Source organism: Haliotis rufescens, unplaced genomic scaffold (assembly GCF_023055435.1).
Source record: "Haliotis rufescens isolate VD_foot unplaced genomic scaffold, xgHalRufe1.0.p SCAF_1, whole genome shotgun sequence".
Classification (NCBI taxonomy): domain Eukaryota; kingdom Metazoa; phylum Mollusca; class Gastropoda; order Lepetellida; family Haliotidae; genus Haliotis; species Haliotis rufescens.
In genome coordinates, this window is record NW_025963779.1 from 68,382,542 (window position 1) to 68,454,630 (window position 72,089).

The 72,089-nt window shown below is 41.2% G+C and overlaps 1 protein-coding gene across 1 annotated transcript; it reads right to left on the minus strand.

Annotated features, from left to right (window-relative positions):
• Positions 1-3,392: 3,392 nt before the first annotated feature.
• LOC124134081 (RNA-binding protein MEX3B-like) lies at positions 3,393-12,478 on the minus strand. The gene is made up of 2 exons (XM_046498723.2): positions 12,034-12,478; positions 3,393-5,771 (listed from the first exon to the last, which is right to left on the minus strand). Exons 1-2 carry the CDS (start codon positions 12,299-12,301, stop codon positions 4,312-4,314), a joined length of 1,728 nt encoding a protein of 575 aa, XP_046354679.1. The 5' UTR covers positions 12,302-12,478; the 3' UTR covers positions 3,393-4,311.
• Between the last annotated feature and the right edge of the window lie 59,611 nt (positions 12,479-72,089).

Genomic DNA, 72,089 nt, shown 5'->3' on the forward strand with positions numbered 1-72,089 from the left:
CGACAGACGTGGTTGTAACACCGCTAATGCGGTATGAACACCTGGACAATATTCACGGACTTATTCGAAGGCCCTAGAGGTAGCTGTCGTGACGTATGTCACTTTAGTTAGGGCTGTCAACTACAGTATTTATGAATGGTGAAGGTGTTTCCTATTTTGACGTAGTATATACGTGAGAGTGAGTATAATTAGGCACCCAGACTCTGTTAATTCCTGCGTATAATTCCCAGTGTAAAGACCAGCCATTGGAACAGCAGGCATAGGAACAGCATGGTCAGTCATTAGAACAGCAGAGTCAGACAGGAACAGCAGTCAGTCATAGGAACAGTAGCGTTAGCCGTTGGAACACCGGGCCTTGGAACTGCAGTCAGTCACAGGGACAGTAGCGTTAGCCGTTGGAACACCGGGCCTTGGAACTGCAGTCAGTCACAGGGACAGTAGCGTTAGCCGTTGGAACACCGGGCCTTGGAACTGCAGTCAGTCACAGGGACAGTAGCGTTAGCCGTTGGAACACCGGGCCTTGGAACTGCAGTCAGTCACAGGGACAGTAGCGTTAGCCGTTGGAACACCGGGCCTTGGAACTGCAGTCAGTCACAGGAACAACAGCGGTAATCATAAGAACAGTAGAATCAGTCATAGGAACATTAGAGTCAGTCATTGGAATAGGAGTCAGTCATGGAACATCAGTCAGACAGACTCAGTCGAAGGAATATTATACTCAGTCATAACAGCAGTCAGTCAAACTAACAATAGTGTCAGTCATAAGAACAGCAGTCAATTTAACGAACATTGAAGACAGTTAAAGGAACATCAGTCAGTTATACGAACGACAGGGCAGTCATAGGAATAGCTGAACCATACGAATAGAGTGAGTACGGTTTTACGCCGCATCTAGCAATATCCCAGTCATCACGACGAAAACACCAGAAATGGACAGAACAGGGTGGCGTAGAACTGTCTCAAACCTGAAACAGGCCGTCAAAAGAATAGTTGGTGGGTTGGTTTGCCGCATCAAGTAATATTCCAGCTATATCTGTAATGATCGAGTCTGGACCAGACAATCCAGTGATTGATATCATGGGCATCGATCCACGCAACTGGGATCGATGACATGCATCAACCAAGTCAGCGAGTCTGACCACCCGATGCCATTAGTCGCCTCTTACGATCAGAAGAATAGTCAGACAGTCATAACAACACTGACTGTACACCGTCTTTAGTAGAAAAATGTTACTTGACACAAGACACTGTGACTGTCATACCAAACTTAACAGTCGTGGGAACGGTGTGACAGTCGTCTCAGTCTCCAACGGTTTGTCTGAAATCCCGAAGCAACAGGGGACAAGGCTTGGGAAAGCTGGCGGCGATGGAATGTCTTTCATGATGCTACCAGGGAGGGAGCAGCAGCTGCATCACTGGGATCGCCCGTCCTATTATGACATCGGCCTCTTATGATAATAACCCTAGTTGGTGGCGAGAATGCCTACTTCCGTGTTAACTATACTGACATATATAACCAACCAGTATGGGTGGTTGCACGTAGCTCGTCGGTTGTGCTTGGCGCGTTAAACAACACTGCGAATGTGTCACCCTGAGCACTTTAACTGTAATGTTAACTCAAGACAGTGTTCTCAGCTGGGTCTGACAAAATTTGACCCTTTAAATCTTCAGATCCAGATATACATCACACTGAACAGAAGTTAAAGAACACCCTATTTTTCGTATGAGTGGGTTATGTTTAACGCCGCTTTTAACAGTATTTCAGTTATATCACGGCGTGTCAGCTTAATGTGGGAGGAGGGTGATGTAGGTCTCAGACGTTTACCACTTCGGCGCAACCCACGGGTATGGTGCTGACAAACCTAGCAACATAATCGGTTCGTACCCGGATTCGAACCCACAATCATAGGTTTCTGGCGTGCCCAAGGGACGCAACTCTGCACAGCGAATCGCGGCGCCTTAGACGACTGGGCCATCCGTGCCCCCTTTTTCGTATGACTATCTATCATGCCATGAAAGAATAACTATAGTCATATGAACCAATCGGGCGTTCATTAACTGTTTTCGAGTAGTATATCCAACTTAGTGGACAATAGTGAGTGGTTCACTTCACCCCGGCAACTACCAGTCAAGATTCTTGTTAAACAAGAGCGTAAAACGTAAATCAATAATTATTGAAGATTCATTCTTTTATCCTATTACATCATCATGTATATCCGTGTTTCCAGGTTGGTCCGCGGGTATTTCAATACTGGCTTGGTTTCCGTTTCACTGTAGACAGATGTCGAGACATTAACGCGTGTCCATTAATGAATCCAAACGACTTTGTTGCTTGTTTCAATATCCAATACTTTACCATTCTATTGTTTCACATCCCACCGCATGCATAATGTACCTGGCTCACCTTGGCATGCAAGGTACGATAGAGAATATTAATAATGCATTCTAGTGTTATGCATGTCGTCTTCGCGGGACTCTGCCGTGTACCTTACACGCCTGCGGTATCCCAGACCTTCATGTTATTCAAGTGCAGTAATTAACTGTAGAAATATATTATACCCGTACGCAGTCTTCTTACGACTCCGTAATGAAACCATTTGTATTTTGTATAGTTTTGTTCTTTATTGTCATGGAACATTATCGTTTCCGCTCAGAACTATATTACCATGAATGTTCAAGGATCAAATACTTTTCGTTCGAAGTCTGCGTAACTTACGCCGGACACTTTCAAGCGTATTCGTAGGTGAATGTACCAGAATGTACCAGAAAGCATGCAGGACGATAGACGGGCCATACACCAGATACTGTTCGTTTTCAGTGTTTACGTTGTTTATTTTGCATAATATAGATGTAAATGAACCCGTTCTAAGGAAGAGAGATAAGTGTAGAGATCAAGAGGATGACGCAAGTGAAGATAACATTCTACAATCTAATCGCTAGTTCTGTGAACAGAGCCAAGAATGTCATTCAGATGCGGGAGTGGTTCGGCAACCAGAGGTCCATTCGATTTAACATGCAAGTGACGTACAACCCTTGGGATAAATTGGAAAGGTAGCTACCAATTATTGAGAAGCGGGTAACCTGTGGTGACCGCGCTCTCGTCGATATGCATGGGGCGGCGAGTGACGTCTTGCACAAATTTTTCAAATATGAACGCTCTGCAATTACGACCAATGCAATCACTCGTAGCAAATCACAATGAAGCAATTACCAAGATGTGATAATTTGTTTCTTCATCGTAACGTCATACACCTCCCCTTACATTGATCGGTTGTCGATCTTTGCAGCTATTACCCTCCAATGACGTCAGATTCCTTGTTTCCGAGATGGGTCGCCGACGGCCAAATATATTAGGACAATTTTAGTAGGAAACCAAAAGATCGAACAAGTTGTGTAATTCCACTTTGGAACTTGACTTTAATGGCAGAAAAATAAAACTCTTACATCTTATACTTCTGAGTTTCAGCAAATATAATATTAGTAACGGCCATATTTTGCTTGGCCTCAAAATAAAAATATCTTTCTTGTACTTTGTCGACGAGTTATTGGTAATCTGTGGAACATCTACAATATACACAGAGTAGTAAATAATATTAAAATAGAAAATACTAAACTATGGATGTGCAACAAATTAAGTCTTTGAGAATCTATTTATACAAATAATATATGTATGTTAGAAAGCTTAAATCTTCAATCACAAACAAAACCCACTTTGGGTTGACTCCACAATATAGAATAAAATAAAGTCTATTTTTTCTTTTTCTTTTTTTTTTCATTTGGACTATAAAATATTGTCAGCTGGATAAAATATAATTTAAAAACGGAATCTTACACCGCCAATTCTCGTGAACATAACATACCACCTGCAGTTGCCTCCCCTTGCATTTTGGGTCGAGCAGGTTGCGTCCGTTAATAACACATATACCACATAGAAAGCAACAGTCAGCTGCACATAACATACACTTAAATTATTGTCATCTCTCGATATCAGACATAAGGAAATACAGATATTCAAAGAATAAAATACTCTTATAAGTAATATTAATATAATACTTTTGGATAAACGCACATGTATATATCCACTTTGCACTTTTGAATATTCACATAATATTCAATAATAACACATATAGTTAATATAAATCAACGTAGAGGGTGGGCTAGTAATCTCATTTCGCTTCGTGTGAACTCAGCGAGGTCCCATTGAGAAAATGTCCACCACGAGTATCATTATATGTGGAGAGAACGTTGATTAATAGGAGTACGTACACACCACGTAGGAGTAGTATTAGGAGGAGTAAAATGAGAAAAAACTCAAGAAAATATTCGAATTGCCTGAGTTGGAGTCTGTTGGCATACCGGGCAGGCTCTCTCGCTGGAAGGTTTCTCAACAATTAGGCTGGCACACTCCATACAGAACAAATTGTGACCACACGGAACGAGAGCTGCTACCACCTCGCTTTCATTGCAGATAAGACAGTGCTTTCTTGGTCGTGTTGGGGACGGGCCTGTACCCGCTGGGGTGACAGGGCCACTTGCATCGCTTGTTGGGGTGGGGCTTGAGGTGGCGGTGCTGCTGTGGGTGGGGGAACCGCTGGAGGTAGAGACACACGCGAAACCGTTCGTCACGGCGCTAGGCGGGGTGGTGAAACCGTTCATATTTGATAGTCCATTGCTCAGCGGATCGCTGCGGATACGCCGGACCATTTGATGGTCCCCTGAAATGCTTGGAGCTGGGGACGAGGTCATATTGCTGGGGGGACTGGAGCTTGCGGAGGTCCCGTTCTCCGTGAGGGGTGGGGAGATTCGTGAGGAAGGGCACATGCCACCGGCGAAACTGCTGCTGCGGCGCGGACTGGTGGATGGCGGAGAGTTCGTATTGCCGAAGATTGAGACTAGAGAGTTACGGTTGTCACTGCTGAAGTCGGGCCACATCGACGGTGACGGAGGGATTGGGTCGAATGACGGAGACCCGATCCCTTCGTCGTTGTCGTACACACTAAAGCCATTGAATGCACCGAATCCGTTCGACAAGGGGTTTGGGAAGTCTGGTGAGATTTTGGATGTGGAGGACGTGGACCCATTAACGGGTGGGAAGTTGAATATTGTAGCTTCCTGACTCCGTCGCGACAAAAGGCTATTCCCATTCACGTTGCTGCTGCCATAAGACGTAAATGCCGACCCAGAGGTCGAATGTGGCTTGTAGATCGACCCCATGAAATCCCCATTGAGCTCGTGAAAGCCGGAATCAAGTCCATTACTTGGGAAGTCCTCTCCGTGATTGGAAGGCAGGTTTGTCGTATCCACTAAACCTCCCGTTCTCATAGCAATATGGCTCTCTATTTCTTGCCTTGCCTTTTCCACATTATCCGGAAGACCGGTCACTTCGAACACTGGCTCCTTGTCGCGACTTGGGGTCACAATATATGTGTGCGTTTGTTGCTGGATTCTTTTGATTGTAGCACCTTTAGGTCCCACAACTAACCCGACCACACGGTAAGGGACACGAACTTGTATTGTCACCTGTCCCGGGGCGTTGGGACTTGGGGGTCCAGGAGTGAGGGTGGAACCATTGCTAGATCCCACACTTGAAACACTACTGTTCCTTCGGGACGCCCGAATTTGACTAAAATGCTCAGCGGCAGATAAGATCTCTCTTTTGGCGGAGTTGACATCTTCTTTGCGTCCGGTGACGACGAAGACCGGTTCTTCTCCCCTCACTGGTGTTTTGATGTACGTATTTGTCTTGGCCCGGAGAGCTTTGATTTTGCATCCTGAAAGTAAACAACAGAGTTAGACATGATTGCACAGCGGGGACGTGTTAGCTGCGGCCATTCGGAGAGACAGCTTCGGGCGGTCAACTTGCCAGCGAGCTTCATTAAAGTACACTGATTACTCAGGAGGAAGATATAATATTTACTTAATTGACAACATGGTGGCTTTCTGATACTGCAAATTAACTATCAATCGGCAGCCACCGTTAAAGAAAGCGACAGACAAAATTCTAATCGTGCCAAGAAATTAAACCAGGTAATCGATAGCGGCTTGACACAAGCTTTGAAAAGAAGTGCAATAACACCATCATTAAAATATACAGCTTCTTTTGAGCGGTCGAAAATAATTGGTGCTTCAACAGGATATATATCATACTTCACGAGATAAAGTTATATGCGATGATGCTCTAACTCCACTATAGAAACTAAACCCTTTCTATACAGCAATCGAGAGCTAAGCCAATCCGTCCCATGTCAATACCACTGAACTGACGCAACACGGGAAGGGAAATGTGCAAATTTGCCTACATCGGTAATTGATTATTAGTACCGTCTTCCGGCCTACATTTCCTCGGTTTCACTAACTTAATTAGGGCAGTCGACGGGAGAAGGGCAGTTACTAGTCACTCGAGGCGCGCAGCCATACTGCCAACTTTCAAGTATGCTTTTCCTCCTCTTACACGCCCGCCGCAAATAACCATTCTCAAGGCCGGTCAGCATGCCGCCCGTCGAGGTGTGGAGGCAATGCTAGACTGGCCATGTCCGATGTGTAGCACACCTACAAACTTTATTATGCTTGCTAGAATTTACATATTACGTTGAAGTCACCACGAATATTCAATTACAAAGGCCGGGTGAAGTACAACACATGTTCTTGACTAGACATAAAAGCTAACTGAATTAATACAGGATTGCTTACCGCTAATAAAAACTATGTGTTGATCAGGAAACAGTATTCAAGGCAAGTTCAAAAACACTGATTGTAGAGCTACATTTGTTGGTGCGGCATTCTTCTCAAACACTATACACAACTGTATGTAGGATGTATGTCTGGGCTGGAATGACACCCGACACTGAAACTAACGGTGGAATTTCCTGGAACATTGGAAGATAACCCAGCTTTGGTAACATGCTAGCTATATAAATAGACTTGATGTCTGGGAAATCAATCACATGCCGCGGTTCATACTTCGAGCGTGTGGATGTAGTCTCCACAACGCACTCGGCGCGCACTCGCTCCTCATAGCATGAACATGCCATGTTCTCTTACAAAAAATACCCTTTGGAACGAAAACATCCAGTATAGTGCACAAATACCAGGACTAATGACTGGATGGGGGGCACGTTCTGCAGACTGATTAAATACCGTCTATCTAAGCTGCATAAACTGTCTACACCGTCCGTGACCTCTGACTTCGTGTACCGTCTGCGTGACCTCAGTTTATGACACAATCTCCTTAATGGGGTTACACTCAGGGGTCCACTACATTTAGCACGTGTTGATGCATAACAACCTCGAATCGGCTTAACTCAAAGTGGGTCAACCCAATATCGACTGTTATATTATATACCATTATAAGTAACTCATTTCCCTTACTGACTGCAGAACACAATCCTGAAGTTGATAAAAAAACCCGCTAGCACTCGATGCTGAACACAAGATACCGGGATAGCTCCTTCAATGACTGTTTACAGATTTAATCAAAGATATGTTGATGTATTATTATAGCATAAATCATGAAAAGCACGCTTTCTGCTTGCGTGCAGGCATCTGAATGCAATTACTAGATGACCTTAGATGCAGGCGAGGGCTGCTTCAGGAACAAAGGGGCATATCACCATGATCAAGAACGTCGGTCCACCATCTGTCAGACCAAGCATATGGCAGCAAGCAGTTATCTCGGCCAATCAGCCAGCCTAGGGTAAAGCCTACTTATTAATGTATAAGAGCAATTTAATGAAACGTAAAGCCGTCATGACAGAGAATGATTATGTTCTTTCTTTCCACAGGCGTACTTACAGTACGAACATGCAATATCATGACAAATTAACCGGTCTTGTTATTCGGGCTCATTGTAACCTCAGGTTTCGGTTTGAAAAGAAGACATCCACGTCCACGCCTCAAACTGACCCTACGAGCGCGAGTGCACTTTCCCCCTCCAGCAAACACCGGGACAGCGGCTTGTGTGTTTGTGGTCTGACCACATGACACAACAGGAAATGGTCAATCACGACATTACATTAGGTTTCCGGTGCACGACATAGAACCCGTCGCTAGCCAACTTCAGTCACATGAAGTAGGCACTTGACATTGAACATGACCAATTGGACGCAGCCAAACAAATGTCGCGGGCTACATATTGCTCGAGGTATGACAACCCGCCTTGCATCATAACAGTTATCGAACTGCGTTTATTTCCCAGGAGATGGGGACCACTTCTGGATGTTAACAAAATGCTTGTGTCAAGGTCCGAATTTATCTCCGACTCTGTCGCGAATATGCAGGCGTGTTGTTACAGATATACATATCAAACCCAAATGACCTCGGCAATAATCATCAAAATACTGTACGGCGCATAACTCACTTTCTGATGGCTGAGCTTAATTACCATCCCGACCACATGCCGCACAAGTTCACGACTTCTTGTTACGTCTACAGTAAATATGTGTTTTTTACCACTCAACTGTCGATGCCATTCAGCGTTAGTGATAGCAGTTTCATTTTCAGTATTTAGTAAAGTATTTTATCTCCTTGTACCATTCCACAAAATACGATCATCGTAATGCAAAAGGAAGAAAACACCAAGCGAATTAGTTGTAAGTGGTTCCTCAAAGGAGGTGTCAAGTTTTACATGTATCTTGTACGCCGTGGTAAACAAGACCATCAGCGCTACTTAACGTCCCCCAACACATACAATGCGAAGCAAAGTAACAATAGTTTATTACATGTCATAATTTCCAACGACATGTGGCAACCTGTGATTTTCTCTTACAGGTAGAAGCGCTAATCAGGGGTAGGTGCGAGCAAGATATATACAACACGGCCTTGTGGGGTTCAAGCAGAGGTCGCCGACAAAAGGTCAAGCCTAGGACCCTATCCCACGATGGGTGTATTATGCCAGCATATTGATGACATATCTGCTCATGAGGGCGTTCTCGAGTCCGTGGATGTTCTGCAGTGAAATGTCACTCGGCGTTTTGACACATGCATAATTCAACTTGAATAGAAGAGTCTGTAAAATGTCTGACAATTTATTCGTACGAAAAGGTCAGACAGTTTCATCTAACTGGTACAGTCCCCAGGAAGGACACTAGGAGCTTATTACATTGTAAACATACCTCGCTAAAAATAGCCACAATCAACCACATTGGTTCCAGTTATTCGGTTAAGAAGATCCCACCCGCGTAAAGAATAAGAACAATTGGCAATTAGATTATGATTAAAAGTATGAAACAGTCGTTGTTGTACAGAAGTGAGGTCCTTAAATATGGACGTTTAAATGCGTCGCATGTAACATCGGTTCAATTGGATTCTCCGTCTCCTGTAGCGAGTACGAGATAAGAGTGGTCATTATAAATAAGAACTTGGTATACAAGCGGACTAGGGATAAATATATGGGAACACTGAAGTACTTTGGCTAAGCAGGGATAACGTGAGTGGGGGCTATAGATGAGAAGCACTGCTACAGAGATGGATGGTCAGGTTCCTGCATTCCCACAGCAGAGTACAGCTACAGGCCATACAAGCCACAAGATCCCGTGGAACAAGTGGACGAACATTCCTGTACTGGACCGCCCGGATAATGGGGTTATTAACTTGATTAATGTTTACTACTGGAGCGAGGTCTGGCGGGGAACATGGCGCTGGTATTTGAGAAACTGACTGTCGGTGATGCTGGTGTCCAGAGCGAGCCGACAGACAGGTGATATAAGCTACTGATATTAGTGGTAGGGAATAGCAACGGTGGCTGGCGTACAATGTCAAACAGTAGACCTATTCTCTATTGAGAATTAACACTAAATGAAATGTCATATATAGTGTCAGAAAGATCAATTTTATTTTAAGATTTATTGAAATATTATCCCACATCCATGTACGAACAAATAATTTATGAATGTAGGCGAGACCAACAGAATGGTTCGAACGTTCTGCATGGCAGGACCACGTGCTGTCTGCAGTCACTGATTAATCAGCAAGATGAGGAGTGCTCCTCACCACGTGGTGTCGCGCAATTCCGAAACAAATAAAAACACTACATCCGCTCACCTACCAAATCCCTACTTCCCAAATTCCTAACATCGGCGACATCTTAAACAGCCATTCATCCAAACGTTACTCGACCGTAGCGAAGAAGCGGTACATTATTTTACGCATCTCAACATCGGCATATTCATAATTATGCAATATATTTGCGGCTCAGTCTAACACTCCTTCATGTATTGGGAAAGATGGGCCCGTATGGCCACTAGATGAACATGACACTATACACCCAGTGCGAGTACAAGTTTCAACCCAGTTATTTACGAGTGATGTATACCACATGCCAGCGTCGGACATGTAATATAATCATTTACACTGCTAGCTTCCTATGTTAATACACTGGTATGCCAACACTTCCCTTCCTGGGTACTCTCAATACATCAAACTTGTCACGGCGACATGGACGAAACCATCCCTTACCACGCATAATACATGCGCAACTCAAGCATGTGCACTTTTCATTTATCTATAACCTCCACGCACACCATACAAAACGTAGCGGTGATAAATTAAATCTTTTCAAATTTAGATTCACTATCCCCCTCCCCCCCCCTAAATCCCAAGTTGAAGTATGCTTCCAGTATAATGAATAACCTACGCGACCAGACCCAACGTTGAGTTTAATCGCTATTGATGCCTTTCAATCCTATATACTGACTGTAACAATCACCCCAGGATTACCCACACAATCTGTTTTCAAGCGACCGAGAATTCAGACAAAGAAGGCCGTTGACTCGGCATTCGCGCCAATTCTGACAGTTCAAACAAAGCCGTATCGAATTTGAATTGGTCAATGACCATCGCCCCAGGTGTACCTTGCCTTGTCACAACATCCTACCGCGGGCACCAACCCCTCCCCCTAACACTCACCTTAATTACGTACATAGACAAAGATTAATTGAAATCTGCGTCATCCATGCTTCCGCCATTGATTACAAGTTTATTGTCTTGTCGACGCATGATTGACAATGACCCGAAACATCTAAAGACAAGAAGCTTGATGAACAATGATTAAACGGAAAATATTTTCGCGCCAATTACAGTTTTGACAAGGAAATATTTTGACAGTAGGTGACCACGTGGTTAACAAAACCGTCAGCTGTCAAGCGTGGTGCGCCGAGCGAGGGCGCTGACAGATTCAATTCACAGCATCATACTATGAATGAAAATTTGAACAATACATGTGCTTTCAGTTTCGTAGTAATTGTAGCGTTGGTCTACTTGTAAATTAATATACTATTTGAGAAAAATATCATAATATGAGGGATTTACGAAGCCTTCAAATACACCGCTATTTCTTACTGAAATTACCTCAACAACCTCATGGGCTACATACAAATAATTTATAGAGAGCTTTGTTGGAAATATCAACCATGAGAACATTTTTCAATTATGCTGTCTGTCCGCGGTCAAATTTGACACGACTTGTGAGCATCACGTTTCCCCATGTTGGTTCCATCAACTTGGTGTGAGTAAATGTTTGGTCGCGGATTTATCGACCAAGTTGTTCGTATGAGTAATACAGCTCTCGTAAATTCGTGTTACGGCGTAAAATATCGATCGCAAATGCTTACAAAATACATGAGTTCATCGGCAAACGAAGGTACACACTTGTGAATATATCTCCGTTTCGATAGTCATGAGGTGGCTACAGAAATATGTCATTACAAAGATACATTAATACACACATGGTTCGACAACGTGGAAGTAACATTGCAGGTTTTTCTAAGCTGTAAGTACAGACGTGACTGTAAGACCACGTGCAAATTGGCGCGACCCTGAACAATAGCCCGAGGCGCACAGAAATCTCGTGCACGCGTAGCCGTAGTATTTACACTAAATATAGAATAGGCTACTGTTAGGCGTTGAATGGAGAAGCGAATAACTCGAGTCTAGAAAACACATGCGTTAGACTGACAGACTTTTCTTTATTTACACATGCGTTTTTTTTCAACAAAGAAAAAGCCAATGTTTACAGTGCCACTGCGTTTTAATACATACCTTGTCTCCCTACAATTTCAGCTACATGTTCCGAACTCGGCACAGGGACACACTCCGTCATGTTTGCACTTCTTTTTCTAGCATTTGAATCCTCGAAAGATGAGGATGAGGATGAAGAGTTAACTGTGGTACTATTGGGACTGGTAGTGCTAGGCTCGTCTTCTCCTCCCAACCCGAGCAAAGACAGTTCGAAGGCGAGTTGCAGGGCTCGCTGGTCTTCTATGCCAGTACTGGCAGTCATCATGTCTGCATAGATATTCGCAGGCATCACACTTGCTGTTTACCTCAGACGTACATCCAGAATAGTGAATGGGCAGTCGAGTAGTGCCCTATCTACCTTAGTTTCTTTGTTGCCAGCGCCGTACTGAAACGTGCGCGGCATACAAAGCCTTACCTTCTACAAGTACTCACAATGCACAAAAGCAATATGGCTAGGGTGACGTCATTTTCCCAACATGCAGCGCGCGGGCTGGAAATTATAGCACAGCTGCCGCTGCTGATTGGACAGTCTGACAACGGGGCGGAGCTTACCTTTGACCTTGATTGAGGGTCGCTGTGTTGAAAACATTGACTGAGAGATTTTTTGTGTACGCTCGCGCGGTCTACCAGCAAACTTGAGTGTTACAACCCGCGGAATATTTTTACTGTAATAAGTCTAGCGTAGCTCCACATTTTCAGAGTAAAGGGTTAGGATTTCGAATGAGTTTCTTTGTGTAATAACAGCTGTCGGCTCGCGCTATATTTGGGGACCTTTGTGTGGTTGGTGAGTTTACGGTTGATCGAGTCCCGCTTGGTGGGCCGAGTTTGTTTACTGTTTAGGCCCACGAATTTCATGGGTTTGACGTTTTGAGCGCGTATGACTTTGTCGGTTTAGCGTCTAGATACATTCAAACAGCCTTACCGTCCGCTAGTAGATAACGGAAGTTTTGAAGTGAGGTTAGATGATATTCTCAACATACTCGCTGAGCTATTTCTATCCTGCTCTATGAAAACACTTTTCTCTGCGGATGTTCAGCACGAGCTAGCGAGGTGATTAAAGCGTACATATAAGTCAATTCGGTTACCCATGGCGCGAAAGGATTTCGTTGTCCGGAATAAAGTACAGTTCTCCAGCGATATTCAATATTCATTTTGTTTTCCGAGAATGGTATTGATTCAAGATGAAAACTTATTGCGGTAATTTGGTAAGGAATACGCGAGTACGGAAATATGTGATCTCTTAAGTCTTTGTATAATGCCAAATTCAACCATGTGTGTGAAATACGCAGTCTTGTAGCAGACAAACAGTCTCCAAGCTGCATTTAGATAAAACGTTTCGGTGTAAAACCTATCGATTGGAGCTTTTCCTTCACATGGTGTGAATACATTTCTGTGAACCATTTCTAGGGACTATTGTTCATCGGAGGGCAATCGATGGGGTAAAAGAGACTTTTACACAGGGATTTGAATATTTGTTCATTAACATCGTGTGATTTCTAAGACTGGCCTAGTCATTTTATTAATTTGTTTCTTGAAAGATCCAACATATTACTCAGCTATACACTTCACACTTGGTAACGATACAGTAATATCGACAAAACTAACCCAATAGCCAGAAAATAAAATTACTTCAGCTCTAACGAAATTGGTGAAGAAAGAGTGGTGTATACAATGCCAAACCTATCGTCATTCTGAGACACGAAGAAATGAATGTTCCTGGATAACTACACATGATTTCTGAGAATTGTTCGGAAGTTCTAATCGTAATTATTATTTAACACAATGTCCTGAAAGTGATCTTTGAAACAAACAATATATAAATGAAGAAGATAATTAATAAAACACTAAATCCACAAAAGATCATTATTAATTTATTTTTAATATGCATTCAACAGTTCTGCTTATAACTGAGAGAGCTCTTCAATGAGCTTGATCCCGGGGTGAAATCTCAACCCTTGTAAGCAGGAACTCCCTGCATGTGCAATGTGAAAGTATGTGTCAGACTGACAGAGAGCGGGGGGATACCTAGAGGAAGAGTTCCACATCGATCTTGACGCATGCATAAGTTACTTACACACGTGGTGCATGTCAGAACGATCTGACAAACTGCATGACATACACATTACAGGTAACCTGTGTCAAGAAATTAACACCGAAGTAATTGCATGCGCATTAATAATTCCTTTTTAATATAGGCAATACGGAACCAGAGACAGTCGACTGTCTAAGTATAACACAGTTTCACATGAACTGAAGAAGAGTTTGCAATGTTTAATTATATTTAGCAACTAGTTCTATTTGAATCTGGCTGATGTTACAGAACATTGTTTCATAATGATATAATACATCCACGGCATGAAACGTTCTTGATGGTTAGTCCTGCATGCGATGTTGTGTTTGTGCATGCGTGTGATCAAGTTGATCAATTAAATTGTGCCAATAAAAATAATAATATCCTAAGCTTTATTGAACCATATGCTATAAAACATCGACGTGTCATGTATGAATACAATATATGTGTATTTAATTAAAACAGATTCACGATTTTAATGACAAACACCTGGTATACATGTACATACATATCCTGCAATAATGGTACATGTGTTGCATAACGTGAGGCAAAGTATGATTGATGGCTGGTGCATACATATGATTACATATCAGGTCCACTGTTCACAAGAAAACGTATGGAATTTTCATTTTCCACAGCACATATTTCAGTAGTGGTGAGAAATCGACAAGGTTATGTGCATCAGCGGAGTGTAGATAACACTTGAAATCAACATGGCCAGAGTGAAATGTGATACACTCCACGCACAGTTACACTGTCGCTGGTGGAAGCTGATACTCCCAATACTGATTGTATCCCGCGCCCTTCGGAGGAGAGCTAGTCAGGTTAAGGAAAACGTTGTTTTAGAAAACAATGCAGCTGTCAGGACCTTTGGAAAAGTTCACAAAACATTGCCAAAGTGCGCCCATTTATTTATAATTTGAGGGTAACGCTATGAGTTAATTGTTGGCATTCTTTAGCTGACGTGTGACGCAATGGAGCTTTAGTACGTGGGAATTGTAATATCTATCCACCCGTATTCATCCATATCCACATTTCCGTTCTTTATCAGTTACTTTTACCCAATATTGCAATTATATCACCGTGTTCACACTAACACGGATGCTGTGCTACACATGGCATAGTAGAGAGCGGAGTACCATAATTGAAAGAAACATTTAGTTTTAAATGCTTATCGATTTCATCATCAAAGTTAATATACAATACCTTAATCTAACTATACACACACACATATATATTCATATTTCATATAACAATTCATCTATAATCTAGCTATGCATCTTCATATTCCATATAACAATTCATCTTTATCCAGCTATGCATCTTCATCATCCATATAACAATTCATCTATATCCAGCTATGCATCTTCATATTCCATATAGCAATTCATATATATCTAGCTATGCATCTTCATATTCTATATAACAATTCATCTATATCCAGCTATGCATCTTCATATTCCATATAACAATTCATCTATATCTAGCTATGCATCTCCATATTCCAAATAGCAATTCATCTATATCTAGCTATGCATCTTCATATTCTATATAACAATTCATCTATATCCAGCTATGCATCTTCATATTCCATATAGCAATTCATCTATATCTAGCTATGTATCTCCATATTCCAAATAGCAATTCATCTATATCTAGCTATGCATCTTCATATTCCAAATAGCAACTCATATATATCTAGCTATGCATCTTCATATTCCATATAACAATTCATCTATATCTAGCTATGCATCTCCATATTCCAAATAGCAATTCATCTATATCTAGCTATGCATCTTCATATTCTATATAACAATTCATCTATATCCAGCTATGCATCTTCATATTCCATATAGCAATTCATCTATATCTAGCTATGTATCTACATATTCCAAATAGCAATTCATATATATCTAGCTATGCATCTTCATATTCAAAATAGCAATTCATATATATCTAGCTATGCATCTTCATATTCCATATAACAATTCATCTATATCTAGCTATGCATCTTCATATTCCTTATAACAATTCATATATATCCAGCTATGCATCTTCATATTCCATATAACAATTCATATATATCCAGCTATGCATCTTCATATTCCAAATAGCAATTCATATATATCTAGCTATGCATCTTCATATTCTATATAGCAATTCATCTATATCTATTATGCATCTCCATATTCCAAATAGCAATTCATATATATCTAGCTATGCATCTTCATATTCCATATAACAATTCATCTTTATCCAGCTATGCATCTTCATATTCCATATAACAATTCATCCATATCCAGCTATGCATCTTCATATTCCAAATAGCAATTCATATATATCTAGCTATGCATCTTCATATTCTATATAACAATTCATCTATATCTAGCTATGCATCTTCATATTCTATATAACAATTCATCTATATCTAGCTATGCATCTTCATATTCCAAATAGCAATTCATATATATCTAGCTATGCATCTTCATATTCCATATAACAATTCATCTATATCCAGCTATGCATCTTCATATTCCATATAGCAATTCATCTATATCTAGCTATGCATCTCCATATTCCAAATAGCAATTCATCTATATCTAGCTATGCATCTCCATATTCCAAATAGCAATTCATATATATCTAGCTATGCATCTTCATATTCCATATAACAATTCATCTATATCTAGCTATGCATCTCCATATTCCAAATAGCAATTCATATATATCTAGCTATGCATCTTCATATTCCAAATAGCAATTCATCTATATCTAGCTATGCATATTCATATATCATATAACAATTCATTTATATCTAGCTATGCATCTCGATATTCCATATAACAATTCATCTATATCTAGCAATGCATCGCCATATTCCATATAACAATTCATCTATCTCCAGCTATGCATCTTCATATTCCATATAACAATTCATCTATCCAGCTATGCATCTTCATATTCCATATAACAATTCATCTATATCCAGCTATGCATCTTCATATTCCATATAACAATTCATCTATATCTAGCTATGTATCTCCATATTCTATATAACAATTCATCTATATCCAGCTATGCATCTTCATATTCCATATAGCAATTCATCTATATCTAGCTATGCATCTTCATATTCTATATAACACTTAATCTATATCCAGCTATGCATCTTCATATTCCATATAACAATCCATCTATATCTAGCTATGTATCTCCATATTCCAAATAGCAATTCATCTATATCTAGCTGTGCATATTCATATATCATATAACAATTCATTTATATCTAGCTATGCATCTCTATATTCCATATAAAAATTCATCTATATCTAGCTATGCATCTCCATATTCCATATAACAATTCATCTATATCTAGCTATGCATCTTCATATTCCATATAGCAATTCATCTATATCTAGCTATGTATCTCCATATTCCATATAACAATTCATCTATATCTAGCTGTGCATCTCCATATTCCATATAACAATTCATCTATATCTAGCTGTGCATCGCCATATTCCAAATAACAATTCATCTATATCTAGCTATGCATCGCCATATTCCATATAACAATTCATCTATATCTAGCTATGCATCTTCATATTCCATATAACAATTCATCTATATCTAGCTATGCATCTTCATATTCCCTATAACAATTCATCTATGTCTAGCTATGTATCTCCATATTCTATTTCAAGTCATATATTTAACTGAAAATGTCATATAGAAATAAACTTATGTCTTGCAATCCAAAGATCTTATATTACATACAGGCGAACATCCTTCGGTCATATGCCACAAAATTAACTTAACCATACGGAGTTCATAATCTTCAGCTTATCAAGTGAAATTATATTTCCTAACTGGAGCTGAAAGAGTTTTGGCATAATAACCTGACATGTTTTCATTTTCCTGTGAGGTTGATATAAAGACTGCAGTGGAAATGTCACAAGAAAAAGAGATACAGACACAGGTCACAGGTTTGTTTCCTATGATGTAAGTTCAGTCACAGTAAAAAAAGTAACACAATAGTGAAACACAAATTCTGATTGTTTTATATCGTTCATTATAATATGATAACAATACAAAACAATGTAGACACAATTTATGGATAACTTTAAAACCGTAAAAAGCGACGTTTCGGTATAGATCCTTATACCGTTGTTAAGCAAGAATGAATGAGGGGCATTGTACAGACTATATATAGTAGATGGAGAATATATTGTGTCTCCTTTGTCATCCGCCAACTTCTAAGTAAGGCCTATCAAACAATACAAAACAATATGTATATACGTAGCACAATCACAAACCCTTAATAACTTACAATTTCACAAACTTACAGTGCATAGCATAATAAACAAAGTCATAGAAAAAAAAGTCACATAAAAAAAGTCCACAGGAAGGACAACCAGACCCTTCCTGTGGTTTTTTCTGTGACTTTTTTCCCCTATGACTTTGTTTTCCGATTACCGTTTAAAAGAGACTATCGTCATATGATTTCAAAATGAATGCATATACAGTGTTCCAGGCTATACATCGTTGCCTTACATGTCCGAACATGTATTATGTAGCATTTCATCTTCGTGTGATCACTTAATGAATATACCGAGTCCAACCTTGCGTGCAGCCGCCATCTTACATGAACCACTGAACCAGTTCATGGTTGGGTAAGCGGTTCCAGCTGGTGCAAAAAACATAACGCAATAAAATAATGACACTATTTGTTGAATCGTTCAGGTGGTGTGCATGAATTACACTATTTAAAAACAGATGAAAGAGAGAAGCTTTTCTAAGTGTGAATTCGTCTTTGAATGTGTCCAAGCAGGTATCAGCATATCTATCATTCATGAGAAATGCTAGCATACCTGTAATGTTTCTATATCCTCCTTTAATAATACAGTGTATTTCTCACGTGAGTACTGAAGCGAGATTCGTCTGTGACAGCCAACTAAATAACGTACCCTATTTCATAGTCCGCATGGTACCGATTAGCATAATTACACACTGCGGGTTGTCTCCATGTAAATATTTAACTTCTATTCAGAAATCTGTCATTAACAATCAACTTCTGAAACAGAGTCTCATCGATATGTCTGTATAGCAGAGTAATGTACTTCGACCATATTTACACATACTTGTGATGCTTTTCCCCCGAATATATTTACTTCCAAATCCAAATCAATATGTCATGCTTAGCTTATTTGAAATAATAACTTGTAACAAACCTCTTCGTGCATCATCGAGTGCATATTTAATGTGCTATATATATGTCGTACTGCATGTATGCAGTGTATGCATATACAAATAACGATTGGACAGAGTAAGTGAGTTGTGTTTTACGCCGCTGTTTCACAGTATCAAGACGTGTACGCATAGTGTTAGGCAGAGCCAATGTCGTTGACATTTACAACTCTCGGCATCCTTTGAACAAGCTCCGTTTAACCCATCATATCGTCAGAGCCGGCGATGATATATATATGCTAACGGCGTTGTATCTGATACAGTGAGTGAGTGAGTTGGGTTCAACGCCTCTCTTGAACAGTATTCAAGTTTTATCACCACGTGTCAGCTTAATGTGGGAGGAAAACCTGAAGTCATGCAGGGCTCATATGTTAACCACCTTGGTGAAACCCACGAGAACGGGTATGGTGCTGACAAACCTTGAAATATAATCGGGGCGAATCGGCATTCGAACCTTCTGTCGTAGGTTTCCTGGCGTGCACAGGAGCATCAACTCTACACAACTGACTGTCTATCTGATATAATTATCCCACGTGTTACATAAATAACTAATCAGTCTTAATATTTAGTGACCGCCTCCGTGGTCTTGTGGTAGAGCGTCCGCCCGGAGAGCGGAAGGTCCAGGGTTCGATCCCGGGCCGCGTCATACAAAAAGACGTTAAAAGATTGTACTTGTTGTTACCCTGTCTGGCGCTCGGCATTAAGGGGCTAAAACAAGGACTGGTCGGCTCGGAGTCAGTATACTGTGTCTGAGTGGGGTATTCATGTTAAACTGCGGCATGGTATCTCAGTGAGCTAGCACTATAAATCGGCATCAGTCCGGACTAGTACAAGCAGCCACACACACACATACACGTGCATGCACGTCGCTATATAAGTGCAATAATCTTGGACGCGACGTTAAACCCAATTTCACCTCACCTCACCTTAATATTTAGTAAGTGGCTGTTATAGTCCCTTCTGTGTATGCTATTACTAATGTAAACAATTTTTTTTTCACCCATGACTGAGATGAAAATAAACGTATCGGATGCAGGGACAAGGAAATCTATCATCACTCGGGATTAGTCATGTAATCAATCTTACAAATAAAAGGGCACCAGATTCCATCGTCCACTGACTAAGAGTAATCAAACCAGCATTATGTAAAATCAAATTACAAATATAAAAAAAAAAATATGAAACGCAAAATTTCTGCTCTTTTCGATTTGTGCTCGACGCGGCCAAAACACTGCTCGTGCACCGCCGCTTCTTTCTCTGACTCACTGGGTCTACCAAACAAGCTCATCAGCTCCCATATCTAAGTGAAGAGTCTTTGTTTAGGAACTAACACAGCTGCTGTGGTGTCCCTCATATAGCGAGTATTAAACACGAGGACGCTCATGATACCTTAGAGCGCCTCCGTGGTCTAATGGTAGAGCGTCCGCCCGGAGAGCGAAAGGTCCGAGGTTCGATCCCCTGGCGCGTCATATCCAAAGACGTGAGAAGATGGTACTTGTTGTTACCTGTCTGGCGCCAGGCATTAAGGGGCTAAAACAAGGACTGGTCGACTCGGAGTCAGTATACTGTGTCTGAGTGGGGTATTTATGTTAAACTGCGGCATGGTATCTCAGTGAGCTAGCACTATAAAATCGGCAACAGTCGGACTGGTACAAGCAGCCACACACACGTGCATTCACATCGCAATATAAGTGCAATAATCTTGGACGCGACGTTAATCCCCATTCACCTCACCTATACCGTCCATACTTTGTATAATTGATGGATAAAGACATCCTTTTGGGATGTATTGGGGATGCAACTGGACCTCGTATGTTGCATGTGTATCCCCCGCTACATGTGAACACTCATGTCAAAATGTTACTGGATATTTATTCTTTATAAAAAAAAACAACATAAATGCTAAGATTGCCTGGCGATGTAACGAATACTTATTATAAGGACAGTGTAAGTATGTATCCAGCACGCGGTCTCAGAGCAATGGTCCGCCGGAAGTACATAGTTCATACAAGTACTTGGAGTAAAAACACAGTATTACATGACCTTCCGGGTACTTGGGGATCAAAGTGACAAATTACTTACTTTGTACACACGTCAGTGTCGAGATTTACAACCCGAGGTTTGCACTGCAATTAACCCACATTGGCCAGCTGTGCTAGTCTCTGTCACATACTTGTTGTTTTTGCTAGACAGCGGTAATCTCTGTTATGCAACCTGGATCTGTCCACACTCAAAGGTTATGGCATAACGACGAATCCTGACAATTGAAACGCATTAGGCTGTGATTTGGCAATGACACATGTTGATTGACATAGAAAAACACTGATTCTGCTTTTCTCTGGATGAGTTTAAGCAATTAAAACCTTTTGCATCAACGTCTAATTTTCGTTTTGTATCCATGATACTGAAACACAATAAGGAGAATAATAACTATTAATGGCGAAGTTATTCACACCGTTCGTATCGGTGAAGAAACATTGGATGTCATTACAGCTGGGTAGGCTGGCATTGCAACTATTCTGTATTCCGAGAAAATGGTCCTTCAGTGAGTGAGTGAATGAGTATGGTTTGACGTCGCGTTTGGCAATATTCCGGCAATATCACGGCAGGGGACACCAGAAATGGGCTTCATACATTGTAAAATTGTCCTTCAAATAATGCAGAATAAATAGGTGTATTCGACATGGTTGTAAGCCTTACACTACACGATAACAAGACGAGTTACCAATCATAAATCTCCAACAAATTCCCAAGTAGACTGTTGGGGAATTTATTGGAGAATTATAGCAGGTGATTGTATTGTAATCTGATGATGATGCAAACTTGTGAGCATGTTCTGACTTAAACAAGTAAACATGCATGGTGAAGTATCAACAAATAAATATACTTTGGTATTAATCCATTTTTTTCATCGATAAATACATACAACTGATATGTGAATATACAAAAAAGGTTTAATTAAATCAATTATATGCACTTTTCAAGGTGGCCCATCTACTTAGAGAAATGTGGGAATGATTCTTCTCAAGTTAAGTATTATAGGATTGTCCTTGAACATATCTATATTGATACAAGCTCAAACGATAAATGAATGCGAAACATATACACGATGTATAATTGAACATATGTATATTTATATTGTGTCCCGATCACAGCGTCAATATGCAGTGGATCCAGCTGTTTGTTTGCTGTGAGATAATTATTAACATGCGTTTATTGTTATATTATATTGAAGTAGGTGTTGACAGTGTTTCCATGGCAAAGTAGTACTTTACGGTATACACTATATCTTTTAATTCTGTGCAATATAAAGGACAAGTTACCAGTAAAATTGAGCAAAATATACATTGAAATTCAACATCAACATCTTTACAATAGAAAATGAGAATGATGTCGCTCATAATAACATATAGAAAGTGTTATCCCAAATATAACATTTGTTACAAGTGTTTGTTTATTTGTTGTTTAACGCTGCAATCAGCAACATTCCAACTAAATGATGGCGGTCTGTAAATAATCGAGGCTGGACCAGACAATCCAGTGATCCGGCTACTATGAACTCATTTAGCAATAATCACCATACCTATTCAACTTATCCTGTGTATTTGGCTTCATGTCCCATTGGCTTCCACCTGTGTGTTCTCTGTCCATCATGTTGTGACAGTGTTATCCTTCTGTTGTCAACAGTTACTCATGTTATCCCACTCATGTATGCAATTGTTGTTACTGTTAATCATAAAATGTTAATCATCCACCTACTATATATATTCTGTACAATGTCCCTCATTCACGAAAATAGAAATCATATCAATACAAAAAACAAAGAAATTCTGTGAATTCACACATGAGTCCCAAAGAGGGACAGGTCAGTCGAAATTGCTCAGGCAGAAGGCGACCTCTTAAACACTTAATGCAACAACTCTCATTCAGTCTTCCTTATAAGGATCTATACCGACACGTCGCCTTTACAGTATTAAAGAAGTTGTTATCCACAAAATGTGTCTTCTTTGTCATCCGTCAACTTCTAAGTAATGCCTATCGAACAATTCAGTGTTCATAAACACACAATGCCATTTAGAAAGTGGTCAAATATAACAAATGTTATATTTGGGATAACACTTTCTTTGTAAAGTACAGATTCTCGTATTTTTGGGGGGTTGAGTCCCGTCCGGGATCCGAAGCCACACTAACCCACTAAATTTAAAAAAAGGCCATGTCACGTTTTTTGAACAATCCAAGGCATTTCTTTCGATTTTGAAATGTCGTCCATCACCCTTATTGCTCTGATGCTTCACGTTATGTAATGTGTCTTTCAATACGGTTGCCTAGAGATATGGCACTGCCGCACGCAGATTGTATATTACTTATGTCTTACCATGCGGGGTCATGCCACACCTCTTAGAGGTATCAAATAAATTGTCTGTGGTGCTTACCTACCTTTTTTAATCCTGGAGGTATCAATTCACACCCCTGTAGGGTACATTTACACTTTCTGTCTGGGAGGTATGAAATGTCTGGGAAGTATCAAATTCCATCCGGGTGTTTAGCTACCCTTACCAGCTGGACGGTGCCAAATTAGACCATATGTAGGTTACATTATATATTTCCATCTTTTTTTTAAATGACACTCCTGTGATGTTAACCTACCTTACAAGTATAAAATTACACCTTATAGGGATTGGCCTACAATTTCTAGCCGGGAGGTATCAAATACATCCATATGTTATAATTTCTTTTTGTAAAATTTTCGAAATGAGATTGGCATGAGTAGATAATAAAGTCAGTGATTTACGCTACTTTAAACTTTACCGTATTTGGGTTGTACATTTCATGTCATGTTGTTGTGCTGGATGTAAATAGTAACGTAGCTGTAGTTACGAAAGATAATCCAGTAATTAAACACTTATAGAACAATGATTATCTTTAATGCCAATTATATAATGTATGTTATTTCTCATGTCACTTTCAATACATTGCTATTTGTATGTGTATCATGTTTGGGAGAGGCATTCAGATAAGCAAAATTGGCTTGTTTGCCAGTCCCTCACATTTCTGGAAATAAATATGTTAATATCACGTCAGCTTAATGTGGGCGCTATTTCCGAAGTGATGAAGGACATATAAATCTATCACTTTTCCGAAACACATGATCACCAAGAAGCATAATCAGGGTAAATATGGGATTCGAACCCACGATCATGACATTGTGGCACGACTAAGAAGTATGGAACGAAACTACAGCGTATAAGGCGACTGACCCACCGCTTACAACAGGCACTCGAACCGAAGCTCATTGCAGACAATTCGTCATTACACGGTGAACTCTCTCCCCCCCCCCCCCCCCCCCCCCGCGCGCTCCTCCACGCACCCTCAATTCTCACTACCTTGTTAACACACACACGATCCCATAATGTATAACATGGACGTATCAATAAACCAATGATAAGTCTGAACTATAAGCATAAAAGTCTACTCGGCTTGCTTCTATTAGCCATCCAACATGAATACCCTAAATGGCTTAATGCTATCAATATCCATCTTCAGTGATAAAAGAATTTTCGCCGCTATCCAAATCGTTTTAATTCTATTCACATATTTGTCAAAGAGGGGCAAGTTTTATGGAAGACGTTTTCCGACATGACGAATCTAGGAATGAATAAAGCTATAAATTTAGAAGTCTTCCATACAACACAGGCAATAAACATGTTTGTTATACTTGTCTGTGCAAACCCATTTCTTCCATGGATACTTTCATGTTCGTAGATGATGTAGAACGTGTAAATATATGACTTGGTATGTAACAAAAAAGTAAAAACGGGGGTAAAAAAGTTGATGTCTCGTGGTCGAGTCAGTCGGCACATTCCTTAATGAAATCAATTAAGAAAAGGTCTAAAGGATATAACATGTTGGGTAACTGAGCGTTTTATGTAATTTGAAAAATCTTTATCTGATTTCAGACCAAGGGAGGTTGAAGGCGCGCAAGGGAAGTCGAAAGTGCGAAATTCCTTTGATATCATTTCATACGTTTTATTGATATGTCAATGTGACACAGCCTTCTCAAATACAGTTTCTAATCAGAAAATCCCGAAATTACTCAAAATTATCATTGATTTCAGAATATTTCCGCGTACCGTAATGAGATAAATTTACGGTCACGTGCTCTTAAAATGTCCGGATGGCCTTTTCTCGTAACGCAATAAACAAGCGTCGTTCTCTCTAATGAGGGTACGCTTCTGAAGCACTAATCAGGTTTTATCACAAAACACAAGTTAAAAGCAGAGTTAAACTAGTATGCATCATTAGCCTTAGCTCATGCGCGAGTGTTGAGGCAGAATGAACATTTATTGAAATAAAATCAGTTAAAAGCCTTCTATTGAAGGAAACATTCAGCTAGGAAATACGCCCAGCACCAGACATATACAATGTATTGAAATGAAACCAGGGATAAACGATTGCAGTGGTGTTGTTTGAGGATAAATGGGTGCTCCTTTGACAAATGAAAGAAATAGGTGTATATAATTCAGGGAAATAATGTGTTCACACAGCTCATCGTGAAAATAAACATCAATCAGTATGGGAACAAATTGTATTAAACACTGTTAAAAGCTAAACAATTATCATTTAGAACATTGTCTATTCATAAGTGGTGATCATGGCTCGCCATACATTCACCTTATGAATATTCATTGTGATCTAATTATTAACCATAAATTTAACAAAGTAAAGGCACATTATCAATTTGCAGTTTGTAGTGATAGGGCGGTGTTCTGATGGAACCCGAGCAGCATGGCAATTTACAATCATTTGCACAGCTGGTATATTGCGACTTACGATAAAACGGAATTATAAGTCAGAGTAACAGACGGAACATGGGAATGATTTAGAGAACACGTACACCCACATATATACTGAACCGCAAAAGAAACGTCACCATGAATAGATATATGAGAAACCTTATTTGTCCAAACACTGTAAACATACTTTGAGACATATTAAAAAGATGAAACTTGGCAAAATGATCATCAAGGTTGAAATTAAAGTGTCAAATGTTCTTAAAGTGAAACACAACACTCGTCTGTGAGAAAATGGCATCACAAGTCAGTATCTCGTGTGTCCGCCATGTGCATTGATGACGTGCAACGTCGATACATGGAATGGATGGGGCGGTTGATGAAGGCCATAGGCACTTGAGCCCACACTCTGAGGAACGCCTGACGCAGTTCGGCCTTGGTTGGACTTCATTCAGCCGTCTTTGAATCTCGTCCCAAAGGTGCTCAATGGGATTTAAATCGGGACTGAGGGTAGGCCACTGCATGGTTCCGATGCCATTCTGCTGGAGGGAGTCTCCTGTTGCTCTCGCAGTGTGGGTACGGGCGTTATGCTGAAACTCGACGTGCCAAATGAGGTATGGCGTGTGGTCTCAAGACTCGATCAATGTACCGAACTGCTGTGACACCATTGCCTCTCCCTGGACCGATGTTCTGGAAGACCACAGGGCCGACCCTCTGTGCAAGACCAATTCCACACCACACGATGATGCTCGGACCACCCCACGAGTCTCTCTCAACAACACAAGCATCCGAATAACGTTCCCCACGGTGTCGCCAGACTCTCTCTGCCATCTGCTGTTGAGATACAGTTAACGGCTCTTGTCTGAGAAGAGGACTCCACTGCCGGTGGCGCCAATGCTGGTGCTGAAGACGGTCCCGGCGATGACGTGGAGTCAGAATGGGTCCTCGGTGTGGCCTGTGACAGTGGAGGTGTCTGCTCGTCAATCGTCATGGGTGTGTTCCCAAGGTCTGTCGAGCAGTTTCCGCAGCAGTAACAGAGAACTTGAAGATGCTGTCGCACAATCTCACGTTCCTGACGTCGGGTGACCTTTTGGTCTTACACTACGTGGTCGGTCATCTGTAGTATTGGTGGTCTGGTACCGTTGCTGGAGCCTGTATATGGTCCTTACGTGGACTTAAAATGCATTGGCTACTTGCCGGGCGGTTTGTCCAGCTTGCAATCGTCCAAGGGCTTGGTGTCGCTGATTTCTTTTCAATCTTGGCATGGCTGTAGCAATCTAATAACGAATGAATGTTTTCCGATCTGGGTGGATTTTTATAGGGCAAGACATAGGGGAACGCATGTGCTTTTCAATTTGCACGGAACTCACGTGCTTCGGGTTACCATGGCCGTTGCTGTGATGCGTTTGGGCGATCAGTTTTATTGTCTTCTGCTTTGGTTTTTTATCATCAAATTTCTTTTCTCCGGACAAGGTGATTATAAATTTTCGAAACTTTGACCAAAAATACCCAGATATTTTAATGACAACTTTTCATGTTACTTGGTGTGACGTTTCTTTTGCGGTTCAGTATATATACATAGAGACCAGATGCACCCACATAACAAATATACAAGGAACACATACCTCCACAGAACATTTGCATGCACGCACGCACGCATGAATACATATATAGTCGTGCAGCTCAAAACAAACACTAACAGAACAATACAGACAAAAACACACTCATACCACCTACACTGTAACAACACTCCTCACACTATCTACACTGTAACAACACTCCTCACACCATCTACACTGTAACAACGCTTCCCAAACCATCTACACTGTAACAACGCTCCCCACACCATCTACACTGTAACAACACTCCTCACACCATCTACACAGTAACAACGCTTCTCACACCATCTACACTGTCTGTAACAACACTCCTCATACCACCTACACTGTAACAACACTCCTCACACTATCTACACTGTAACAACGCTTCTCACACCATCTACACTGTAACAACGCTCCTCACGCCATCAACACTGCAACAACGCTCCTCACATCACACTGTAACGACACTCCTCACAACATCTACACTTTAACAACACTCCTCACACCATCTACACTGTAACAACGCTCCTCACATCTACACTGTAACAACACTCCTCACAACATCTACACTGTAACAACACTCCTCACACCATCTACACTGTCACAACGCTCCTCACATCTACACTGTAACGACACTCCTCACAACATCTACACTGTAACAACACTCCTCACACCATCTACACTGTAACAACGCTCCTCACATCTACACTGTAACAACCCTCCTCACACCATCTACACTGTAACAACACTCCTCACACCATCTACACTGTAACAACGCTTCTCATATCTACACTGTAACGACACTCCTCACAACATCTACACTGTAACAACGCTCCTCACACCATCAACACTGTAACAACACTCCTCACACCATCTACACTGTAACAACGCTCCTCACATCTACACTGTAATGACACTCCTCACACCATCTACACTGTAACAACGCTCCTCACATCTACACTGTAATGACACTCCTCACACCATCTACACTGTAACAACGCTCCTCGCACCATCTACAGTGTAACAACGCTCCTCACACCATCTACACTGTAACAACACTCCTCACACCATCTACACTGTAAAAACAATCCTCACACCATCTACACTGTAATGACGCTCCTCACACCATCTACACTGTGACAACGCTCCTCACACCATTTACACTGTAACAACGCTACTCACACCATCTACACTTTAACAACGCTCCTCACACCATCTACACTGTGACAACGCTCCTCACACCATCTACACTGTAACAACACTCCTCACACCATCTACACTTTAACAACGCTCCTCACACCATCTACAGTGTAACAACGCTACTCACACCATCTACACTGTGACAACTCTCCTCACACCATCTACACTGTAAAAACACTCCTCACACTATCTACACTGTAACAACGCATCTTACACCATCTACACTGTAACAACGCTCCTCACAACATCTACGATGTCACAACGCTCCTCACACCATCTAAACTGTAACAACGCTCCTCACATCTACACTGTAACAACGCTCTCCACACCATCTACACTGTATCAACACTCCTCACACCATCTACACTGTAACATCGCTCCTCACATCTACACTGTAACAACGCTCTCCACACCATCTACACTGTATCAACGCTCCTCACACCATCTACACTGTTACAACGCTCCTCACACCATCTACACTGTAACAACGCATCTTACACCATCTACACTGTATCAACACTCCTCACACCATCTACACTGTAACAACACTCCTCACACCATCTACACTGTAACAACACTCCTCACACCATCTACACTGTAACAACACTCCTCACACCATCTACACTGTAACAACGCTCCTCACATCTACACTGTAACAACGCTCTCCACACCATCTACACTGTAACAACGCTCCTCACATCATCTACACTGTAACAACGCTCCTCACACCATCTACACTGTAACAACGCTCCTCACACCATCTACACTGTAACAACGCTCCTCATATCTACACTGTAACAACGCTCTCCACACCATCTACACTGTAAGAACGCTCCTCACACCATCTACACTGTAACAACGCTCTCCACACAATCTACACTGTTACAACGCTCCTCACACCATCTACACTGTTACAACGCTCCTCACACCATCTACACTGTAACAACGCTCCTAACACCATCTACGATGTCACAACGCTCATCACACCATCTACGATGTAACAACACTCCTCACACCATCTACGATGTCACAACGCTCCTCACACCATCTACGATGTCACAACCCTCCTCACACCATCTACGATGTCACAACGCTCCTCACACCATCTACGATGTCACAGCGCTTCTCACACCCTCTGCGATGTCACAACGCTCCTCACATCTACACTGTAACACCGCTCCTCGCCTCTATACTGTAACCTGTCTCCTAAGATACATATCTTTATTAGCTGATATATGTAATAAACATTGACTACTAAAACAGAAGCTTCGCTATGCATGAACTCCAAGATAACAGTTGAACCACTCCCCGGAGGCCGTGTTAAACTAAACACCCTTAACTCGTCATATTAAACAGTGAAAACCGATGATCCATTCTAAACAATACTGACATATTAACAATTTGAGATCAAGTTACAGCTCACGAGGCGCATTATCCCTTGCTGTGACGTCATAGTCAACCGGAAGTAGACCCACACACAACTGGAAACGCTCATAAAACGCAACAGACTGGGTTAAATGGGGCTATCTGGTTTTCGTCCCAATTCGCTAATGAATTATTTTGGCAAGTTTTCCCCGGAGATGCGACTGGTTGTAGAAATGAAAGTCTGTAATTGGCCTTGCAAGTCAGCGTTTGGGCGGTATCCCAACCATCAGGCTAATTACACAAGGGCCCCAACATCAGAACTCGGGACTGTGGTAGAACTAGACCCCGGTCTTCTCTAACCAACGATATTTGCATGTTTAGTCCCCCTTGTGTAGAATCCCCCTGTACATTTGATCTCGGAGCCTTTGGGTTGTGTTTACTGTGAAGTTCGATATTCGTGTCGGTGTGTAGTGCAATCCCTTTGAGCACCTCTGGCATCAGATGCTAGCAAAACGCATTAATAAATTGATATTTGGATACGAGCTATACTCTACGGATATGGTTCATTTATATTTGGAATTTAAAACGCCACGTCAATCCAGATCATTTCTTGTCAAAGCCACCCGTGCCTTTTGAAATGAAAATTGTTAGGCGTCTTCATTAACGCAAATGGGACTTGGGTTGTCATACTCTCATGTTAAATATCCCTTTCTTGCCAACCGGGATGTATTTCAAATTGGAATCAATATCACGAAATCCGTTCAGACGGAATAAAATTCAAAGAACGTTGTCAATTTCAGGCCATTACACTCCTGTGAATCAAGTGACGTGAAATGTATTCTTGTTGAGACCTTTTTCTTACCCTTGGCATTTCCGTATTTCTACTTCTTGCTCTGCTTCGACGGAATTAAGAAATATGGTATAATCGTAACGTAAAATCGCCTCTTTTCAAGAATATCTATTTCAATAGGGTTTCGCTTATTGGCATCAAGACCGCTTAATTCAAGACGTTTCTTTTCATCTTAAGTATCGGGTTTATACCTGATGAAATATTTTTGTGTTTATTCCCAGGTTCTGTTTTAAGTACAAAGCTTTTATAACGGTTATTATTCGGGTAAAATACTTTCACTCTCTAGATAAAATAAAACCCCGTTATGAAATTCTTAAACACAATGCAGCTTAATTGAGGGTTTAGAACAGGTCATTAAATGTATTGACGGCCTTGGCGTTGAGGGAAGCGATGAACTAGAATGCTGGTATATAGTTTACTGATATATCTGCTTGTAACATTATTAACTCAAGTGCAGTATGACATTTAACATGGAAATTAATTATCAAGTGTTAGACTAAACTAGCCCCATTCGTCGACGGCGAAAATGCTCAAAAAAACATTTCATAGTTTTAGCAGCATGACAGCATTTCATTGGAAAACGATTTGAAGGAGAATTAAATTGGAGTACTCAATTTTGATTATAATAATAACAATAAAGTATTGTATCTCTGTTGTGTTCTCTGATCACGTGAGTGTTTCTACAATTGTCCGAAATCAACACATAAAAACGTTATTGAGATTGAAATCATAATGTATATGTAAATATTTGTGTATTTGTTGAAAACACATACCATTTTAAATGAAATTAAGTGATTAGCAATGCATAAGCCTCAACTACCATTAGGTGCCCACGACACAATGGTAGACGTTATCGATAACATGCCTAACTTGAACTTCACATCTAAACTCCATGTTCGATGTGCCTTGTACACACATCTTCTCTGTCACATACCTTCTCCCCTACCCCACACCCTGACGCACAGAGGCAATCAGCTGGCCTGACGGGTAAAACGTGCATATCACAACATAACACAGGCATCGATTTCATTTTCTTCGGCGTCGAAAACATGTCACTCAGAATATAACATATTGATTTTCTATACTTAAATGCTTTGAATGTTTAATCAAATCAAAAACTACGAAAAAGACAAAGAGCCCCGTGAGTCATACTTAAAATGACACATTGTCCTACACCTGGATGACGATTACGGCAGACAATAGACATTCTGTAATGAACTTGCCTTGTTATTGACAACCATAGATGATGTCAACATCAATATAGTCATTATCACTCTCGCTCGCTGTGCATCTGGTTCACGTGAATATGGATAATTCGAATTTACGACGAAGAAGCAAAATAAACACTACCAGGAATCATTTGGGAACGAACGCGCATAAAACGAGGAGCAGTCATTAACGAACACATATGCAACATACACGATATTGACAACACCAGAGGGCTTGTGTGTCGCATCGTTCCATGCTGAAATCGATCATTTGGAAGCAAGTGACAATGAGTGCTTGGTGATTTCTTATCTGTGTTTGTGCGCCAGCAATTGCTGACAGTGAAGGTATCAGTGTATGTGAGGGGTCATTAGGCACTGTCAGAGGTCATCTTCGCGACCTTAACCTTCTGATGTTCTTCGAACAGAACATGATATGCAAACATATCTGTCTGTTAATAATTATGTGAGTTAAAAACTTGCGTTTGTAATCGCCAACCAAAAACAGAGAAGCGCGTATTAAGGGATTTCAAATAAAATATACTAGTACACCCACAAATGTATTAAATACTGTTGCGCATTCTTTTTTTATCGATACCTAGTAGGAATTACTCAACACACACACCCCACACTCCCCCCCCCCCCCACCCCCACCCCCCCACCCCACCCCCCCACACACGCGCGCACACACACGCATACACATACATACATACATACATACATACATACATACATACATACATACATACATACATACATACATACATACATACATACATAACAGGCATAACACACATCGAAATCAACGTTGGATATGACATGTGTCAATTAGAATTATATGTCAAATTCTCTACAGGATACCACAACTTCCCTGTCCCCCCTTGCAAACCAAAACATTAAGATCTACAGTATTTGAAACTCCAAGTTTACATCCGGCAGTCACACGAGTTCCCTGACGGCAAGGGTCATACTCAAGTACACGACATGAGTTATGGTATGTTTGCGTGGCCGAGAGATATAAACAAACACTTTGCAGGAGGCATTAAAATTTCACTAAGTGAACGCCACATTTCGATAATTTACACCTGTTAATAACGCTGACATTGACCAGTTTCGGGCATTTAAACATTTACGGTAAAGAAAAGGAGTCATAAATACTGATGACGAAAGTACAATACGGCACATGAAATCGACACGCAGCCATGCCACAGCACGCACCTGTGAGTTAGGGCGGTAGTCTTTGTTCTGCGGATATGTGTGAACGAAAAGTTAAACTAGACATTTAAAAAGTCATTGAGTGTACTTTTATGACAGAGTGTCGGCACAACATGACCTCGAAGTGAGGTGGCTCTGTTAATATGTAATAACATTTCTGAGCAGGGCGTTGATCGAATCCGTGTGCTTGTTGTTGTGTGTGCTCCTAGTTGTGAGTATAAACTGGTGTGTGTGTGTGTGTGTGTGTGTGTGCATATGCTGTTGTTGTGTGTGCATATATTGTTGTTGTGTGTGCATATGCTGTTCTTGTTTGTGCATAAACTGCTGTGTGTGCATTAACTGTTTTGTGTGCATTTACCGTCGTTGTGTGTACATAAGCTGTTGTTCTGTGTGCATATGCTGTTCTTGTTTGTGCATAAACTGCTGTGTGTGCATTAACTGTTTTGTGTGCATTTACCGTCGTTGTGTGTACATAAGCTGTTGTTGTGTGTGCATATACTGTTGTTGTGAGAGCATATAATGTTGTTGTGAATGCATATACTGTTGTGTGTGCATATAATTGTTTGTGAACATAAATTGTTGTTGTGTGTTCTTATACTGTTGTTGTGAGAGCATATAATGTTGTTGTGAAAGCATATACTGTTGTGTGTGCATATAATTGTTTGTGAACATAAATTGTTGTTGTGTGTGCATATACTGTTGTTGTGAGAGCATATAATGTTGTTGTGAATGCATATACTGTTGTGTGTGCATATAATTGTTTGTGAACATAAATTGTTGTTGTGTGTTCTTATACTGTTGTTGTGTGTGCATAAACTGTTGTTGTGTGCATATACCGTTGTATGCATATACTGTTTTTGTGAGTGCATAAACAATTGTTGCGTGTGCATATACTGTTGTGTGTGCATATACTGTTGTTGTGATTGCATTAAATGTTGTTTTCATAAACTGTTGCTGTGTGTGCATATACTGTTGTGTGTGTATAAACTTTTGCTGTGTGCATATACCGTTGTTGTATGCATATACTGTTGTTGTGTGTGCATAGACTGTTGTTGTGACTGCATATAATGTTGTTGTGATTGCATATAATATTGTTTTCATGAACTGTTGCTGTGTGTGCATATACTGTTGTGTGTGCATAAACTTTTGCTGTGTGCATATACCGTTGTTGTATGCATATACTGTTTTTGTGAGTGCATAAACTATTGTTGCTTAGTGCATATACTGTTGTGAGTGCATATACTGTTGTTGTGATTGCATTAAATGTTGTTTTCATAAACTGTTGATGTGTGTGCATATACTGTGTTGTGTGCATAAACATTTGCTGTGTGCATAAACTGTTGGTGTGTGTGCATATACTGTTGTTGTGAGAGCATATAATGTTGTTGTGTGTGCATATACTGTTGTGTGTGCATTAACTGTTGTTGTGTGTGCATATACTGTTGTGTGTGCATAAACTGTTGTTGTGTGTGCATTCACTGTTGTTGTGAGAGCATATAATGTTGTTGTGAGAGCATATACTGTTGTGTGTGCATAAACTGTTGTTGTGTGTGCATACAATGTTGTGTGTGCATATACTGTTGTTGTGTGTGCATATTCTGTTGTGTGTGCATAAACTGTTGTTGTTGTGTGCATATAATGTTGTGTGTGCATAAACGGTTGTTGTTGTGTGCATAAACTGTTGTTGTTGTGTGCATATACTGTTGTTGTCTGTGCATATACTGTTGTGTGTGCATAAACTGTTGTTGTGTGTGCATAAAATGTTGTTGTTGTGTGCATATAATGTTGTTGTGTGTGCATACACTGTTGTTGTTGTGTGCATATACTGTTGTTGTGTGCATACAATGTTGTGTGTGCATATACTGTTGTGTGTGCATATACTGTTGTTGTGTGTGCATACACTGTTGTTGTGTGTGCATAAACTGTTGTTGTTGTGTGCATATACTGTTGTTGCGTGTGCCTAAACTGTTGTTATGTGTGCATATACTGTGTGTGTGCATAAACTGTTGTTGTGTGTGCATACACTGTTGTTGTGTGTGCATATACTGCTGTATGTGTATAATCTACAGTGTGGACTCTACTGTAAGCATTAGGTGGTAGTACGTGCACAACCCTTCATTTCATCCAAGGCCCGTTCTTACAGCTTCTAAAAATCCTCCAACTTCTTCTCTCAATATATTGCCACTGTCAAACCCTCTGTCATTTCCCCTCCGCCAGTACTGTAATGCTTTAAAAAAAGTTAGTTTCAAAACTGCAAAGTCCTACCTGTGAGAATTCTCCACCACCTACGCGTATTTGTTCTCTGTTTTACCCTTGAAAGGAAAGCCAAATAAATGATGACCGTTAGCAATGTTAATCTGTTTACTCCTCTCCGGGGAAAACGTTTACTTTACAAAGTAGTGAATCTGTTGATATTGATTTATAAAACTCAAATCAAGCATCGAAACGGTGTCTTGGTGTATGGCATGGAAGTGTCATCGAGGCAACAAAACTTTGCCTTTCTGATTTACTATTCAAGCGTCGGAAATAAAAAAAACACCCGACAAATTACTAAATTGTAGAACATGACGTAACGTTGTATGTGTAGGGTATTTTCAAGGGGCTAGGATGCAAAGCATCTTTCGAGATAGCTTGTTGACTTTGCTACTGAGCGTGGAACTTGTGCATGATGTATAACATTGATTTGTTGGAGGAGAATTGTCAGAAACACATTCGATATTATCACAAATGACCCTTAACTTGTAAAAATAGACATTTGGTGTAACTCTATCATTGCAAAAAACATGACTTCGGTGTAAAGATACATTAGAGTAACCGTTCATATTTGTTTAAAGTGTTGGCGTAAGATAGAACATGGCAGCTGTGTTAATTTTAACTGTTTTTTTTTATTGAAGGATCGGGATCCTACAGCTATAGTCCACTTGCATCGATTTGGAGGGGGAGGGGAGTGATCCAAATAAATATGATTTATGATAATATAATGTACCAAATTACCCCCAAACAAAACAAATAAATGCACTAAAAGATAAATTTATGTTGAAATGGCCAGGGGAGACACTGGAGAGAGAGAGAATGTCATTTGTTATTTCCTTGTCACACAATACAAACCATATAGCAATCACAATAAAGTAACAGATACAAATTAAAATACTGGAGTCCAGCCGTTGAAGGCTTAAGGGACACTATATACACATACATACATAATTGCTTTGTGTTTAATTATCACAGTGTGACATAGACGTTTGAGATTACCGCGTTAACAAATCTTTAAAGTGTTAATGTAGATATAGCCTTTGCCTTGGATGCCACGCAGACGATAAGATAGCCAATCAAGCATGTCAGTCGACAAAGTACTGGGATATCATTATACAATTAGGGTTGAATAATACATGCTTCGTGGTTAGATACGATGCGGTAGAATAAGATAATTTCAGTCACGGAAATTACGGCCACGCCATAAATCTTTGATAACGTGGAACAATTGCTTCCTGATATCCTCAACTGGTAATATCGGTAAACATGGGCTATTTGAAGCCAATATACCCAGGGGAACAGGTGGAAGGAGATGGGAACAGATGGGGGTTGACCATACAGATGGTGTTTGCCATACAGATAGGCATTATTGATATATGATGGTGTCGTTTCGTTGCAATTTGATAACCTTTGACATATGGGTAAATTCCGAGATGAATTAGTTATATAACTAGAATCGGCATTTGGATCGAAGCTTGTGAACTGTTCTGTTTAGAAATAGTCTTAACCATGATTCGTTATTCGAAAGATCTGTAAATCTCCGCACGATTTCGCTGATAACGGTGCCGTCTGGATTAACGGGGTCCGGGTGTATATGGGGACACTGGAAATAGAAAGAACCTTCCTCGGGGAAGAATAGATGCCACAAATCATTTCCAATAATATTTTGATTTAAACACAACCTTCCGGATTATAGAGATTTGATGCAGATACCCACTGGAACAGGTGGTCACAGATGAGGTTGAATGGGCGATGTCAGTTGTACTGAAAGTTTGACAAGACCATAACGCCCGCATGACATTGTCATGTGCCGATATCTAGGCTGAGTACAAATCTCTACATCGTTACAGCACTAAACAAGACAGTTATTGTCATGTATCACAGGAAACTAGCCTGTTAATCTCACAGCCGGGAAGATCTGTGCACAGTCCTGGCTTCGGGAGATTAGAGCCAGAGCGATTCCCCCGATTACTAGGTAACGTCTCATAAACCGTGCTTCGGCCTGCTTGATTAGCCGGGTATTGCTCATTGAAGAGCTGACCAAACAGTGACCGGAGCCATAAAGTCAACAGGCTTGACCAGGCGTGAGCGAACCAGCGCTAAACCTGTTTACCTATTGTAAAAGAGTGCGAATCAAGTGCGGTCGGAACGCCAAACTTCTGATATAATGTTAAAACTCTGTTGGTAAAGAGCACACTGCGTTATGTCAATAAATTTAATGCATGTTTAGAACTGTTATTGAATTATGGCTGTGTTTGTTTGCCATGTAACAAAGGACTGTCTTGCCGATGTTTCAGTGTTCTCTGTGCATATTGTTATACTTATTCGGTATCGACCGTGATTCATCATATTTGTCCTATAAAGAGGCACGCGGTGCTCTGTCTTTGTGACGCGGCAGCATTCGCCAGCGACGTGCAGGGGTCACGGTGTTATGGAAGGGCATTAAACAAAACCTATTTGTGCAGTATTTTCTAAAACGGATGATGAATCGAGATGATGAATCTTGATCATCATATTGAATGATGGCTCTCAAGTCTTTTCGTGCTAAAACTGCTAGGTTCTTTTGGTTCGTGCTCATAATTGGTCAATAACGCAGCAATTACCGCGAGATAATTATTCCCATTTCTCTATGCCCAGATGACGGACTTGGGAAATAAAGGGCGATAACTAAAGAGGCAAAAACAAGTACTTCAAGAAAAGGTTATTAAAGTTCAATCTAGGTTTTGTGAAAGATGTGAAACTATAACTGGATACTGCATGCTTTCCAGCTTTCACTGATCAATGATGGCATTTACTACTAACTCCACTGCTACTACTACTTCTACACCACTACTACTACTTCTAATACTACTTCTAATACAACTCCTCCACCACCACTACTACTACTACTTCAACTACCACCACTACTACTACTGCTACTACTACTTCTAAAACTACTCCTCCACCACCACCACTACTACTACTTCAACTAACACCACCACCACCACCACCACCACCACCACCACTACTACTTCTTCTACTACCACCACCACCACTACTACTACTACTACTACTACTTCTAATACTACTCCACCACCACCACCACCACTACTACTACTACTACTACTACTACTACTACTACTACTTCTAATACTACTCCACCACCACCACCACTACTACTAATACTACTACTACTACTACTACTGCTACTTCTACTACCACCACCACTACTACTACTACTACTTCTACTTCTACCACCACCACTACTACTGCTACTACTACTACTGCCTCCTCTACTTCTATTACGACACCACCACCGCAACTACTACTACTACTACTGTCATCACCATAACTACTACTAATACTACCACTACCACTACTACCACTGCCTCTACTTCTAATACTACACCACCACCACTACCTACACACTACTACCTCTACCACGACCACAACCACCACTACTACTACTACTGCCTCTACTACCTATACTTCACCACCACCACCACTACCACACCATTACTACTACTACCACCACCCCGTCACGATATGGCTGAAATATTGCCGATGTGACTAAAGCATAAACTCACTCACTCACTCACTCACTCACACAACCGACACCACAACTACTACTACTACTAATACTACTACTACTACCACTACTACTACTACGATTACCCCTACTACTTATACTACTACAACTACTTCTGCTACTACTACTACTATCACCACTTGTACTGCCGCTGCTACTACTACTACTTCTACTACTACTACTACTACGATTACCACTACTACTAATACTACTACAACTACTACTACTACTACTACTACTACTACTACTACTATTACTACTACGATTAACCCTACTACCTATACTACAACCACAACTACAAAGACATCTACTTCTGTTTCTACCTCTACAGCTTCTGTATGCACAGCAGAACCAAAACAAAGGAAAACTTTCTTTTGATCACCTCAGTTCCACGATGATATCGGAGAATCGGAGTTGCTCGTTTCAGTAAATCTTGCTATCAGGAGCCAGTGTCGCTGCATGAAATATCATTATTGGCCGAAATGGCAGATTGGCCCTTTAACTCCACAATGGAAAACTGCAGCATTATTGAAAGCAATTATGATGAAGTAGTTCCAGCCTTTTCTTGAAGTAACCATGTCTCTTTAATGCCTCAGAAAGCACTTTGTTTTCACATGGAAGATACATGCCATTTATCATACTGATAAGACACGGGCCTATTCCCCCATCTTAATGTCCAGTCCACATGCTCTTGCATGGAGGCAAGTGTTTCACTTCGAATGACTCAACCCACTTGGTTAAATAATTAACCATCCGCCATCTAATGAACAATTTGAAGACAAGTCAAATTACTGCGGGTAACAAAAGTCAAGGCCTTGTGATACTATAGGGTCATTAATATTTCATATGAAACTATGTGACTCGCTGAGACTGATATTCGCCTGGCCTGTCATTGTTCTGGCCCCGGGTGTTCTCACCTCCTTGACAGAATAACTCCCAGATTGTTTTCCGAATGGCGTTTAGGTCACGGTTCTTTCTGTGCAAAGGATAACACACTGGTACAGGATCAGTTTAAGGGCTTAATCGTTACCTTCAAAAGAACAAGCAGGGTATTATGGTTTGTTTTTGCATTAAATTGTTCTTTTTAATTAATTAGCAATGCACAACATAATATTTACTTGTAATACGTTAAGCTGTCGTCATATGACAATAGATATTGATGAAATTATGAGGTGAGGTAAGTAGAAATTAGGTTTTACGTCACGTCCAAAAATTATTGCACTTATATAGCGACGTGCATGTACGTGTGTGTTTATGTATGTCTGCTTGTACTAGTCTGGACTGATGCCGATTTATAGCGCTAGCCCACTGCGATACCATGCCACAGTTTAACATAAATACCCCACACAAACACAGTATACTGACTCCGAGCCGACCAGTCTTTGTTTTAGCCCATTAAAGGCGACAGGGTAACAACAAGTAGCATCTTTTAACGTTTTTTGGTATGACGTGGCCGGGAATGGAATCCCGGACCTTCCGCTCTCCGTGCGGACGCTCTACCACTAGACCACGGAGGCGGTCTGATGAAATTATGACAGAATATGGCAAAATTAAAAAATGAGAAATATATTACCTTTTCGAAGTTTTTTGACCGATTTGACCAGGTCGCCAGGTCATAGAACATGTTTTTAAAGACGAGACATTTGCTCAAGTGTGCATGGCCTTCCACTACACGAATACGATTCCCTTCCAATATTGTAGTATATTCGTGTATGTATAAGTGACTTACAGAATGGAAAAATCCGCACGCATATAGCAATTAATAAATCAGTCAAAAGGTGAATGTACTGCTTTGTAAGTAATGTAAACGTCTTCACCAGAGCGTTGGGAACGCCGTCAATCTCTATGACCGAGACCTTGGCACCGTTTGGAACGTCTGAGATCATTTAACAGTACAAAGAGAAAACACTTTGTGCACCGAATGAAAATGATTGTTCTCTGTTAGAATGTCTTCAAGTATTCCCTTTAAACTAAAACAGCACACGTGCCACGTCTATTAAATCTGTCAATAATTAATCAAATGGAAGGCTCAACGTTAGTCAACTCGGAGTTTACTCGTATCATTCATCGTAGCCAATCTGCGTTTTTTTCATAACACTCGTTCTGTGACCAGGCCAAGCTTACATATTCCTGTTGTTCAGTTTTCGCTCGGAAGGACATGGTGAATAATTTATATGATTGCAATCTTTGGGTGTTAGTCCTACAATTGCAATGCTCATTAGAAAATTGTATTGGCTATTAAACTATTGGAGCATGCTTGCAGCTAAATGCTTGTTGTCCTGTGATGCTGCGTGTTATGTTATGCATTCGGTGGAATTAATGAGAAGTTGTCATTTTAATGCAGTAGTTCATGTTGTTGCGTGTGGCGTTGCTCGTTATGCATGATCACAAGAACATAGAGGAACACTCCAATGCCCTGGCAGTGTCTTAAAACACGCAATGGCAGCTCTTTAGAAAACACACATGAGATAATCTGCTCAAGGCTTTTTTTATATACGAATATGAATTATGTTTGTAACGGGATTAATCGACGAACAACACTGGTCGTATGAAGTTTTGGCGTTTTTGTCAGTCTATCACGTAAAGGGACTTCTGTAGTACTGAGTGCGCTTTACTTCAAGGCTGATGTGGAATTATCCATTAAGAAAGTCTAGTTAGAAATGTTAGCCTATCATTTTGCATATGGTTAGTTGGCTAAAGTGTTCTTTGAACTTCTCATCATGGTATGAAGCTATCAGTGATGAGTACAGGCAATGCACTTAGTGTAATGCTGATCTCATTAAGTGTTGAAATCTCCCCATATTGTGCCTGCTTTTGTAGACGCCACCACACAGATACCGCCACCTTGCGTGACGTGTAGACAATATAGGTGCTTGAACATGCCACAAGCTATCCAATAATATCACAATTCACCGTGTGATGTTTTCCAATGTTTTACAAGATTCCAGGTTGTGTCTAGCATGTTCTTGTCTGACATTCAAATAATGTACACTGGCACACATACTGTATACTGGCGCACATACTGTATACTAATATATATATATATGTATACTGACATATAATTTGCAAACTGACATATAATTTGCAAACTGACATATAGAATGTGCACTTACACATATAATGTAATCTGGCAAATATGATGTAAACTGACACATATAATGTAAACTGACACATATTATGTAAACTGACACATATAATGTACATTGACACGTATTATGTAAACTGACACATATAATGTAAACTGACAAAAATAATACATATCGACACATATAATGTAAACTGACACATATAATGTACACTGACACATAAACTGTAAACTGACACTTATAATGCAAACTGACTCATGTACTGCATACTGAAACATTTAATGTAAACTGACACATATAATGTAAACTGACACATATAATGTAAACTGACACATATAATGTAAACTGACACATATTATGTAAACTAACACATATAATGTACACTGACACATATAATGTACACTGACACATATAATGTACACTGACACATATAATGTACACTGACACATATAATGTACACTGACACATATAATGTACACTGACACATATACTGTAAACTGACACATATAATGGAAACTGACAAAAATAATATATACCGACACATATAATGTAAACTGACACATATAATGTACACTGACACAAATACTGTAAAGTGACCACTATAATATAAACTAACACATATAATCTTCACTGACATATAGAATGTACACTGACATTTATAATGTATACTGACACATATAATGTAAACTGATATATAACATATACTGATATATATAATGTAAACTGACACATATAATATTTACTGACATATCTAATGTAAACTGACTCATGTACTGTATACTGAGACATTTAATGTAAACTGACACATATAATGTAAACAGACACATTTAATGTAAACTGACACACATAATGTAAACTGACACATATAATGTAGACAGACACATTTAATGTAAACTGACACATATAATGTAAACTGACACATATTATGTAAACTGACACATATAACGTAAACTGACACATTTTATGTAAACTGACACATATAATGTAAACAGGGAACTACTAGTGGGAACTACTATTGGGAACTACTGGTGGGAACTACTAGTGGGAACTACTGATGGGAACTACTATTGGGAACTACTGGTGGGAACTACTATTGGGAACTACTGGTGGGAACTACTGATGGGAACTACTGGTGGGAACTACTGGTGAGAACTACTGATGAGAACTACTGGTGGGAACTACTGGTGGGAACTACTGGTGGGAACTACTGATGGGAACTACTGGTGAGAACTACTGGTGGGAACTACTAGTGGGAACTACTGGTGAGAACTACTGATGGGAACTACTGGTGGGAACTACTGGTGGGAACTACTGGTGGGAACTACTGGTGAGAACTACTGGTGGGAACTACTGATGAGAACTACTGGTGGGAACTACTGGTGGGAACTACTGGTGGGAACTACTGATGGGAACTACTGGTGAGAACTACTGGTGGGAACTACTAGTGGGAACTACTGGTGAGAACTACTGGTGGGAACTACTGGTGGGAACTACTGGTGCGAACTACTGGTGAGAACTACTGGTGGGAACTACTGGTGGGAACTACTGGTGGGAACTACTGGTGAGAACTACTGGTGGGAACTACTGATGGGAACTACTGGTGGGAACTACTGGTGGGAACTACTAGTGGGAACTACTGGTGAGAACTACTGGTGGGAACTACTGGTGGGAACTACTGGTGCGAACTACTGGTGAGAACTACTGGTGGGAACTACTGGTGGGAACTACTGGTGGGAACTACTGGTGAGAACTACTGGTGGGAACTACTGGTGGGAACTACTGGTGGGAACTACTGATGGGAACTACTATTGGGAACTACTGGTGGGAACTACTATTGGGAACTACTGGTGGGAACTACTGGTGGGAACTACTGGTGAGAACTACTGGTGGGAACTACTGATGGGAACTACTGGTGGGAACTACTGGTGGGAACTACTAGTGGGAACTACTGGTGAGAACTACTGGTGGGAACTACTGGTGGGAACTACTGGTGCGAACTACTGGTGAGAACTACTGGTGGGAACTACTGGTGGGAACTACTGGTGGGAACTACTGGTGGGAACTACTGGTGAGAACTACTGGTGGGAACTACTGGTGGGAACTACTGGTGGGAACTACTGATGGGAACTACTATTGGGAACTACTGGTGGGAACTACTATTGGGAACTACTGGTGGGAACTACTAGTGGGAACTACTGGTGGGAACTCCTAGTGGGAACTACTGGTGGAAACTACTATTGGGAACTACTGGTGGGAACTACTAGTGGGAACTACTGGTGGGAACTCCTAGTGGGAACTACTGGTGGAAACTACTAGTGGGAACTACTGGTGGGAACTACTAGTGGGAACTACTGATGGGAACTACTGATGGGAACTACTGGTGGGAACTACTGATGGGAACTACTAGTGGGAACTACTGGTGAGAACTACTGATGGGAACTACTGGTGGGAACTACTGGTGGGAACTACTGGTGGGAACTACTGGTGAGAACTACTGGTGGGAACTACTATTGGGAACTACTGGTGGGAACTACTATTGGGAACTACTGGTGGGAACTACTAGTGGGAACTACTGGTGGGAACTACTAGTGGGAACTACTGGTGGGAACTCCTAGTGGGAACTACTGGTGGAAACTACTATTGGGAACTACTGGTGGGAACTACTAGTGGGAACTACTGGTGGGAACTCCTAGTGGGAACTACTGGTGGAAACTACTAGTGGGAACTACTGGTGGGAACTACTAGTGGGAACTACTGATGGGAACTACTGATGGGAACTACTGGTGGGAACTACTGATGGGAACTACTAGTGGGAACTACTGGTGAGAACTACTGATGGGAACTACTGGTGGGAACTACTGGTGGGAACTACTGGTGGGAACTACTGGTGAGAACTACTGGTGGGAACTACTATTGGGAACTACTGGTGGGAACTACTGATGGGAACTACTGGTGGGAACTACTGGTGAGAACTACTGATGGGAACTACTGGTGGGAACTACTGGTGGGAACTACTAGTGGGAACTACTGGTGAGAACTACTGGTGGGAACTACTGGTGGGAACTACTGGTGCGAACTACTGGTGAGAACTACTGGTGGGAACTACTGGTGGGAACTACTGGTGGGAACTACTGGTGGGAACTACTGGTGAGAACTACTGGTGGGAACTACTGGTGGGAACTACTGGTGGGAACTACTGATGGGAACTACTATTGGGAACTACTGGTGGGAACTACTATTGGGAACTACTGGTGGGAACTACTAGTGGGAACTACTGGTGGGAACTACTAGTGGGAACTACTGGTGGGAACTCCTAGTGGGAACTACTGGTGGAAACTACTATTGGGAACTACTGGTGGGAACTACTAGTGGGAACTACTGGTGGGAACTCCTAGTGGGAACTACTGGTGGAAACTACTAGTGGGAACTACTGGTGGGAACTACTAGTGGGAACTACTGATGGGAACTACTGATGGGAACTACTGGTGGGAACTACTGATGGGAACTACTGATGGGAACTACTGGTGGGAACTACTGGTGGGAACTACTGATGGGAACTACTGATGGGAACTACTGATGGGAACTACTGATGGGAACTAGTGGTGAGAACTACTGATGGGAACTACTGATGGGAACTACTGATGGGAACTACTGGTGGGAACTACTGATGGGAACTACTAGTGGGAACTACTGATGGGAACTACTGGTGGGAACTACTGGTGAGAACTACTGGTGGGAACTACTGGTGAGAACTACTGGTGGGAACTACTGGTGGGAACTACTGATGGGAACTACTGGTGGGAACTACTGATGGGAACTACTAGTGGGAACTACTAGTGGGAACTACTAGTGGGAACTACTGGTGAGAACTACTGGTGGGAACTACTGGTGGGAACTACTGGTGGGAACTACTAGTGGGAACTACTGATGGGAACTACTGGTGAGAACTACTGGTGAGAACTACTGGTGAGAACTACTGGTGGGAACTACTGGTGGGAACTACTGATGAGAACTACTGGTGAGAACTACTGGTGGGAACTACTAGTGGGAACTACTGATGGGAACTACTAGTGGGAACTACTGATGGGAACTACTGGTGGGAACTACTGATGAGAACTACTGGTGGGAACTACTGGTGGGAACTACTAGTGGGAACTACTGATGGGAACTACTGATGGGAACTACTGGTGGGAACTACTGATGGGAACTACTGGTGAGAACTACTGGTGGGAACTACTGGTGGGAACTACTGGTGGGAACTACTGGTGGGAACTACTAGTGGGAACTACTGGTGGGAACTACTGGTGGGAACTACTAGTGGGAACTACTGGTGGGAACTACTGGTGGGAACTACTGGTGGGAACTACTGGTGGGAACTACTGGTGGGAACTACTGGTGGGAACTACTAGTGGGAACTACTAGTGGGAACTACTAGTGGGAACTACTGGTGGGAACTCCTAGTGGGAACTACTGGTGGAAACTACTGATGGGAACTACTGGTGGGAACAACTGATGGGAACTACTGGTGGGAACTACTGGTGGGAACTACTGATGGGAACTACTGATGAGAACTACTGGTGAGAACTACTGGTGGGAACTACTGGTGAGAACTACTGGTGGGAACTACTGGTGGGAACTACTGATGGGAACTACTGGTGGGAACTACTAGTGGGAACTACTGGTGGGAACTACTAGTGGGAACTACTGGTGGGAACTCCTAGTGGGAACTCCTAGTGGGAACTACTGGTGGAAACTACTGATGGGAACTACTAGTGGGAACTACTGGTGGGAACTACTAGTGGGAACTACTGGTGGGAACTCCTAGTGGGAACTACTGGTGGAAACTACTGATGGGAACTACTAGTGGGAACTACTGGTGGGAACTACTGATGGGAACTACTGATGGGAACTACTGGTGAGAACTACTGATGAGAACTACTGATGGGAACTACTGGTGGGAACTACTGGTGGGAACTACTGATGGGAACTACTGATGGGAACTACTGGTGAGAACTACTGATGAGAACTACTGATGGGAACTACTGATGGGAACTACTGGTGGGAACTACTGGTGAGAACTACTGATGGGAACTACTGGTGGGAACTACTGATGAGAACTACTGATGGGAACTACTGATGGGAACTACTGGTGAGAACTACTGGTGAGAACTACTGGTGGGAACTACTGATGGGAACTACTGGTGGGAACTACTAGTGGGAACTACTGGTGGGAACTACTAGTGGGAACTACTGGTGGGAACTCCTAGTGGGAACTACTGGTGGAAACTACTGATGGGAACTACTAGTGGGAACTACTGGTGGGAACTACTGATGGGAACTACTGATGGGAACTACTGGTGAGAACTACTGATGAGAACTACTGATGGGAACTACTGGTGAGAACTACTGGTGGGAACTACTGATGGGAACTACTGGTGGGAACTACTAGTGGGAACTACTGGTGGGAACTACTAGTGGGAACTACTGGTGGGAACTCCTAGTGGGAACTACTGGTGGAAACTACTGATGGGAACTACTAGTGGGAACTACTGGTGGGAACTGCTGGTGGGAACTACTGATGGGAACTACTAGTGGGAACTACTGGTGGAAACTACTAGTGGGAACTACTGGTGGGAACTACTAGTGGGAACTACTGGTGGGAACTACTGGTGGAAACTACTAGTGGGAACTACTGGTGGGAACTACTGGTGGGAACTACTAGTGGGAACTACTGGTGGGAACTGCTGGTGGGAACTACTAGTGGGAACTACTAGTGGGAACTACTGGTGGGAACTGCTGGTGGGAACTACTAGTGGGAACTACTGATGGGAACTACTAGTGGGAACTACTAGTGGGAACTACTGGTGGGAACTACTGATGGGAACTACTAGTGGGAACTACTGGTGAGAACTGCTCAATGTTCGGATGATGTTAGAGAAGTTGCCTTAATGACGTATATGGCATTTCAACCGTGCGTACACCGCAATAAGCCTTTAACGATTTGTAGTGCTAACGCCGGACATTTGCACTCCACATACAGGTGGTTACTAATTGCGGATATTTGTGACGTGTGTTAATTACCTTTTGAGGAGCTAACAGTATTGGACCAGTTTCCTTTGAAGTGGGATACAACGACATATGGAGGCAGGAACGTCAGACTACTATAAAATGGTAGTTCCCATCGATTTCCCATGACCATATGTATAGCCAGATGATGCTTGAACTACACACAGAATGAACATGTGGACTGATTTTCTTTGTTACGAATGCCCGCCGGCGTTTGGAACTTAGGCCTTATTGTCATATGTATAGTGGTCTCTGTAGCACTGTGAACATCGGATTGCTGATTTATGATGCAAATCATCAGTGAACAATGTTATGTTGACAATTAGTACTTTCATTATTTTGTCACATAATATTAATGATGATCATTATCATCTGTCCATTTTACACAAACGTTCAGCACTTCATTTTTATTCATAATACATAATTTACTTTGTGTTTAAACTGGGTCAGGTTTAAATAGTCCTACTTCAGGGTTGTTCGGTTCAATGGGCAAGGCGGGCGTTCTGCCGAATCCTTTCCTGATGAAGAGAAGATTGACACAAAGAGAATGAATACATTGACCATGCAACATTAAACTTCTACATGCACTAATGATCCCCTGCAGGGACACACCAATATCGATGTTGTGTGTTAAACCATTAAGCTTTATTTCATATGTCGCATGGGTACAAACTGACAACAACGCAGCCAGAGTTCATAGGAGACTGAAATTTAAGATCCTGGGTCAATATTGTTCATATAAATCTAGATGAAAGCATTCTGATGAGAGATACTTAGACTAACATCTTGTCTCTGAAATGAACATATCGTACAGAAAAAAAACAGTTGTTCAGTAACCTTAATAAAAATATAATAAAAGGGAGCCCAGTGACTCTCTTCATTTTCAGATACTGCAGTAATCTAGACTTGCCAAACATTATATTTCAGACTTGCATGGGCTGTATATGATATATATTTGTATCAGGGTCTGTAAGACAGACCAAGATACTCTGTATGTGTGTATTGATGTAGCAGAACACACCCACCATGTTTCATTAATAGACGAATGTTTTCGTCACATGGGCGCAATGTGGAAGCCCATTTATGGACGTGATTGGTAAATATTTCGAATAGCGGCGCAAACTCAACTCACTCACTAATATATGTTTTATATAATAATACTAATAATTCCAACCTAAATATTATTTTAGAACTGAGGTGATTTGGTCGACACGTCACACGATTAATTGACGTTGTCAACACACGTACATACAGGTATGTATATCAGTGACGATATGCACGTGAGTGAGTATGGTTTTATGCCGATTTGGCAATATTCCAGCAATATCACGATACCAAAAAGTGGTTTCACACATTGTACCCATGTTGGGAATCGAATCCGGGTCATCGGCGTAACGAGCGAACACGTAAGCCACTATGCTACCCAACCGACCCCAATATGTAGGTAAGTGTATATAATATATATGCAGGTGTCTTATAATGTTTAATTCATAAGAGAGATTTAGTCATGTAAACCAATTTCGTTTAGTTTCGGACAAGCAGCGGACTGAGAGAGAGACGGTACTTAGCGAAACACATTCGACCTAACGTCACTGGGGCGTAAAGTATATCCCATTATTATCTAATGAAGCATACAGCGCCCAATGGCAACCCTGCCACATATGTCTGGTATCCAGAACGACTTCCTTTGGGACAGAACGGTTGAAATATGAATAACAATAGTGTAAGCTTCTTCACGAATGAACAAAATACGATATGCATAGTGCTCTCATTTGCATATATTTGCATGTATGCATTGTGTGATGTGTAGATGATAGGGAGTGCGGTTAAGGGTGAGTGATTAAGGCGACCGAGGCAATGTAGGGACACAGCTGTACTGCTACTTATACCCATCCACACCCATCCACAGACCAACTTTCACCTCCATCCACTCACATACGCACACATACACACACTTCCACTCACATCCGCACACTTCCACTCACATCCGCACACTTCCACTCACATCCGCACTCTTCCAATAACATCCGCATACTTCGACCCATATCCGCACACTTCCACTCACATTTGTGCTCATCCACACAGGAACTCACATTCGCATACTTTCACACTCATGCGATCACATCGACTCACCGACCCACACACATCAACATACACCTACATCAACAAACATCCACACCCATCCATAACCCCCCCCCCACCGCACACACACACCCCGACCCCCAAACGCTTTCACACCATCCACAAATAGTCCCCAGAGCCCCCCCATTCTTCGGAGAGAAACGTATACAGAAAGGGGCGAACCACACTTTGGAAATATTAAACACCCCAACAGTTACAAGTAGAGATCAAGTAGAGACTGACCGGCCTGACAAAGATGCCCAACAAGCCGAAAACATCAAACACAAACTGGAATAATCGGTAAACAGTTCATCAGTCTGATACTTTTACTCTTTGTCATTGCATCGATACATTAATATGTCTTGCCTTTGCATCTGAGTCTATCCAAACGTTGCTAGACTGAAAACGGTCGCCGAAAAACTGCAAACCTAAAGTCCAATATCGACTATGATACGCGTACCATATGCATCTCCATTGAATAATAATTTCTTTAATTGTTAGCCACCATCAAACATGGGTAAACTTTATTTTGCCCGGCAGTTTACATCAATTTCCCCTTGAAATGAATATGCTGTTTGTAAAAAGGAATGTTGACATGTTCTCTGTGACCTTGACAATAATATAACCATACAGTGACCTTGACAATACCATGACCATACAGTAACCTTGAAAATAACAACCACACAGTGATCTTGACAATAACATGACTAGAGTAAACTACGGTTATAACGAACACGCTTATAACGAACTGACGGATATAACGAACTTACTTTTTTGGTCCCCACTATTTACTGTAGTTATGCTGTATATATGTTTATAACGAACTACGGTTATAACGAACTAAAATTAGTAGTCCCTTTGAGTTCGTTATAACCGTTGTTTACTGTATACAGTAACCTTGAAAATAACAACCATACAGTGACCTTGACAGTTACATGACAATATAATGACCTTGAAAATAACAACCATACAGTGACCATGACAATAACATGACCATATAATGACCTTGAAAATAACAAGTGTACAGTGACAATAACATGACTATGCAGTAACCTTGAAAATACCAACCGTACAGTGACCTCGTCAATAACATGACTATACAATGACCTTGAAGATACCAACCATACAGTGACCTTGATTATAACATGACTATGCAGTAACCTTGAAAATAACAAGCATACAGTGTCCTTGGCAATAACAATGACCATACAATGGCCTTGAAGTTAATAACCATACAGTGACCTTGGCAATAACATGACTTTATAATGACCTTGAAAATAACAAGCATACAGTGACCTTGACAATAACATGACCATACAATGACCTTGAAAATGACAATAGCACCATAATTGATGTAAGAGAACAGACACAAATTAAACCTACACATCGTACCTGAGCGCCGTTTACATATGAGTGAAACTCCGTTACTCCGGACAATACCAGAGCCGGCATGGTTCGCAGGATATATGCTGATATCGATCGTTTTAATGGACGACAGGTTTAAGTGATCAAAATTCAAATCACAACATACATATTTTACACTGCAGTGAGCCTTGTGAAGTGACGGCTTTCGGGCGTCTCGTTCACAAGCGACACAAACGTCAACATGTATGGAGTAAGAGTGGTGTGCCATCACGCAGGCGGAAGCATGACGCTGACAGGACCATGAACGTATACAAACATGTGATAGCCACAAAACACAATCAGTTCCATGGTCACAATGCTTCTCCACTGAAAGCTGAGTCCACCGCACGATTCCTAACTGACTTCATTTCAGTGAGTGAGTGAGTGAGTGAGTTTGGTTTTACGCCTCTTTTAGCAATATTCCAGCAATATCACGGCGGGGGCCACCAGAAATGTCATTTCAGTGTCACATGATCAATGATGAACGCGTTAAATCTATAAGCCAGGTAAACGTGGATCTATCGAGCTACAACCCCTTACTTTGTAATCTGATTTAATTCAATTATAAAACAGAAATAGTTTTAATATTATGCAGCGTCAATCAACAAAATCGACAGTCAGGCACGAATTTATACGCTTCAGCTCGCTAAAGTGTCAATACTATTTAAATATTTAAAAAGTCAATATCATTGAGAGATTGAAAACTAAAAACTATTTATATCAAAATTTACAATGTCAATGCCGCGATTCGCTGTGCAGAGTTGCGTCCCGTGGGCACGCCAGAAACCTATGATTGTGGGTTCGAATCCTGGTTCGATACTGTTTCTAGGTTTGTCAGCACCATACCCGTGCTCGTGGGTTTTACCAAAGTGGTTAACGTCTGAGACCTCCATCACTTCGGGCTTTCCTCCCACATTAAGCTGACACGCCGCGATATAACTGGAATACTGTTAAAATCGGCATTAAACCAAACTCACTCAATCACGTTAATACCATAAGGATTTTTCCAACGTCCATATCAACTACATTTTCAAACGTTAATTCCTTACAAATATACTGATGTCTTAGTGATACTCAAAAGTCGATATTATAGGGATAAATTCCACACAGATGTTTAAAGTCAGGACCACGAAGAGATTTACATTATCTGACTGTTCACAGATCAAACACCTACATCACACGCAACAGAGGCTGTTCTAGTGGATAGAGCATCTGCCTGGTGACCGGAAGGTCTGAGGTTCGATCCACTGGCCTCGTCATACCAAAAGACGTTAAAACATGGTACTTGTTGTTACCCTGCCTGGTACCAACCAGTATTGGAGACTTCCAACGGGTCCCTAGTACATCATGTCTGTCAGAGAGGGCCAACTGAAGTGGGCATCGGATCCTTTGGCCTGGCTGATTGTGTGTTATCGTACCCTAGCGATGTTGGTCATTAATCAAGACATCAACCAATGGTTTGGCTGAAACATGTCGCCGCCATATGTCTGGAATATTGCCGCGTAAAACGACAAAACAACACACAAATAACACAAAACATGCAACAAGACTTTTCAAAATCGTTTATCCCAAAGTTTGTGTAAAACAATACACTTTGACCTCCGAAACCGAACAAGAGTTATTAACTCGACTTATATATTGTATGTCCCATATATACAGCAAAAGAAAACAAGCACTATTTCTCAATTTCAATCCGAAATGAGACCAAGTTCTCTTCCAACCCTCAATCAGGGCTGGGTTGTAAACATATAGAGCCCTTGCCGTGGCTATCCTATCCCCATCCTCTAATTTCTGTGAACGTGCGAGCAATGCTAGCCTCCGGGGACATGAGAGTGTTTCATAATCACTGCCGTAAATTGATGTTAAACAACTCGCCATAATAACAGCACAGCGGGCAAGCTTCACAACGTCACCAGCGTTATGGGTGTCAATATTTCTAGGACCATTTTTTTGATAACAGTGTTTTGTCTTTTGCAGAGACAATGAGTAGGCAGGCGGAGAAATGGAGTAGTCTCGCTGGTGCAGAACCACAAATCATAGTCAACGTTAATGTAGAAACATATCATTTGATCGCATGTATATTATCTATTGTCTAGCGGACATTTTAGCCGAGTTCGACGCTTGCAGTCAGAACAAACGAAGAGGAATTGTACATGTTAATTATGAATTTCTGGTTTTCGAGAAATGGACGACATTGTAATGGAGCACAATCAATTTTTGCAACAACGTATTTTGTGTTCTGTTTCATTGGTATGTACCTTGTTTTGTCAGTTTTACAAACGCACAGACATGGCAGCTAGAGCCATTGTAGTCTGGTTTGTCTTACTTTAGATGCATAAATTATTGATTGGTTTAGTATTCAAACAACAGACATAAGTTCATTGATACATTCATTCATCGCCTGCCAGTAGTACTCTTCACCAATGCCTAATATTCATCCTTCCACCATCCATCCTTAATTCCATCATTAGTATTGAACCATCCTCTTCCATCCTTTCAATATTCATCAACCATCCCTCCATCATTCAGCATGCATCCTTCTACCCTCCAACCACTGAGGTCACTCTTTTTTCTTCTAACATAATCCATCCTTGCATAATCCATCCTTGCATCATCCTTCTGTCACCCTCCTTCGTGGTCATATCATCCATCCTTGCCTCACCCTTCTTCCTCATATCATCCATCTTTGCCTCATCCTTCTTCCTCACATCATCCACCGTTGCCTCATCCTTCTTCTACATATCATTCACCGTTGCCTCATCCTTCTTCTACATATCATTCACCGTTGCCTCGTCCTTCTTCTTCATACCATCCATCGTTGCCTCATCCTTCTTCTACATATCATTCATCGTTGCCTCATCCTTCTTCTAGATATCATTCACCGTTGCCTCATCCTTCTTCTTCATACCATCTATCGTTGCCCCATACGTCTTCATGTCATCCATCCTTCTTTATGTCATCCATCCTTGCATCATTTGTCTTCATACCATCCATTCCTGCATCATCCTTCTACATATCATCTATTCTTGCACCATCCTTCATATCATCCATCCTTCTTGATTTCATTCATCTTTCCATCATCCTGTGTCATGTCATCCTTTCTTCCACATCCTTCTTCATATCATTAATCCTTGCATCATCTTTCCTTCCTTCAATCCTTCAATAACCCTTCCTCATGTCATTCATTTTTCTTCAATCTATCTTTAACTCGTTCGTCCTTCAACCAACCTCACATCCATCCGTCCATCCTTCAGTCCGTCCTGCAGTCATCCGTCCTTGGGGTGTTCAGAGAACAGAAGTACGTGCTGTATTTCGTATCGTTGTTTTTAAGCTAACAGCATGTAATGATGACATAGCTTTGCCCTAACCTGTGGGTCTACAGACACATACATAAATAAGCTTGGACAATCTTGCCCCGAGGGCAGTCTTACAATCAGGAGACAGCTCCCTCATGAACCAATTACTTTCGTAATGGGTGTGTACATTAAATGTAATGGATTATTGGCTATTACATCAACTGTCGCAACCCTATTGTCCTCCTGAGCACGGATCGCCAGGCATGTGGTGAACTCGTCAATTATCTCAAATAAATTTGAACACCGTTGCTGTTGAGGAGGAGGGCAACAATTGGGTATTGTAAATTTCGCGTGTTATATTGTGTACTGTTGTTTGTATAGTTGGTGTGAGGTAATCGTTAGGATAGGCGTAAGTTGTGATAAACAGTACTGGATTTGTCACATTAGATCCGCAAAGTTTAATTCCAAAGGAACTTGCCAGAAGGTTACTTACGGTGAAGAGCGGTTGAGCAACCCCTCTTACTAGTGGCCTATTCACTGCATGTGAATGTGTAGCTTAGTTTCTTTATGTACATTCTATCGTAGTGTTACAAATCTGACATGACAAGTCCTTGCGGATTATGATGTAGTTGTGCTCGGGTATTCAACCCGGAGTATACATATCACGACAGTTTCAAAGAGACATCTTCGCAACGCCTGTCCAAAGCTGAGTAACCTTGATTTCTCAAAGCTGATCAACTGCGTTGATGTTCTTATTTTTAACCTAATTTGATTTCGTAAAACATACTTTTCAGAATTAAGTTAACTCCTCACGTCAAACACTTACTTCAAGCTATCTCACACAGACAATCATCTCCTTGTTCTTTCATACGGAGACGTTTTTTCTCCTCCTCGTGGAAACGAATATCCAAAGAATACACCACGTCTCTCACTCACAGGAAGTACGCTGTAACATGAGGTAACATAATCACCATTGTGTTACCCAGGATTACCCACGTGTGCGAGTGAGTTGTGTTTTACGCCGCTTTGTATACTCTATCAACATCATGGGTGCGGCACCAAGAATGGGCTTAACACGTGGTATATATGTCGTGAATCGAACCTGGGTCATTGGTGCGACGTTGTAACCACTAAACAACCTCCCTCGCCCTGTACCCATCCCACGCGATTTCAAAGAAGAGGCTTTTAAACGATCAACTGTCCAAAATACGGTACACGACCCGTCCATATCAATATGTCCATATTACCCCTTTGTCAGAGGGGTACTCAAAGTACGTGATCTAGACTACCAGTTGTCGGACTTTCATTTTTGTGGAAGCCTCGGTGGCTGAGTGGGTTAGATCGCTGACTTTGTGTGCTGGCGATTAGGTGCCTCACTCTGGCAGGTGTGGGTTCGAATCCCGGACGGGACTCAACCCCCCAAAAGTACTAGAATCTGTACTTTACTAAGAAAGTGTTATCCCAAATGTAGCATCTGTTAAACGTGATATACGCTCTTAAGTTAAGTACACTCTTCTGTGAGACATTCACCTAAATATACATGCACCATTAAGTGAGATAAACCTTTGAATGATATTTATAATTAAATGATAAGCGCCCATAATGTAGCATAACCTTATGTAAGAAGTGAGATACGCCTTGAGTGAGATTCGCCGTTTAGTGATATACATCCGCAAGTGAAATACTCTCGTGGCAGATGCCTCAAATTAGACATCAGTAAAGCTGGATACACCTTTAAGTCAAATGCACCCATTGAGCTAAGTACGTATAAGAAACCTTGCCATATAATTTTCCTCTTCAGTGAAAACACCCTGACATTTGACATAGACGGGAAACAAGACCCCTATCGCATTAAATGAGATCCGCATGCGTTCATTAACGGGTAACCTCTAAACCCAGAAAAGTCACCTTATCCTGTTCGTAAACTTGATCTCAGTTGCGCCTTGTATGCTGTCACTGTTATGTCAAGCGAGGACCCCTAAACCTGCTCGCTGTGGAGACGTCGTGAAACTAAAACGGTTTCCCTGCTTACATCTCTGACCCATAAAGGACTCCCATCACTCAGAGGTCGTAACGACCTGGAAACACGTTACGTTGGCCCCTACAACCAGCGCGCGACAGATCGTAAATCCAACGTGCTTTACGCAGTGATGTTTCAGGCAGTGAAACTGCGCAACCATCTGTCCGTGTAATCATAGGGTCTCACACATGCGAAGGCTGTGACTCACCTGCCTCGTATCGTGGACAGCAGGGACGGTCGTAGTTGCAGAAATGTTAGTGTAACACGCTTGTACGCAAGCGGCCAATTTAATGTGACGTTGAATTATTATCAGAACGTATCATTGTATTTCCAGTACTATGTATAATTAGTTGTCTGTATTTTAATTATTTTCTTAACCTCAGTATTTCTCTTTTAAAACAGGGGGCACGCCGCAATTCAATGTGCAGAGTTACGTCCCTTGGGCACGTCAGGAACCTATGGTAGTGGGTTCTAATACCAGTTCGCTCTGATTATGTTTCTTGTTTTTTTCACCGAAGTGGCATATTCTCCAAGACGAATCATTTGATTATCCCTGAAAACTGCTGCTGGTAGTACATCACGTAAACTCGTTCAACCCAGTAAATACTGATCCTGTTTAAAAATCAATATCTTATCACGTGCATGTGATGCAGTTTCATAATTTATCTTAAACTTGCTTAACAACAACAATCAAGGAAATGTAAAGAGGAAATCAAAGAGACTAAAAGATGCGGGTGAGTCATCCCCGGCCGCAGCTGAGATGTAAATGTCACCGATACGGTGTTAGATTTGCTGGGAACAGGTACATCAATCATGTATTCAACTGCACCAAGTCTATTTAAAACAGAGGAGGGGGATGTGTAATGTCAAACAGAAGTTCCAGGTACTCGGTTGGTTTCTGCCAGCTTCCGAAAGCAGAGCTCGAAATATCTCAGATATATAACCAGCCACTTTGACTAGAGACTCGTCGTTGCTATCCCGTCATATACAACACTATTCAACAATAAAACAACAACTCAACAATTTAGAAAAAAAATATTGTTGTATATCTGATGAAGAATAATCTATTCACATCAATGTTGACACATTTTACACTTTGTAATTCGAATGGTCATCAGAAGTAACACAAGTGGCTGTAAATATTAAATTAAAATTCCGATAGAAAAATTTTCATTATTTGAATGAGTTGAAATATATTGCTGGACACCCGGATAAGTAACCTTGAATAATTGCTGGTCCGCTTGAATTATTACTTCTACCGGTAAACGGGCAAGCGGTTATTTAAGCCCTGCTCTTAACCCTGAAGGTGTTTTTATGACTCTCGCAGCGTATCCTGCCGTTACAATGCACCATGTGTATGTTAACAGTAACCAACCCTTCTCTGATTACGTTGCACCTTCAACCGTTCACGTATCTCGTTGTGCTGACCTTCACAAAGGGATTCGTATATAACAAAACAAAATTGTTTCTCCTTGAATCATCTTGCCACAATGATACTCAACAATTTTCTCATTGTCATGACTATCCTGGTCTATGCCCCGGAGGAAAATGCTGCCTGCTGGATTTATCCGTTGGCGAATCAGAATTATAGTTGCGATGAGACGGAGAAAAATGCAGTGCAAATTGCATGCTTCGTGTTTTTATCACTAAAGTTGTGGGTTAATGTTAGTTGTTTTGGACGAAATTCTAGCTCTGTTACTAAGATTAGATGTGCATTAACAAGAATGTATCGCTCCGGGGATTGTTTCAACTGCTGCAGCAGAGCGTACATCCTTATCCTCTTTTTATCGAAACTGAAATCGTTATTGTAGTATTGCTATAATTTCTATCTTTAGCCACCACCCGAGTGAACCCGTTCTCACGCTAAGCTGAAAAGTCAATTGTAGATTGCAACAAGCGTCATGTTCATTACTATACACAGGTCATATTACTCCGGACCTTGGGTAGGGCAATGAGGTTATGCCAGTTCGTATAGCCCAGAAAATCGAATCAATCACGCAATCGATAAATGATATCGATCAACGATTAATTGTGTTAGCATTGCTAGTCATTTGTCAGAAAAGGCGAGCTGTTAATTTCAGGGGAGACGTCTGGTCCAGTATTGATCCGGGTACTTTTCTGTGGCTTTGATTGACGTAAAGAACTACTATTATATGTCAACACCGTCTCTCTGATTGCAATCGCTGTCTAATATATGCGCTTTTCTTTTGAAATATACATCACGTTACCCCATGCAAACAATGATTGAATGAATGGGCTATCATGAAATCAGCATGAAACAAAGGGTGTGACGATTACATCTTTTTTTCCCTAGGAACAAGACTGCACTGGTGGTGATCAATTTCTTGTTGTTATGAAATTAACAACACTTATATCAGTCAGACTAGATTTCAACCTGCGCTATTGATTGTCATCCATTTCAGTGCCTCTCGCATTGCAATCACATGGCGTGTAAATATTCCAGTCAACGAATAAATACGAATTGTGTCGACAGCCGTGGAGGAGTAGTACGCTTTAGGTGTATGTTACTACAATCAACATTAATATTTATGGTTAGAACATGACCATTGTCTTCTTTCCCAACAGAGCACATGAGATGTCAAGATTTATCTATTTTTACTACCGCGGAAGAACGAGTATGTTTCTATTGAGTACAAGGATATTTGTGGTTTTCGGAGTGTGAAAATTACTCAGTCTGTCTATCGACCCAATTGCCTTTTATGAGCTCATTTGTTCGTCATTACAGAGAGAGAGCCATATATAATCAACAACAAAGATATCCTAAGCTAACTTGGAGAATAGATTGGATACAAATTAAGGATTAGCTCATATCGTATGATTAATAAACTCACTGATGCTTGATCTGTTCTGCTGTACAATGCTCTGCAACCCGTGCATGTTATGTCACAACTTGTTCGATTCTCGATTCTCGAAAATGCAGATGTTGCGTCCCTTTGATGCCAAGATTGGCTGATCGTCGGTTCGAATCCAATCACGCCCGTTTAATAATCCTTGGTATATTGGCACCACCGACATTAACATGAATATCTTAAAACACTCATACAGACATTTAAACAAAACCAAATATAACCAAAACATCCCATACAAATCTACCATACGTAGGCCAAACTAGAATTTGTTAAATATTTGAAAATATTGTCGGGACTCCTTTCAATAAATTAAATATTAACAGGCAAGTTATACGTAATTTTAAAATGACTAAATGTTGGTCTAGGATTTCTTCAAAGTGGTAAGCGAATGAACTTCATGGGGTATGTACCATGTTTCATTCTGGCAGTTTGACACAAACATGGCCTTTGTAATAACGATTGTGGACGTGGAAATGTTGAGCACTACCGGGCAACCAAAAAATATAAACATGAAAATTGGATTTGGAATAAAAAATACCAAACGTTATCAAGACGTCAGTAGGATGAAGAACAGGCATCGAAACTCTGCAAACGTAAGGTCAAAAAAGGCAACTGTGATACCGGTATCAAATACATCATCTTTGAATAACCATTTCTTGGGGTTGTTGTTTTGTTGTTTAACGCCGCACCATCCCAGCTATGAAACGGAGGTCTGTAAATAATCGAGTCTCGACCAGACAATCCAGTGATTGACATCATGAGCATCGATCCACGCAATTGGGAAACGATGACATGCATGAACCAAGTCAGCGAGCCTGACCACCCGATCCCGTTAGTCGCCTCTTACGATAAGCATAGTCGCCTGTCGCGACAAGCATTGGTTGCTGAAGACCTATTCTACCCCGGATCTTCACGGGTCATCATACATGTAAAGATACTGTTAACCTTTCTCTAGAATGTCTGGAATGTCCGTGTATAAATTGAGTTGAGAGTTTTCGTCTTTCAAATTTGGAAGCCTTTTAGTGTCATAGTTATGATACGTTCATCTACGTAGATGATACTTTTTTTTAACTGTGGCCCTAACACGTTCCCATATTCCAGCAATCCTTATTGGAAGGAGTAGAATATTTTGGGTTGGCGGAATTGAAGATCATTTTTAGAAAAGTCAATTTAATGAAAAGGGGTGTTTCAACTTTCACAATAATATTAAAGAAAGTGTATGAGTTGAATTTCCACTTATTTGATGGACGTGTCTGTAGGACAGATTAGGCAATCAGATTTATTCTTGTCGGCGAGTGACGAAAAAACACCCACACTGCGTGATATGAATGCATATTTCGTGACGTAGGTATATAAAATGTTATTGATCTGTTATCTTACCATTAATCATGTATCACGTTATAGTAAGTGTTGATGCACTTTAGCTAAATAATTCTGACGGATGCATGGCTTGAAGTGAATGAATGTATATATGGATATTGGTAATTAATACGTTGAATCAACGACCTGACTCGCATATATTGAGTAGGTATAAACCAGTGACCTTTAGTTGGTGGGGTTGAACGAATGAAAACAAAGCGATAAACAGACATGTTTTGTTTGGTTGGTTTTCGCCACAGTCAAACTATTCCATATTATATTCCAACTATGTCTAAGCAGAATGTCAATACCATGTCTGGGTCGGATATACCAGTTGTAAATATATTATGAGCATCGTCAGACGTCATCATCTACGATGACACACGAGCGACCAAGTCGCTGAATCTGACCTCCCGATCCAATTTCGTCTCCTTACAGCAATAAAGTGCCAGGAGTGAGTCAGTGAGTAGGGTTTTACACCGCTTTTAGCAATATTCCAGCAATATCACGGCGGATATGGGCTTCACGCATTGTACCCATGTCGGGAATCGAACCCGGGTCTTCGGCGTGACGAGCGAACGCTTTAACCACTAGGCTACCCGACCGCCCCTAAAGTGCCAGGAATCCTACACAACCAGGGTCCCGACATGGTTTAACTCATGTCCACATCGATGAATCGATTAAGATCGATTTGTTGACAAACGTTCAGATTAATATATTCAGATTGTACATTTAAGGAATTCTCAAACGCATAATTTGTTCGCTGTGCAGAGTTGCGTCCCTTAGGCGCCCCAGGACCCTATGATCGTGGACTAGAATCCCAGATACCAAAGAGATCTTTCCTTCCACTCTATGCTGGCACGCTGCGAAATAACTTAAATCTGTTCAATTCGTCGTGTAACCAAACTCACGCTCTCATTCGCCAACTAAGCTTGTAAATTGTGCATTCAGATCTTTCTCTTTGACATGACTGACAAAACGTTTAGTTTCTCAGCACCTAGACTCAGACAGTCCATTACCCTGCTGATCTGTGTAATGTGTTAAAGCATTTCAAGAATGACCCACACATACACATGTATTAATTTGTCGTTGATCAAAGCAAGACGTAGCAGACAACCGTGATGACAACGTCAGGTCCTGTTAGTCAGGGCATTGCTCAGCAGTCTAATGTCAAAGTGTCAACGTTGATATTGAACGTAGCCGATGTACTTTCTTGTTTTGAGCCCGACTTTTACTTTTTAAATTAGCGTCAGAGACAGTTAAGTTGTGCGCATTATGGAACGATCGTGTATTGATACGTTGTCATCGCGTGGATCAGTGTCTGGGGTGATATGTGAATAAGCCAAAGGTTACAGTAATTACCGCAACCATTACGCGTCACCGTCACGATCTCTCACTGCGACACTAACATCCTCAACACTACCAAAGAGGACAATTAGCGTATTTAACATTGATGAGAAACTAAAGCATCATCATTCAGTGACATCATAATCATCTCCAACCATCGGCGACTACAACCACGACCTTTTTCGCCACCACCGACTACAACCACATCTTCTTCTACCATCACCGACTACAACCACCATTCTTTATCACATCATCGGCTACAGCCACCCACCTTTATCACCATCCCCGACTACAACCACCATCCTGTATCGCCATCATCGACTACAACCACCTTCCTTTATCACCATCATCGACTACACCCACCAACCTTTATCACCATCATCGACTACAACAACCATCCTTTATCACCATCCCCGACTACACCCACCAACCTTTATCGAAATCACCGACTACAACCACCAACCTTTATCACAATCATCGACTACAACCACCATCCTTTATAACCCTTACCGACTACAACCACCCTCCTTTATCACCATCCCCGACTACAACCACCATCCTGTATCGCCATCATCGTCTACAACCACCTTCCTTTATCACCATCGTCGACTACAACCACCATCCTGTATCGCCATCATCGACTACAACCACCCTCCTTTATCACCATCACTGACTACAACCACCCACCTTTATCACCACCCCCGACTACAACCACCATCCTTTATCACTATCACCGACTTCAACCACAATCCTTTACCACTAGCATCGACTACAACCACCATCCTTTATCACTATCACCGACTTCAACCACAATCCTTTACCACCATCATCGACTACAACCACCACCCTTTATCACTATCACCGACTTCAACCACAATCCTTTACCACCATCATCGACTACAACCACCATCCTTTATCACTTTTACCGACTTCAACCAAAATCCTTTACCACCATCATCGACTACAACCACCACCCTTTATCACTATCACCGACTTCAACCACAATCCTTTACCACCATCATCGACTACAACCACCATCCTTTATCACTATCACCGACTTCAACCACAATCCTTTACCACCAACATCGACTACAAACACCCTCCTTTACCACCATCCCCGACTACAACCACCATCCTGTATCGCCATCATCGACTACAACCATCTTCCTTTATCACCATCATCGACTACAACCACCATCCTGTATCGCCATCATCGACTACAACCACCCTCCTTTATCACTATCACCGACTACAACCACCAACCTTTATCACTATCACCGACTTCAACCACAATCCTTTACCCCAAGCATCGACTACAACCACCAACCTTTATCACACACACCCCGACTACAACCACCATCCTTTATCACTATCACCGACTTCAACCACAATCCTTTACCACTAGCATCGACTACAACCACCATCCTTTATCACTATCACCGACTTCAACCACAATCCTTTACCACCATCATCGACTACAACCACCATCCTTTATCACTATCACCGACTTCATCCACAATCCTTTACCACCAACATCGACTACAACCACCATCCTTTATCACTATCACCGACTTCAACCACAATCCTTTACCACCATCATCGACTACAACCACCATCCTTTATCACTATCACCGACTTCAACCACAATCCTTTACCACCATCATCGACTACAACCACCATCCTTTATTACCATCATCGCCGTCTCATAACCGCCTGGTTATGCTGGTGAGGTTTCAATCAGACTCCTTCTGGGGGCTCCTGATTACAGCCACGTCAGTATTAGAGATATACGACAGTCATAATATTGTCAAACACAGTCACGTCGAAGATGGCAATGAATGATGACGTTGATGTCGAGTACGTGGATGTCTGCAGTAGTTCTGGTAATACAAATGATAAATGTAGGGAATGTGAAAAATAGTCACCAGCTATCAAGATTCGTTAAACTCCCGAGTCACGAAGGCCAGTGCCATGATGATGATGATGATGATGATGATGATGATGATGATCACTCTAATCACAACAATTGAAGAAGAGACCGAAGATATAGAAACGACCCCGAGCATGGCGACCTACTTTTGTCTCGACTGGTCTATGGGGACTTTGAAGGCGAGACGTTCCATTTCCTATTTATATCGGCGACAACTCAATCAGCTGATACTCAATTTCCCAGAATTCCCTGGTCAGCTTTGGTCCGGCCGCTGACCAGTTGAAGAGCCTGTGTCCGCTACAGTGGTCAGAGATATATAGTGTTTATCACATGAATGACCCAAGTCTGAGAAAGGTGAGGTCAGCTGATCAGAGATCCCGACCGGGACGTTGTGTAGTGTAACACAAATGACTTCAGTAATACTGATATTGTCAGTAATATAATTGAACCGAGTCAGAATATATTGATATTGGTTGGGTTTATCTAACTCGGGTATCGCAAGTTATAGGTATGCCCCAGTTGGCTTAACTGTAATTGACCAGCATGAAATAGATGATTACTGATGCCCGTGAAATAGAGTTCAGCGGTGATACGGAATCTCTAACTCCATACACGACCAATGTACCGAGTTGACATCGCCGTTATGCCCCATCTCAATGGTTGTCTTGCTCGTGGAATGTGTGGGACAATCCCAGTGGTGTTATAATTCAATGGTAGAACAAGACACGTCTGTTTAACCGTAGCATAGCAGCAAGACAGTGTTGTCAGCGTGAAACTTATCACATGTGAATATTATAGCTGAAATAGAAATTAATTATATTCCAAAAGTTACAAATAAGAAATGTATCGACCATTCTGGTAATTCATTCCTAAAATTTAAAAATACCATTGATTTAATTCTTTTACACAGAACGGATATCAATTAAACATACTAAAACGGTAAAACAGATGTTACGATAAATGTCTCGTTATTTCTGTTCCATTTTAATTGAGTGAAGCTAAATGGAAGGCGTCAGCTTCATCCCCAGGTTGTTAATAGCCCTTCTTCAGCTTAACATAGCGCAATGTACAACCTTCTCAAAGTAGCATGTTATAGACAGGACCTGCTATTGACCAAGACCCGCGTCAATCAAATGACAAGCTTGAATCTCAAGGGTTGTATTTTGACTGAGTTGTCGCTTATTAACGCGGGGCATTTGAAGGCATAATGTACGTCGAATATAGGCCAAGGTATTAATTAAGATCTTGGGTTCCGATATTAAATCCTTTCCTTGACCATTGCTGACCGGGGGCCATTAGGAGTGGTTTTTAATATCCTCTTTCCTCCAGCGCTGTGAAGGCAACGTGAGTTAGACATGCCATGGGATCTCGACTTGCTAGTTTGTTGTAAACAGGTTGGACGTTCGTGTTGGGAGCTTACGTGTTCACTGCTGACTAAAATTTGATAGCGAAAGCAGCTTGAAATGAAACAAACAGGTTTTCACAGAAGTCTGTATAGTCTGAATCGGTGTTTGAAGAAGCCTAACATCACGCCTCGAGGTAAAGATTTGTACGCAAAGTAATGTTACAGTAACATAATAACAACGAAGCTGTATCTAACATATGTTACATACTTATTAATCTGTGTGACACATATGCTACATAAGGATAGCTCTGTAAGCAACATATGCTACATATACAAGGATCTGAAGGCAACGTCTGCTACATAAGAATGAATTTGTTTGCAACATTATGCCACATAAGAACACATCTGCGTGCAACATATGCCACATAAGAATACACCTGTGTGCAATATATGCCACATAAGAATGCATCTGCGTGCAACATATGTCAAATAAGAATATATCTGTTTGCAACATATGTCACATAAGAATACATCAGTGTGCAACATATGCCACATAAGACTACATCAGCGTGCAACATATGCCACATAAGAATGGATCTGTGTACAACATATGCCACATAAGAAGGAAAATGTATGCAACATCGGCTACGGACGAATGGACCTTTGTACATACATAAGAAAGGCGATCGAAGCAACAAAATGCGTATTGCAAAATAAGGGATCTGTAAGAAATATATTAATACATAAGAATTCGATATATTACATAAGGAGGATTTGTATGCAATGTATGCTGAAAAGGCGGACGTAGTATAGGTCTACAAAGGGCAGGCGTTGCGCACGTATACAACATAAAGACTGAAAACACGCTGTGTAACGCTACTGTGTCTACATAAGAACAACATTGCAAACAGCATAATGTTGGGCATTGCGAAGCACACAACATATGCCTTCCGTTGACAAGTCGGTACAGTGACACAATGGACGCCTATTAAGCGACTGTACGCACTGGGGAAACACAGACTACTGTTTAAAAGGGAAAACGTCATTTGGGTATTCTTTATACTTTGCTCTCACTTGTGAATACTAGCCTCTCACACAGTCCTAGCCTGTCATACAGACCCTGACACAAATATATCCAATACAGCCCATGCAAGTCTATAATATTTGGCAAGTCAAGATTACTGCAGTATCAGTCATGAAGAGAGTCTCGTGTCTTCTTTTTATTATAATTTTATTAAGATAATTTAACAAATGTTTTTCTTTTCTGGAAGATAAGTTCATTTCAGAGACTTGATGTTAGTCTAGCACAGACCCTGAAACAAAAATAATGGAGAGAATCCCAGTCAAGTCTATACCAGTTAAGCGAGTCTAGATTAATGCAGGTTCATGTTGAAAATGAATATATATATGCAGGTTCATGTTGAAAATGAATATATACTTAACAAAACAAAATGTCATAGATGTCCATTTCAGAAACTAGGTGTTACACGCTGTCGGGATTTTCCTTTTAAACAATTTTTTTACACATGTTTTGGTCAATGGGATTGGGCTGTCAGGTTGAGCGTTGTTCATAATTGTACAACCCTCAAACACTTTCATTGTCTCTACATGAAATGCTTACACAATAAACATTCGAAATTAAGCATAAACTTTGTTAATGATAACCAAATATTTGACTTTGATTTAACAGCACTATTTACACACATTCTTGTACTGATATGACACTCGTTGCACACACAAATCAACCCCTTGTACTCGAAACAAGCAGTAACAGTAATAATACAATAACACTGTCATTTGCAATATCAGCAAGTATCAAATGACAACTGTTGCCCTTCAAATAAAATGTGTTTTTCCGCTATCAAAATCTTTTCTACACACCACTGACCACTCAGTGTTTGAAAGTACCCATAAAATTACCACAGCCCCAGGCGGTATAAGTCTAGGCTCATCAATAGCCTCCTTCGATATCAAAATACGGGCTTTCAATTGACAGACCTCGTTATCAACGGGCCCCGAACGGCAAGTATAAAATCCCAATAATTCGCGGGCTCTGTACAAGCTCCCGACACCGACGGGGTGTCTGTACCGTAACCTCCCCCTATTTAAAAACCCACTCCCTTTGTGTGAGGCTCTGCTGTTTGGAAAAGAGCCTGGGGTCCTTTATTTGAGGTCAAGGCCGAAGAGTCGTGATGTAATAAAAAGGAAGGGTCATTGATCGAACGGATGAATGGGATTTAAAAGATCTTTTAGACGGGTATGAAGAGGGTGTCCTCTCCGTTTGACCTTTGATGAATGACTGACATGATACCGGAAACGGGGACATTTTTGTCGCAGGTTTAGGCCGCTGGAACGACAGGGAATTCTCTTTTCGCTTTAACAAAATGTAGCAGATGTTTGAGCTCAGCCTTTTGACCGTGGAGTGAGTGGGTGAGTTTGGTTTAACGCCGCTTTTAACAGTATTCCAGTTATATCACGGCGTGTCAGCTTAATGTGGGAGGAAAGCCCGAAGTGATGCAGGTCTAAGACGTTTACCACTTCGTTGAAACCCACGAGCACGGGTATGGTGCTGACAAACCTAGAAACATAATCGGGGCGAACCGGGATTCGAACCCACAATCATAGGTTTCTGGCGTGCCCAAGGGACGCAACTCTGCACAGCGAATCGCGGCGCCTTAGACGACTGGGCCACCCGTGCCCCCTTTTGACCGTGGAGTGCTTCCCTTGTGTCATTTCCTTTACTTACTTCAGTTGTTAACTATGTTAGTGTTAAATTAAGTTAAATATAATAAAAGTTTTTAAACGTTTCCATTTTGGGAACTTAATGAATTGGGTTTAACTCGCTTTCAATATTTCAGTTATATCTAGATGTTTTTGGAACATACGAACACATTGCCACTAGGGTCTTTATTTGAGCTGTCTTTATTACAGTTTTGAGTTTTATGAACTATTTTTTCCAATGAATATGTATATACATGTGATGTACATCAACTAGGATGATTTATAACTGTAACAGAATCGCTATCACACATGTGTCACTTGTTTAAGGCAAATATGCCTGACCAGTCACTAAGCCGTCTCGCATCTCCCGTATTGAAATGGCATCAGATAAATATTTGATATGCATAACGTACGCATAACTATATAACGATCTGTCATTGGGACTGACCATTGTCATATATGTAGCTTTACCATGTCACGCAATCTCCATTAATGTAGTTACTGTTTAACAAATCAACGAGGACAAAAGGTCCGCCGACTGGTAGACCCGACAAGACTCCATTCCATGTGTCAGAGCTATTAAAACACTGTCTGGTCAATGTGGGTACCAAATGAAACGTTGTTCTTGAAAGCAAGACGTGACATTAGCACGCAATTTCCCGTGCTGTACGTTAAAGTAGATAGCTAGTACACTGATGTCATTGTGCTATCCATCAGGCCATCCATAGTCTTATGTGTGACCCTCATCTCCAAACACAACTGGGGGCACGGGTGGCCCAGTCGTCTAAGGCGCCGCGATTCGCTGTGCAGAGTTGCGTCCCTTGGGCACGCCAGAAACCTATGATTGTGGGTTCGAATCCCGGTTCGCCTCGATTATGTTTCTAGGTTTGTCAGCCCGTGCTCGTGGGTATCACCGAAGTGGTAAACGTCTTAGACCTGCATCACTTCGGGCTTTCCTCCCACATTAAGCTGACACGCCGTGATATAACTGGAATACTGTTAAAAGCGGCGTTAAACCCAACTCACTCACTCACTCACTCCAAACACAACTACAGTGGGCGCCGGTGGGTTGAGGAAAGTTGAAAAAAAATATAAACTTGACATTCGTTGATACGTTGTCTGTTATTCAATTAAATCAAAACACTTTCCATAATGAAAGGGACTCACTCGTCTAAATATCGTTGGTTCATATCATTGGGCCAACTCGCATTTTGTTCTTTAACGCCGCAAACGGAAATATTCCAGTTTTATGACGGCAGCCTGTAAATACAGTATTTTTTATGAAGAGCAACGTTCCTCGTTGTCTGATCGTCGTCCTCCGTCCGCGTGGAGCGTTGCTCGCAATATCAATCACTGGAGTGTCTGGTCAAGACTCGATTATTTCCGTCACATAGCTGGAATATTGCCGAGTGTGGCGTGAAACAACAAACAAACAAGCAAAGTATGTATAGCTTTACATAATTTCAACATACCTTTTCTGAATAGTTACCCATTGTGTTTTGAAACCATCGTTGGTTTTATATTGAACTTATCAACTTAAATGGAATTAAAAAATATTTTACACTAATAATTAGTACATAATGGTGTCGACTGTCACTCCGTTGTATCAAACGAATTTAAAACCAAGACGCAAACATTGTTCATGAGCAGGTTGTCGTTGTTCGTAGTGCACGAGCTTCACGTGCTGCACGCTTCATAAAACGGCATGGGCTTATCGTGCACATAAGGTCGGCAGGGAGAGTCTATCCAAATACATTAACAGCACTGTCAACTTCAGCATATATTTTAACAGTACTATCAAGTATTTACCCAATACAAATCTACGGATTAACCGTTAAATGGTAATCTGCTACTAAGTGTTGCGAGTATGTACTCTGAGTGGTTATGGAATCAAATATGCAACACACGTGGAGCCTCCCACGGGGGCAGGTTGTCATAACCGCATCGCTTCAGTTCGTTGCTATGGCAACAAAAGATGTCGCGAACAACACTGCAAATATATGGATGCATGGTGTATAATAGACTTATCAATATATGGATGTAGTTCATGCTGCTTCCCTCGTGTATTTCTGAATATAAACACGAGAAAGCGTGCCATAGGATTATGCGAGTGTACGAGCACCTGTTTCACCGTCATGAAAATATGGTATGCATTTTACTCGTCATATAATTGAAGTTTAGAGTATATACATTTTGAGTGATACACATGAGGTTTATTTGTTATTCTACAAGATAAAAAGAGAAGTATTTTTTGTTATTTCAGTTTTAACGCGTTGTACTTTTAACACGGGAGCAGTTATTATCACTTTTTACCCATGTTTACCTATGTTTATCCGTGTTTACCTGTGCTTACCCACGTTACTGGTTTACACAAGTCATGTTTACCAATCGAGGGTATGCCGAGTTTCGTCCCTTAGTAGTGCCAGAAACCTATGATTCGGATCCCGGTTCGCACTGATTATGTATATAGGTTTGCCAGCACCATAACTCCTAAAACCTGCATCACATCGGGGCCTCCTCCCATATTAAACTTACACGCTGTGATATGCACGTGGAAATCAGCCAAGCTCACCCCACTCATTAAGCGAGATTTGATGGTCAAGTTGACCAATCCTACATCCATTTTCCTTTCCATTCTGGTCAATTTGCTGTGCAGAGTTGCGTCTCTTCACTGTCAGATTGTGGTTGTGGGTTCGAATCCACGATTCGATGAAACCATTATTCTTGGCCTGGCAGTAACGCATCCGTAGTCCCGCGTATGAATGTCCTGTCACGTTAAGCGGACACACCGTGACCAAAACTGAGATACTGAAACTCACTCATTCACTCTTATCTAGCCAACCAACAAATGCTCCACAATATGAACTACGTTTGCAAACCCAGACATAACTCCAAGAAACAAACCTACCCATCAATATATCAATAACTAATTAGCCTAAAAGATACACTGTTTCAATTTGGCACGCGGTACTAATTACAAGATCTACATGTACCTCTCACAGGACGGGCGTGGTAACTGGGAAATACATATATCATTAGGAGGATGTACGGGTTTATACGAGCTGAATAGACTTGTACACTAGACGAACATTTAGTCCTAGAAATAAATCTTTTTTTAAAAACCTATATCAACAAAACACAAAATA

What these genes read in the sequence shown, in the direction of transcription:
- LOC124134081 (XM_046498723.2), bottom strand. Translation starts at nt 12,301, where the DNA reads ATGCCTGCGAATATCTATGCAGACATGATGACTGCCAGTACTGGCATA. An exon ending in TGAAATTGTAGGGAGACAAG is followed by an intron (nt 5,772 to 12,033) that starts GTATGTATTAAA and finishes GTTTACTTTCAG; the next exon opens with GATGCAAAATCAAAGCTCTC.